Source organism: Chrysemys picta, chromosome 8 (assembly GCF_011386835.1).
Source record: "Chrysemys picta bellii isolate R12L10 chromosome 8, ASM1138683v2, whole genome shotgun sequence".
Taxonomy (NCBI): Eukaryota; Metazoa; Chordata; order Testudines; family Emydidae; genus Chrysemys; species Chrysemys picta.
In genome coordinates, this window is record NC_088798.1 from 50990719 (window position 1) to 51062807 (window position 72089).

At 42.6% G+C, this 72089-nt stretch overlaps 1 protein-coding gene and 2 long non-coding RNA genes across 3 annotated transcripts; 1 reads left to right on the top strand and 2 right to left on the bottom strand.

Annotated features, from left to right (window-relative positions):
- Positions 1 to 15937: 15937 nt before the first annotated feature.
- Positions 15938 to 18017, bottom strand: LOC135973061 (myb/SANT-like DNA-binding domain-containing protein 2). The gene is made up of 2 exons (XM_065554448.1): positions 17156 to 18017; positions 15938 to 16352 (listed from the first exon to the last, which is right to left on the bottom strand). The coding sequence occupies exons 1-2, from the start codon at positions 17691 to 17693 to the stop codon at positions 16186 to 16188; spliced, it is 705 nt and encodes a 234-aa protein (XP_065410520.1). The 5' UTR covers positions 17694 to 18017; the 3' UTR covers positions 15938 to 16185.
- A 2860-nt stretch (positions 18018 to 20877) lies between these two features.
- LOC135973295 (uncharacterized) lies at positions 20878 to 44698 on the bottom strand. Its single transcript, XR_010590104.1, has 4 exons — positions 44292 to 44698; positions 32055 to 32193; positions 31046 to 31149; positions 20878 to 21339 (listed from the first exon to the last, which is right to left on the bottom strand). It is a non-coding gene; the product is annotated as an uncharacterized LOC135973295 (long non-coding RNA).
- Positions 44699 to 51473: 6775 nt separating this feature from the next.
- Positions 51474 to 58923, top strand: LOC135973294 (uncharacterized). The gene is made up of 2 exons (XR_010590103.1): positions 51474 to 51586; positions 58292 to 58923. It is a non-coding gene; the product is annotated as an uncharacterized LOC135973294 (long non-coding RNA).
- Positions 58924 to 72089: the final 13166 nt, after the last annotated feature.

Consider the following 72089-nt stretch of genomic DNA (forward strand, 5'->3'; position numbering starts at 1 on the left):
GATTGCGCTGGAAAGGCCTCACCTGCTGTTCTACAAGGTCTACACAGCACTTTCCAACAAACAACTTGTTTGGTATAATGTTTACATTTGGTATATCACCAGTCTACGCTCCCATGTACACTCTACTGCACTTCAAGAAAGCATGTCCCAACCCTCCCTAATGTTCTGTGTGTCTAAGGTCAAGATCCAGCACATCTCTCTGCACAGAGCTCATTTGAATTCCCTGTACAATGCCTAGTACAATGGGGTTCTATTCTTGTTTGGTCTGACATTTTAATAAACATGATTACTATTAATAATGAATGCATACTAATATTTTAGAAATAGGATTTGATTCAGTAATTAATGATTGAATTAGAGTCTATAAACTCAAGGAAGCATGGATGGAAACAGTTACAATTGTATTTGTCATGCTTTCTGGGGTGGTTCACAAATGAGTGTACCAACTTGAGGGCACAGTGTCAAAAAGCAGGGCAGAAACCCGACAGATTGTATGTTCTATAATTAAATTTCAGCAATCCAGTGAAAAGTGTGAACACCTAAAGCACTATAAGAGTCTCACCATGGATCACAGACAGTCCCTTTGAGCATGACATTCTCTTGCCACCGAACAAAATCAGTCCCAAAGGATTGGGCACTTACTCCAGGTCATTTGTACTCAGATCTCAAACCAAAGACAATGCCTGTAGCCAATCCTGTAATAAACTAAAGATTTGTAAATAACTATTTTTTTTATTAATCAGATTAAAACATGAATCATACACGAAAATGAGCTCAGTCTTAGATTTGAAGTAGTAATACAAGCGTCTATAAAAGCAGCTATATATGTTGTTTAAGGCTGACCCATGTCAAGCAGCATGAGGATCTCTTGCTTATGTTTAGGAATCTTTGCCCCTCAGAATTCAGACAGCATAAAGATCTTGATTTCTCCTTATCAGGGATTTTTATCCCCCTTCACCTCAGACTCCAAGCTGATGGGATGATTTCATGCACAGGTTTCCTCTTCTAGGAGGGAGAATGCAAACAACAAACAACAACATCTCTGTCCTTTGGTGCTACATAATGCCTCATTTGCCTTAAATGAGCCATCTTGTTTGCAGGACCAGAACTCTATCTTAGTTAATGCTTCTTTCCTGTTTGTTGAGTTACACAATTAGAGGTTTACAATGCAAACACTCAATATAACTTTATACCATGGGATACAGATACTATAAAGTAGGATTAATACATGCAGCATCCTAAAACAATTCCTTAAAGTGTAGACACTAAACACATTCTTATAACTAATATCTATTTTAACTATACCTACCCACAGGTAAGCCAGACTGGTTTCCAGCTATGCTTTTGTAAGTTTCAGTGATGCCTGTGGGGTGTTGGCATGAGCTCACATCTGCTTTGCCAGTATCACAGTATTTTCCGCCTTAGTTTTGATATGTTCTGATTTCTGTAGGGAATCATGAAACTAATCTTGCATGAACATAGGTTGTTTGTTTTGTCTTTGATAATACAGATTTATTTTTAAAATAAAAAATTACAGGTAAACACCACAAATTTCAGTCAGGAGGTTTGAAACAAACTTTTGAAGTTCAGAAATATTTCAAGGTATCTTCCTTTTTCTTAATTTTTGCATCTCTCTAATTCTTGGACTGGGTGAGAGTTAGAGGCAAAAATGCTAAAATATTACTAGATATTTTCTCATGATATTTCTAACCAAATCTTCAAAAGGAAGTACTGAAAATTTTGCAAATGAGTTTGTTTTTGCAAGATTTTCATCCCAGGAGTTTTGGATAAGAATCTAAACTTCTGGGCTTCACTAATTGGAACTGTTTTCAGCCACCTCAAACAAATTATCCTTTTTAATGACATTGATGTTCATGCAATATCTCCTCTCTCTCTGTGTGTGTGTATATATATATATATATATTTTCTCTCTTTTCATCAAAAGGCGGGGAGGGAAACCATATATCAGAAGTCAAGAAACAGTTATCTAAGACTGACCATTTCTGAATCATCACAGCTTTCTAACTTCACCTGCTGAAAGAAAGTGTTTGTTGCTCTTTTTGGAGACTGACGAAGTGTAGGATGAACAGGTATCTGTGAAGAAACTCTAATAACAGCGAAGGGAGAAAACAGTGACTGAGATTTACATTTGTCTTGATGTTATTTAAGTGTAGCCCCACGACGACTCACCACCACAGCACCTCCTGCTGGTCATCCAGGGAATTAGCTCACCAACCTCCAGAGCACCCTCTGCAGGGCAGTGTCTCGCTTGCCGCTGTCCCCAGTGTCCCTCCCAGACCCCAATGCCCCTTCTCTTGGGGTTCTACCCCCTGCAGTACCCCACAGTCCACCTGGGTCTCCCCTCCCCAGGGAACCCCCAATCCTCACCTCAGTCTTTGGCTACTGCCAGTCACTGTCTAGCCCCTGCTCACTGGGGCGGACTGCAATGTAATTGCCACTCATCATAGTCAAGGAGGGTTTGGACCTGCTGCCTCTGCCTACCCTTGGGCTGCCCTCTCTGTGGCCCCAGTACCTTCTCGGCCTTTGACAAGCTCTGCAGCCTGAGGGTTTTCCAGGCCGGAGCTCCCCAGCTCCTCTGGCCTTTCCCCAGCCCTACTCCACTTTAGGTACCCTGCTCAGCTCCCAGTAGCCAGGCCCATCCCTCCCCACATCTAGAGAGAGACTGTCTGTTTGCTTCTGGCCCACAGCCCTCTTATAAGGGCCAGATGGGCCCTGATTAAGCTGGCCACAGCTGTGGTCAGCTACCCACTCAGCTTCCCCAGCTGTTCTTAATCCCTCTTACCCTGCTGCAGTCCTCTCCATGGCTGCTTTCACCCTTCCAGGGCCTGAGTGAGGTGATCACCCCACTACATAAATTACAAATAAATAATAATCCCCAGGAAGAGGTGCGGAAGAGTAGGGTTGGACTAATTACAATGGCATAGACTGTACAACTCTAGTTATCTTGACAAGCATTTACTCACTAGAGTGGGGCCATTGACTTCAGTGGGACCACTGGTGTAAGTAATCAGGTAGATTCCACAGTCTGGCCTAATCGGTGAAGGTTTTGTTCAGAACAGGGTGCAGGAAAGTCCACCTGCCTCAAAGAAACACTTTTAGAAACACTTTTGCAGTATGTCATTTTTAGGCATATATTACTGTCCTTGTTTTGTATACTTACTCACTATGTTACATAGGCCCAACAGCACAAGTTAAACATTGCTTGACAGTGTAAAATCTGAATGTTTTTGATTTGCTCAATTTAAATTAGACATTCAATGTTGTTTTAATGTTGTTGTTTTTTTTATATAAACAGATTCCAGAGGGAGCAGATTGTCTTTGCTTTTATCTGGTCAGGGATGAAAACAAGTGTTAAATACACAAGAACTAGGGGAAAGAAAATCAAGTTTCATATTGTACAACCAATGCCAAATCTAGGTCAGTGTCACTTTCAGTGCTGGATCCTGTCCAAAGTAGGGTGAAAAGCTCATGATTTGGTTTATTATGGATTTTTACTGTTTTTATGAACTGAGACTTGCTGAAATTTTCATTCGGATGATACTTTTCACCTTTTGTCTTAATCCTTGTCCCTTTCCTCTTGCATAAATGATTGGTGTGACAGACCCAGACCAGTGGAGTACAGGAGTCTGGTCCTATTGGGATCCAAGAAGTGGAAGCCCACCCACTGCTAAAGGATCCCCCCAGCCCATGGGAGGGTCCACAGGGCCTGGAGACCAAAAAATTACGGGGACAACTAATAAAAGAACAGGGACAGGAGTGAGGTCAAAGGGTCAAACGAAGGGAACCAGATGGGGACACCGAGCAGAGAACCCCGGACAGCGCCCACTGCTCCTCGAAGGCATCAAGGGAGCCAGCGGACGCCGCCCAGAGGAACTCTGCCTGGATACGTGAAAGAACGGAGGACCTGAAATAGGCCCCACAGTCACAGGAGACTCCATTGGCCAACCTCCTCACTCTGGTTTTATAGATGGCCAGTTTCGCTAGGACCAGGAGGAGGTTGACCAGGAGGTCCCGCAACTTTGTGGGGGCGACGGATAGGAAGTGCATAAATAAAAAGGTGAGGAGAAAAGTGCAACCAAAACCTTAACAAAATATCCGTGAGGAGCCGGAATAGGGGCTGCAGCCTGGCACACTCCAGGTAAACATGCACCAGGGTCTCCCTCACATCGCAAAAGGGGCAGGTGTCTGGAATAGGGGTAAACCGTGCCAAGTACATGCCCGTGCTCACGGCTCCATGAAGGAGCCGCCAACTGATGTCCCCGGTGGGCTTCGGGATCAGAGCAGAATAAAGGCTGGCTCACCATGGCTCCTCACCCTCCAGAGGTGGCAGAAGGTCCTGCCATTTCATATCGGGGCGGGTTGTGAGGGTGAGGACATGAAGAACATGGAACACGAGCGTGTATAGATGTTTCCTTGGCGTGGTCTGGAACAGAACCGGGTGCAGATCGTGCAGCCGGCTCATAGCGAATGGATGGGGAGGGGGCCGGTTGGGTCCACGGGGTAGGGGCCCGATGAAAAAGTCTGGAGAGCTCGGAGTGGAGGGTGGGCGGGGCATGCCCTCTCGCAGAACCCGGTCGAGATAGTCCCGAGCAGTGGGCAGCAAAGCGGCCCTCACCTCCTGAAGTACGCGCCGGGGAGTACGAGGTCTGGAGAGCCCCATGCACTGAGCGAGCATCAGGGGATTCAGCTAGTCTCCCCGGTTGTAGTCCAGGAGGTCTCCAACTTTGGTGACTTCTGCAAGGACCAACCTCTGGCGCACCATGGGGGACTCTGCCACCTGCACACAGAGCTGGGGGTTGTGTAGCAGGGGCTCCGCGAGGAGATCTGCCCCCACAGTGGCCGCCACGGACCTGGTCACTGAGAACAGTTTCCAGGTCCGGAGGAGGTCCTGGTAGAAGACCGGCAGCCCAGAGAGGCCTCGCGGAAGACCTCTCGGATGGAGACAAAGGAGCTGCCGGTCATATCGGAGCCCTCAGAAGCAGCGCAGGAAGGCGTGCGCCAATACGCTCACGCCGGACTACCTGCACCATAAAGGAGCCTCTGCAGGGCCTGGAGGCGGAAGACATGGACCTGAGCGTGCAGACACTTTAGGCCCTGCCCTCCCTCCTCCAGGGGCAGATGGAGAACCCGCACAGAAACCCAGTGCAGTCCTGACCAAAAGAACTCCAGCATCGACGTCCGGAGGGTGGCCAGGAAACGTGGGGCCGGGACTAGGATGTTGAGCCGGTACCAGAGCATGGACAGGACTAGTTGATTGAGCACCAGTCCTCTTCCTCCAAGGGAGGGACACCGGAGAAGTCCTGTCCATTTCTGGAGCCGCTCCAACACCCTGCCCTCTAAACCTAGCCAGTTCTCCGGCGGAGACGGATGCGTGGCAGAAAGGTAAACGCCGAGGTAGAGCAGCGGACCCGCGCTCCACCGGATAGCCTGAAATGCAGGTGGGAGGGAGCTCGCCTGCCACCCATCCCCTACCACCAGGCCAGAGCTCTTGACCCAGTTGACCCAGGCGGAGGAGGCTGCTGAATAGATGGTCTGGCAAGACTCCACCCGCACCAAGTCGCCCAGGTCCTGGACCACGAGGAGCACGTCGTTGGCATACGCCGACAGGACCAGCCGCAGCTCCGGCTCCCGCAGCACCAGCCCCGTCAACCTCCTACGGAGAAGACAGAGGAAGGGCTCGATCGCCAGAGCATACAGCTGGCCCGAGAGGGGGCACCCTTGATGTACTCCTCGCCCGAAGCTGACCGGTTCGTTCAGGGTCCAGTTGAGCCTGACCAAACACTCTGCAGAGGCGTACAGCACCTGGAGAAAACCCACAAACTGGGGCCCAAAGCCAAATGCTCGCAGAGTGGCCAGGAGATACCCGTGGTCCACCCTGTCGAACGCCTTCTCCTGATCCAGGGACAGGAGGGCGAACGACAGACCATCCCTACACCCGAGTTCCAAGAGGTCCCGGACCAGATACAAGTTGTCAAAGATGGTGCGGCCCACGTCTGGTCTGGGTGAATCACGTCCGCCAGCACGGACCCTAGCCGCAGTGAGATGGCCTTCGCTACGACTCTATAGTCCATGCTGAGGAGCGAGATGGGACACCAATTCCGTAAATCGCGGAGGTCTCCCTTCTTCAGCAATAAGGCGAGCACGGCTCACCTGCACGAAAGAGGGAGGACCCCGCCCTGCAAGGACTTGGCCCAGACGGTGACAAGGTCAGGGCCGAGGACATCCCAAAACACGCGGTAGAACTCCACGGTCAGCCCGTCCAGGTCCGGAGATTTATTGGTGGGCATGTGGCGGAGGGCTTCCAAATACTCAGCCAGAGTGAGAGGCAGCTCCAGCCGGTCTCGGTCGCCCGCACTGACCGTCGGGAGTTCATCCCAGAGAAAAGGCCTGCGTAGAAGGCCCTGGCCCTCCCGCACATCTCCGCCGGATCTGTGAGGGGGGTGCCGTCCTCTGCTAGAAGGCAGGTGACGTGCTTCTTGGTCCCCCTCTTTTTCTCCAGGGTGTAGAAGAAGCGGGAGCCCCGATCCATCTCCCGAAGGAGGCAGATGTGGGATCGAACAAAGGCATCTCGGGCCCGATGGTCCGGAGCGCCTCACGCTTCTCCCAGCATGCTCCGCAGAGGGATGGACCACCGGGGCTGGCGGCCAGACACCTCTCCAGCTCTAAGATCTCCCGTTCCAACTGCCCTATCGCCGCATCCCTCCGTCGGCTGGCGCCCCGGGTGTAGTCACGGCAGAGGAGCCGGGCGCGCACCTTCCCCAGGTCCCACCACCACCGCGCCGAGGGAAAGGCACGTTGCTGCCCTCACCAGGCCAGCCAGAACTCCCGGAAGGATGCCACGAAGCCCACATTCTCCAACAAGCTATTATTAAAATGCCAATAGGCCGGCCCCGGCCTCTCCACGCAGAGAGAGGCTATCACAGTGGCTAGATGGTGATCTGAAAAAGGGGCCGGCCGGACGCTGGAGGAGTGGGCCCGGGAAAGATGGAAGCGTGACAAATAGATGCGGTCCAACCGGGAGTGGCACGACCGATGGACCTCCACCCGGACAAAAGTGAACGTCGAAACGTCATCCGGGTGGTGGTCGCGCCAGACGTCCACCAGGGAGTGATGTTCAACGATCTCCCGGAGGGCATTAGCAGCGGCCAGGTGCTTCTCGGTCCCGTTCCTTGAGGGTGGCGTTAAAGTCCCCGCCCAGGACCAAGCACTCGCGAGGATCCAAGGTGCCGAGGAAGGCGGAGGTCTGCTGATAAAAACGCAACCTCTCCGGGCCCGATGTCGGGGCATAAACGTTGACAAGATTGACCACAAGCCCCTCCATGCGGACCCGAAGGTGCACCAGGAGGCCACGTAGCCTGCCTCAGACCCTGACTCAATGGGGGGTTGGCGGAGGGAAGATAGCAGCCCCTGGTGGGTCGGGACAGGGAAAAACAAATTCCGCTCCTTGGGGTTCATCCTCTGGGATATGGAAGGAGACAGCCCCAGGGTCGGCAAAAGCATCACAGGAAGTGGAGGGGACAGGGTCGATGTCAGGGGCAGGGCCGAAGTCAGGTATAGGGACAGGGGAAGGGGTGATAGTGGAATTGGGGGCCCCAGCAGCCAATCCACTGGATGGGGGGGTGGCACCCTGCAAATAGGCTCAGGGAATTGCGGGGAGGGAGGGGACCTTCAGCGATGCCAGGTTTGTGCTCCATGGCAGATGGTAAGGCCACGGCATCCATAGGTGGAGAATCAACGATGGGGCCCCCACCCGGGAAGGAGGTCGGCTGCCCTGCAGCCACGAGGGAGTTCCCTGGTGACTCGTCTCCCAGCCGCATGGCACTGGCTGTCGCCTCCAGAGGCTCGATGGCTGCTAGCGGGGTGCCAGCTGTGGCAGGGTTGGTGGAAGAGTCCAGGGGCTCCTCGCAGGCAGGAGCGGAAGCAGTGGATAAGGGGACGGAACACGGGGAAAGGGGGGCTGAGGCGAAGTCGCTCAGATCGAGGCCCGCTGGCAGAGGGTCGTCCTCCCCCTGGGTAACCAGGGTCAGACCCAGGGCCTCGATCTCCTCCTAAATGGAGGGGAGATCACCGTCCACCACCCCAGGGCTCTCCCCACCAGCACCCGAAGCGACGCTCGCCTTGGTGCTTGCAGGGGCTTCAGATTGTAAGGGGGCGAGAGGGGCTCCATCTGGGGCTACCATAGGAAGGGACTCCGGAGGAGGGGCAGTGCTATCTTCCGGGGCTGCCACAGCATCACCAGCCGGCACCATTGAATTGGATTCGGCAGGGGGCAAAGAGGAAGGCTCAGTATCGGTGCCCCCCTTCTTGGTCTTCCGCGGGGCTTCCGCATCAGATGGGAGGAGTGGAGCTCGAGTCTTCCGCTTGCCCCGCTTCCCCTGTATTAAGGACCAGCCCTCCATGGCATCATCCGGGGGCTGGCTAACAGGGGTCGGGTCAGGGAGCAAGGGCGAAGGCTCAGGGACTCAGGGAGGCAATGTTGGGGCAGCATATAGGAGGGAGGATTCTTCCTGGGGCATGCCCTCTTCTATGCTCAGCGGTATCCCTACCTCACCCTCCTCCACAGGCCCCGCCAGATCACAGGTGACAGAGGCAGGGACCTCCTGCTCATCTGGGCGCACTTGGGGAGATACCTCTTGGGCCCGAGTGGGAGTGTTGGTGGGCTGAAAAGGAGGAGGGGTATCTTCGGGGGCCAGCACCCTGCCGGGCCAAGGGGCAGTCCCTCCGGACGTGTCCCATCGCCCGGCACAGGTAGCACCGGGCCTCCCCCATCGAATAATGTAATAACAGGTAGCGGGCCCCCAGGTAGGGGACCAAGAAGGACCCCTCGAGCGCCTCACCGTCATGCGCCGCCGGCGGCAGTTGTAACTGTACCTGCCGGCGGAACGAGAGGACATGATGGAGGGCAGGGTCTTTGCAGCCCAATGGGAGAGGGCTAACCACAGAGATCGGCCTCCCCAGGGTAGAGAGGGTGGGTAACAGAGCAGCATTAGGAAGGAAGGGAGGGACAGAGGTCAGGACCAGTTGGGCGCCCAGGTCTTCTAGCGGCTCCAGGGGGACGAACATGCCTCCCACCCCCAGGCCCTTCTCCACCACCTCCTGGGTGGCAGCCTCTGATGCTAGGAAAAAGATGACCTTTCCATACATCTTGGAGGCTGCCACAATGGCCGTGGGCCCCACCACCTTCGCCAACACCCGCACATAGGTCTCCACGTGGGGCGAGGCGGGGTACCAGGAGCCAACGGATGCCGTCCTTCCTGGTCAAGGTGGGGAAGGGGCCCCGGCCGCTATAGATGGTAGCAGAGGCGGTGGTCGGTTGAGATGATGATGCAGCGGCAGGCGGGGGGGCCGCTGCCACCTGGGCATATGCCCTGGGGCCCGGGGGAGGGACACCTACAGAGCTGGTGGAGGGAACAGCGGGGAGGGATGCCGCAGCCGGTGGCGGGGCCGTGGCAGTGGGGGCCGCCCCCGCCGTGGAGGGCCTGGCCTTTTTGGTGGGGCCTTTACCTTTCTTTGTGTCCTGCCCCTTCCTGCCAGCTGGGGGGGCTCCCCCAGAGTCAGAGGGGGCGAGGGACATGGCAGCAGTGGAGGTCACCTCGTTACCCGCCGCTGCCGGCACTCCAGCAGGGGCGTTAGCAGGTGACACGGCAGCGGCGGTTGAGGTAAAGGCTGGGGGGGGGGGGGGACGATGGTGGGGTGGGTGGAGGAGGGGCAGCAGGGTCTGCCCGAGGGGTCTCACTCACCTTGTCTGCCATAATGAGGATGGGGGCAGAACAAACACTGGAGGGGGCAGGGAGAGGGGAAGCAGGTCGACCACTCCTCACTGCTAGGCTGCAGGCAGGGGAGGAGGGCGCCAAAAAGGGGTGGGCTGGATGGGAGCGGGACTATCAAGGGCTAGGGGTCAGTCACTGACTCGGGGAGGGTATCCGGCTCCTCTAGTTGCACCAGGAAGGGAGAATATAACAGCTTTGGGAGGTGCAGTGAGACAGGGTTAATCTAAAACAGGGAGGGGCACAAGCACAAGGGAGGGGACATGGGCGCAAGAGGGGAGGGGCTAATCAGGGCAAGGGGACTGCAGGGGAAGGGGAACAATCAGGCTGGGAGTGGGGCAGAGGAACCACGGTGCTAGCTTCAGAGGCTGGAGCGGGTCAAACAGACAAAGGCTGCAGAGGGAAAGGGCGGGGCAGGCAAGCAAACTAGAGCTAGCAAGGGGCTGGGGCAAGGGAAAAGGGAAAAAAGGCTGCAATGGGTAGGCAGCAGGGGCAAAGCTGGGGGCTTGCTACAGGGGCAAGGGGGTTAGTCCAAAAAGGGGGGGGCACGTACACCCACATGCGCTTGTAACAAAAAAAGTTTTTTGTTTTTTGTTTTTAGGTTGGCTGCCGCTTTAGGCCCAATGGTGGCAACGGGGCGTGGCAAGCCTAGGTGAGCAGCTGAGTCCCAGAGGCAGGAGCTCGAGGCAGATGGTGAGTAGCCGGTGGGGGTGGTGGAGGGGGTAATGATGATGGTGGGAGGGTCAGAGAGGGGGCACAGATGGACCAGGCTCCACATCACACCCACTGTGTCCCCACAAACACAGTCTAGTCCCCCACCGCAAGAGCACAGTTCAAAAGTTACTCAGTTCATGAGGGCCCCCTCCACTGTGGTCAGTAGAATTCCTACGCACCCCACTGGCAGATGGTCTTTTTCTTCTCCTCCTCGGGGCTCCAGCAGCTCCCCAGCAGCAAACACAGCAGCTTTAGGCAGCAGTCTGGTGGCCAGCAGGAAGGACCCCCTCTCAGGTGGAGGTGGTGTCCACAGCAGCAAGAGCAATGGCTGGGGTCCCTTTCTTCCCTCCTCTGAGGAGTGGGTCAGCAGCCCCCCCCCCCCCAAGGGGCTGTAACTGGAGCAGCAGCAATCAAGGGTGTGGGGAGGTCTAGCAGCTAGTAAGCAAGTAGCAGAGAAGGGGAGGGGGAGTCTGGCCTAGCCAGGGGAGTAGCTGGAACAGCAGCAGCTGCAGTTGTAGGAAGAGCCCAGGTCCTAGTAGCAGGAGGAGGAGCAGCCCCCTACCTATCTTCCTCCAGGCCAGAGGGCAGCAGGAGAGTGATCTATGGGAGAGATCAATTAGCCTCCGATTAAGCAGGTTTTCTGTTCCCTGAATGACCAGAGAAGGGGCTGCACTAGAGTAATCAGGAACCTGCTAGAACCAGTTAAGGCAGGCAGGCTAATTAGGACACCTGGAGCCAATTAAGAAGAAGCTTCTAGAATCAATTAAGGCAGGCTAATCAGGGCACCTGGGTTTTAAAAAGGAGCTCAGTTCGGTTTGTGGTGCGAGTGTGAGGAGCTGGGAGGGTTTTTTGGCTGGAGGACTGACAAGCACAAGTGTTATCAGACACTAGGAGGAGGATCCTGTGGTGAGAATAAGGAAGGTGTTTGGATGAGGCCATGGGGAAGTAGCCCAGGGAGTTGCAGCTGTTATAGGAGGTACTATAGACAACTGCAATCCACAGGGCCCTGGGCTGGAACCTGGAATAGAGGGAGGGCCTGGGTTCCCTCCAAAAACCCCAATTGACCTGGACTGTGGGCTCTTCTAGAGGGGAAGGTCTCTGGGCTGTTCCCCAACCCACATGGTGAATCTCTGAGGCAAGAAAATCGGCCAATAAGTGCAGGACCTACCAAGCTAGCGGAGGAACTTTGTCACATTGGTTTTAAAACTCTTGCCACTTCCATTGATTTTAGAAGCCTTTCATTGAAAAAAATTTGTTTACTAAAATCATTCTTCAGCAAGGTGAATGTAAGCCTATGACATTCAACAAAGGATTCTCAGGTCTGGATCACTAATGGGGGCTAATTTAGTAGGCTAAAGAACTAATCAACTGAGATTTTATATTCTTCAAGGACATTGATCTGATCCAAAATCCAGTATCTTCTCCACCAGTGTAGTAAGGGGGTCATTTTTCAGAAGAGTTCCTTCTGTTATGTTTACAAGCTGCTCTTTATTTTGCTTATCTCAAAACTTAGAAATAACTTCTGCATATAGTGTATTTCACTTTGTGTACTAAGCAGACTAAACACTATAAGCAATACAAAATGAAATAAAGAGATATTGGGAATGTTATTTCTTGATTAAACAAAATAGTCTTTATTGGCTGTAGCTGGATACTCATGTATTCCTTAATTCAAGGATATGTCATTCAAAAGAGCTTATTCTTAGACTTCAAGGTGTGCTGTGTCAATCTGGACTAATTATTAATTAAATTGTTCTCACAATAGTTTGCTGATCATTTTATTCTTTCAGATATATGCAATAAAATATTATTGGCCAAATTCTGACACGATTTATATCCAAAGCACCACTATTGACTTTTTTCTAAAAATGAGCAGAATTCAGCCTTGTGTGAAGTAACTATAGATCCACCATATTCTTTTGTGTGTTTAAAAAAAAAATCCTTGTTTTGGAATGCAAGCTGTGACAAACTTTTAAACCCCAGTACATGTGAGTAGTAGCAATGTATTTCAACTCTCATACTCTGTACCAAGCAGTCCCCAAGTGGAAACACAGTGAGATACCTCATTAGAGAGAGACTGGAAATATACATAAATAAGTGAAATTGGAAGAACCAGAGGTGGCACAGCTCATTTCCAATATAAATTATATATTTGTTTAGTTCAGAACTGATCTTTAGATAACCATTTCTGGCTAGAAGAAATATTACTGCTGGTATGAAAAAAGTCACTTACATTTATGAAAATAAAAAACTAGATATTTTACATTAAAGTAGAACTGTCAGATATGCAGCAAATCAGGGTCTACCAGAAGGACTTCCTGAACCTGGTTTTTCAAAGATGTTTCGGGGAGAATGAGAACAGGAAAATGGAAGGAATGAAGCAAGAATTCAACAGGGATCAGGAAAAAGTGTTTAGACATTTGCTTAAGTTTTGCATTAACATATTGCTTGATGTTTCCCCGAAGCAAAATTTTAGAGATTCATCCACCATAAATCAATGTAAATGCATATATACTTTCGACGTATATGCTATGTCCAATGATACCAACTAGAGACTAATTATGGCTTCTTCCAGAACCCCAAGATTCCCATTGATAGTTTCCTATTAAGTTTCTATGGGTATGTCTACACTACGAAATTAGTTCGAATTTATAGAAGCCGGTTTTATAGAAATCGGTTGTATACAGCCGATTGTGTGTGTCCCCACATAAAATGCTCTAAGTGCTCTAGTCGGCGGACCGCACCTACAGTACCGAGGCTAGCGTCGACTTCCGGAGCATTGCACTATGGGTAGCTATCCCACAGTTCCCGCAGTCTCCGCCGCCCATTGGAATTCTGGGTTGAGATCCCAATGCCCGGATGATGCAAAACAGTGTCGCGGGAGGTTCTGGGTACATGTCGTCAGGCCCCTCCCCCTCCATCACAGCAACGGCAGACAATAGATTCGCGCCTTTTTACCTGGGTTACCTGTGCAGACAACATACCACGGCAAGCATGGAGCCCGCTCAGCTCAGCTGAGCTCACCGTCACCATATGTCCTCTGCGTGCGGGCAGACGTGGGACTGCATTGCTACACAGCAGCAGCTGCTAACTGCCTTTTGGCGGTAGACGGTGTAGCATGAGTAATAGCCGTGGGGCTGGCAGCCGTAGGGCTGCATTGCACCAGCCCCTTGCCCTTTGGTAGAAGATGGTATATTATGACTGGTATCCGTCGTCGTCACACTGCAGTGGCTGTCAATCATGGGCACCTGGGCAGACATGCTACTGTCTTGATGATGATGGCTATCAGTTGTAGTATACTATTTTCTGCCAATTGCCCAGTATTGTCTGCTAAGCACCCAGAAGAGGCCGAGGGCGATCTGGGTGCTGGCAGACGTGGGGCTGGCAGACGTGGGGCAGCATTGCTACACAGCAGCAGCCCCTTGCCTTTTGGTAGACGATGGTATATTACGACTGGTATCCGTCGTCATCGTACTGCAGAGGCTATCACTCATGCTGCACCGTCGGCTGCCAGCTTAAGATGTAAAAAATAGATTTGTTCTATATTCATTTGCTTCCCCTTCCTCCGTGAAATCAATGGCCTGCTAAGCCCAGGGTTTTTAGTTTAATCTTTGGGGGGACCATTCTGTGTGACAGTTGTTTGTGTTTCTCCCTGATGCACAGACACCTTTCTTGATTTTAATTCCCTGTACCTGTATGCCATGTCGTCACTCGGCCCGCCCTCCCTCCTTCCCCTAGTCCGTCAGATACTAGTTTCGCGCCTTTTTTTCTGACCAGACGCCATAGCTAGCACTGGGATCATGGAGCCCGCTCAGATCACCGCGGCAATTATGAGCACTATGAACACCACGCGCATTGTCCTGGAGTATATGCAGAGCCAGGACATGCCAAGGCGAAACCCGGACCAGCCGAGGAGGCGATTGCAGCGCGGCGAAGAGAGTGATGAGGAAATTGACATGGATATAGACCTCTCACAAGGCACAGGCCCCAGCAATGTGGAAATCATGGTGTCACTGGGGCAGGTTCATGCTGTGGAATGCCGATTCTGGGCCCGGGAAACAAGCACAGACTGGTGGGACCGCATCGTGCTGCAGGTGTGGGACGATTCCCAGTGGCTGCGAAACTTTCGCATGAGTAAGGGCACTTTCATGGAACTTTGTGACTTGCTTTCCCCTGCCCTGAAACGCCAGGATACCAAGATGAGAGCAGCCCTCACAGTTGAGAAGCGAGTGGCGATAGCCCTGTGGAAGCTTGCAACGCCAGACAGCTACCGGTCAGTCGGGAATCAATTTGGTGGGGGCTGCTGTGATCCAATTTGCCAGGGCAATGAAAGACCTGGTGATATCAAGGGTAGTGACTCTGGGCAATGTGCAGGCAATAGTGGATGGTTTTGCTGAAATGGGATTCCCAAACTGTGGTGGGGCCATAGACGGAACCCATATCCCTATCTTGTCACCGGAGCACCAAGCCACCGACTACGTAAACCGCAAGGGGTACTTTTCAATGCTGCTGCAAGCCCTGGTGGATCACAAGGGACGTTTCACCAACATCAACATGGGATGGCCGGGAAAGGTACATGATGCTCGCGTCTTCAGGAACTCTGGTCTGTTTCGAAAGCTGGAGGAAGGGACTTTCTTCCCGGACCAGAAAGTAACCGTTGGGGATGTTGAAATGCCTATCGTGATCCTTGGGGACCCAGCCTACCCCTTAATGCCATGGCTCATGAAGCCATACACAGGCAGCCTGGACAGGAGTCAGGACCTGTTCAACTATAGGCTGAGCAAGTGCCGAATGGTGGTGGAATGTGCATTTGGACGTTTAAAAGCGCGCTGGTGCAGCTTACTGACTCGCTCAGACCTCAGCGAAAAGAATATCCCCATTGTTATTGCTGCTTGCTGTGCGCTCCACAATATCTGTGAGAGTAAGGGGGAGACATTTATGGCGGGGTGGGAGGTTGAGGCAACTCGCCTGGCCGCTGATTACGCGCAGCCAGACACCGGGGCGGTTAGAGGAGCACAGCAGGGCGCGGTGCACATCAGAGAAGCTTTGAAAACGAGTTTTGTGACTGGCCAGGCTACTGTGTGAAACTTCTGTTTGTTTCTCCTTGATGAACCCTCCAACCCCCCCCCCCCCGACCCGGTTCACTCTACTTCCCTGTAAACCAACCACCCCACCCCACCCTCCCCTCCCCAATTCGAGCACCGCTTGCAGAGGCAATAAAGTCATTGTTTTTTCACATTCATGCATTCTTTATTAATTCCTCACAGAAGTAGGCGGATAATTGCCAAGGTAGCCTGGGATGGGTGGGGGAGGAGGGATGGAAAAGGACACAGTGCATTTTAAAACTTTAACTCTTATTGAAGGCCTGCCTTCTGATGCTTGGGCGATCATCTGGGGTGGAGTGACTGGGTGGCCAGAGGCCCCTCCACCGTGTTCTTGGGCTTCTGGGTGAGGAGGCTATGGAACTTGGGGAGGAGGGCTGTTGGTTAAATAGGGGCTGTAGCGGCGGTCTCTGCTCCTGCTGCCTTTCCTGCAGCTCAACCATACGCTCGAGCATATCAGTTTGATGCTCCAGCAGACGGAGCATTGACTCTTGCCGTCTGTCTGCAAGCTGACGCCACCTATCATCCTCAGCCCGCCACTTGCTCTTTTCATCCCGCCATTCAGCCCGCCACCTCTCCTCTCATTCATATTGTGCTTTTCTCATGTCCAACATTGACTGCCTCCACGCATTCTGCTGTGCTCTATCAGCGTGGGAGGACATCTGCAGCTCCGTGAACATATCGTCCCGCGTCCTCCGTTTTCTCTTTCTAATGTTCACTAGCCTCTGCGAAGGAGAAACATTTGCAGCTGGTGGAGGAGAAGGGAGAGGTGGTTAAAAAAAGACACATTTTAGAGAACAATGGGTACACTCTTTCATTACAAGGTCGCATTTTTCCTCTGCCTGCTGGTTTGGTATGAGAGATCACTCACGCAGTGCCCCAGGCAACATATTTCGGCTTGCAGGCAGCCATGGTAGGCCACAGTCTTTTGGCTTTTTTAACCTTCTTAACATGCGGGAAAGGTTTCAAACAGCAGCGCATTTCCCATATCAAGGATGAATTGGGTTGGCCATTGAAAATGGGTTTTCAATGTAAAAGGAGGGGCTGCGGTTTCCCGGTTAACATGCGGCACAAACCCAAGTAAACCACCCCCCCACACACACACACACCCGATTCTCTGGGATGATCACTTCACCCCTCCCCCCACCACGTGGTTAACAGCGGGGAACATTTCTGTTCAGAAGAGCAGGAACGGGCACCTCTGAATGTCCCCTTAATAAAATCACCCCATTTCAACTAGGTGACAGTGAAACATATCACTCTCCTGAGGATAACAAAGAAAGATAAGGAATGGATATTGTCCGCATGCCAGCAAACACCGGGACCATATGCTGCCATGCTTTGTTATGCAATGATTCCAGACTACGTGCTACTGGCCTGGAGTACATGAAGGAGAGCTTTCTGGAGATGTCCCTGGAGGATTTCCGCTCCATCCCCATACACGTTAACAGACTTTTCCAGTAGATGTACTGGCCGCGATTGCCAGGGCAAATTAATCATTAAACACGCTTGCTTTTAAACCATGTGTAATATTTACAAAGGTACACTCACCAGAGGTCTCCTGTGTGCCCTCAGGGTCTTGGGTGAGTTCGGGGGTTACTGGTTCCAGGTCCAGGGTGACAAACATATCCTGGCTGTTGGGGAAACCGGTTTCTCCGCTTCCTTGCTGCTGTGAGCTACCTACAGTACCTCCATCCTCATCTTCCTCGTTCCCCGAACCGTCTTCCCTGTGTGTTTCTCCATTGACGGAGTCATAGCACACGGTTGGGGTAGTGGTGGCTGCACCCCCTAGAATGGCATGCAGCTCCGCGTAGAAGCGGCAAGTTTGCGGCTCTGCCCCGGACCTTCCGTTTGCTTCTCTGGCTTTGTGGTAGGCTTGCCGTAGCTCCTTAATTTTCACGCGGCACTGCTGTGTGTCCCTGTTATGGCCTCGGTCCTTCATGGCCTTGGAGACCTTTTCTAATACTTTGCCATTTCTTTTACTGCTACGGAGTTCAGCTAGCACTGATTCATCTCCCCATATGGCGAGCAGATCCTGTACCTCCCGTTCGGTCCATGCTGGAGCTCTTTTGCAATCCTGGGACTCCATCACGGTTACCTGTGCTGATGAGCTCTGCGTGGTCACCTGTGCTCTCCACGCTGAGCAAACAGGAAATGAAATTCAAACGTTCGCGGGTCTTTTCCTGTCTACCTGGTCAGTGCATCTGAGTTGAGAGTGCTGTCCAGAGCGGTCACAATGAAGCACTGTGGGATAGCTCCCGGAGGCCAATAACGTCGAATTCCGTCCACACTACCCCAATTCCGACCCGCAAGGGCCGATTTTATCGCTAATCCCCTCGTCGAAGGTGGTGTAAAGAAACCGGTTTAAAGGACCCTTTAAGTCGAAAGAAAGGGCTTCATCGTGTGGACGTGTCCAGGCTTAATTCGATTTAAAGCTGCTAAAGTCGACCTAAACCCGTAGTGTAGACCAGGCCTATTTCTCCTTCCTCTGCCTCCCCATTGTGATCATGCAACTACCACCTGCTCTACAGAGTTATAGACATATATCCAGGAGAGATCTGGTCCCCTGATTTTTCTGTCAGTGATGTGTGTGCTGAACAAAATCCAGTAGGAAACATTAGCACAGTTCAGTTTATGTAGTTGTATTTTTGGAACATTTCTCCTTAGAATTAATGTGAAGTTGATGGGAACTTCTCCTCAAGGGACTGCTCCACAACAAGTAGCATTTGTAAAAAAGTTCAATGTCAGAGATATGTCTCATAAGGTAATTCTGAGGTGCTAGCTGTGCTGTCAAATGGGGATGGTGATGATGAAGAGAAGTTAAAAATCTTCAAGGCCCTCTCTTTTCATCAGCTTGTTGCAGTTTCTCTAGTATTTTTTCCTCAGTTGCACCTGACAACTGTTATATATTCCATTCAGTCTTGATGACCCTCTTTTGAAGTGTGACATTCCAATGTACTTGAAAGAGGAAAAATAAATCCAATTATGTTAGTTGTCTAATATTGTTTGTATCCCTTAAATAGTTTCACTGTAACCCTCCTTCCCATTTTATATAATAGATATGTCATATTTTATGGGGAACAGACATTCAAAGCCATAAACTTCCATTGACTACAGTGGAAGCTGTACCAGGGATACATTTGGCCTGTTATATCTGCTGAGGATATACAGAATGGAAGTATTCCCCAATGCAGTAGAAGGAGTTCAAGTACAATAACTGAACAAGGTAAGATATGTATGAACATTTCAAAGAGCATTACAAATACCACTTAACTTCTACAATCATTTTGCCTTACAAAGGCTACAGGCACAATAGGTGTTCAGCAAACACAACACCTCCACTCACCATTCAACACCTCTGAAAATCAGGCCCACAGTTTTTACTAGAGACTGATGTGATGCACAGAATTTGGATCCCAACTAGAATTTCTCCATGCTTAGAAGGATACAATGAAATTTTTCATTCTACTCTTATGTGGACAGTACTTTTTTTTGCCAATGTTCATGGTGTCCAGCACATTGTTCTGCATTTTCCACACAAAACTTCATAAAACAGGTCTGGCCACCACTGCACAATAGTCCATAGAATGGGATGGGAGTGAAGAGGGAAGCAGGTTTTGTAGCCCCCGTGCTCAGCAGAGTATATTGTTATTAGATAGAATGCTATAGGGAGGTATAGCTCCACCTCTTACTCATGCCTGTGCCTAAATCCCAGAGTTTGGTCCTTTAGCATGTATATATCTTCTTTCTCCCACTCCTGGTTTTGTGCCTGGTATCATGCTGTCCTCTACTGCTGGAGTAGTCTATTTGTGTTCATCCATCTAGAAGCTGCTTTTACCTTTTTGTCATTCTTCCTTGAAGCCCAGCCTTCCTATTATCACTTTTAAACTCCACACTATCTTCTGCTGTCCAAGATCTTGTTTAGATTCTAAGCTCTTCTGGAGAGGGATTATCGCTGATCTAGGTTTGTAAAACACTGGATACATGTATGGAGATGTAAGTGTTGATTGATTTAAGGTCAGAAGGGATCATTAGATCACCCAATCTGATCTCCTGTATAACACAAGCCATAGAATTTCACTGTTACCTCTATAGTGAGCCCAAAGCACATATTCCAAAAAGGTACCCCATCCCCATCTTCATTTCAATACATCACAAGATGAAGAACCCATCACTTCTCTTGGTAGGGAATTCTAATGACAGCTTAAACCCTCACTGTTAAGAATGTGTGCCTTATTTCTAATTTGGACCTTAATATAACATACACTTGAGTCCCTCTCCTTTCAAATAAGCATATGGCTCAATTATGGACAAACCTTGGACTGAGTTTACCTTAATTAGACTCTCAATTTATTCTTAAACTACATAATTACAGTACAGGATAATTTATGTAGCAAACATTTATATCTAATTTTTATTTATAGGTTTCTATTACTGAATCTGAATCCTTCCTGTGCAGTCAGACATCACTTAAGGCAAGAACAAAGCTCTGCCATCTTAATCTGTCATGCTGTATGCTGGAATGGCTACTTTGCTGTGTTTTTATAACTTATTTTTTTTATGAGGATAGAATGTTGGCCTGTCGCTCAACTCCTAACCTGGAGGATCAATGGGCAGGTTTTCCATCTGATCTGTACCCTATCAGGAATTAAAACTCCCACTTGCATGGCTCTCGGGATCATTGGAAAACACAAGCCTTCCCACTGTGTCAAAGTGCAGTCCTCAGAGAAGGTAGGTTTATATCATGTCTGTAGCAATTAATGAATCCTGGCAATCCCTGGATGACTGAGAGCTAGATGTTAACCCAGCAAGTCCCATTCAGTTCATTAAACTATTTCCAACATTCAATCAATCCTTCCCACCCACCCACCCACGCACTACTCCCAAGTTTTTGAGAAGTGGACATCTGAGGAAAGCTATCTGGGAGAGGTGGGCCATTTAACAAGTCTCGTTTAAGTGGTGTTCTGCTCTTTTTGTTACATGAGGATGTTTGAGTGGCTAGTTTTGTCTTATTGCCTGATTTTGGGCTTTTAGGTTTACTCAAATACTTGGCTAGTAAGCTCTTTGGAACAGGGACTCTCTTTTTGTTCTGTTTCTACAGCGCCTAGCTTTACAAAGGGGTCCTGGTCCATGACTGGGGATCCTAGGTGTCACCGTAATAGAAATAAGAAGTGTATGGATAGATGCTTTTTATTTTGGATTTTTAGTTTTTATAACATCAAATAAATAGATATAAAAATCACACAATATCATTAGGGTAAAAAGTGATTTAATTTTCTTTTTGAAAATGTCACCTGGAAAAGGTAACACATGAATATACTAACTCAACCAAGAACACAGGATCAGAGAATATGGGTTAGCTTATTAAGTCTTATTTCTTATATTATTTCATTGGTTTCAAAAATACAGTCCAGTGTTGCCAGGTGCATGAAGAATTGTAAAATCTGCTCACTGACCTTTCTGATTAGATCAAGGTCACATCATGCTACATTACAGTGGCTACCACTACTGTAAACCACATCTTTGTATTTTCTTGTCTTTGAACTATCATCTCATTTCTTCAGCCTATTCATCTTTAGACACTCTTGCTTTCACTTTCACAGTGAGATACCTGCCGGAAGATAATGATTTGGTACGTTTTCTCTGTCCTTTGGATTGTAAGTCACAGATACTTGTCACCCTGTTCTTTGTGGTGATATGAACTTCCATGAACTTTCTGTTTGGTGAACAAGACCCTGTAAGACAGAAAATTTACTATCATTCACCTGTTAAGCTCCTTTATGGCGTCTTTTGCTCTCCTCTACTGGATGGGTTCATTTTAGTGGCTTAGATGACTATGACAGAGAGAGAAACTGTTGGTGCCGGTAATCACTGAATGCTCTGATTTAGTCTATCACTGAAGCAGTCATATGAAGATGATATAAACTAATGTCATTCAGCATGGAAGAGGAGGGAAAGGCTGGCTTTTTTCTATTATTTTTGTTAACAGAGGTGGACACAGGGAGTCTGTCAGATTTTTGCAGCTGGAAATGTAGTTCAAAGACAGGCCACTATTTTTATTGTATATAAATCAATGTATTCATGAGGAATAAATGATAGGCTTTTACTGCTCTGCAATGGGAAGGGAAATTGAATTCAAGAGTCCAAATTCTGCCTCTTTCTTCCCCCCATGTAGTACCAATGTCTTCAAAACTATTGCATGGGGGTGTGAAAGTAAGTACTGAACTTCTCCCAATTAATCTGTCTAATATCATTTGTAGAGAGATAAATCCACAATAATTCCACTAGTGTCCATGGAATTACCCGGTACAAACCTGTGTAAATTCAAGATCAGCCCTCATAGAGTACGTCTACATTGGAATAAAAGACCCTCAGCATAGCCATGGCTGGCCTGACTCAGCTGACTCAGGCTCCTGGGGATCAGGCTGTGAGAATCTTAAATTGTTGTGTAGATGTTCGGGTCTGGACTGGAGCACAGGCTCTGGACCCCTGACTCCTCTCAGGCTCCCAGAGCCCAGGCTGCAGCCCAAGCATGAACCTCTACAGAGCAATTTTACAGCACTGCAGGCTGAGCCTGTAAGCCTGAGTCAGCTGACCTGGGCCATTCACTGCTGTGCATTCATGAAGTTACTCCAGATTCATGCTCATGTAAAATGAGACCAGAATCTGGTCCATTAGGGTAGACTCTAACAACTGGGCTTATTTTATCAGGGACTGCTGTGGAATTAGTTTCTGCATTTGGAGGCAAGAGAAACAGAGGCATTTACCAGAATGGGGAACATTTAATTCATGCTCTCTGACCCAAATCTCAAATTACATGGATGTAAATCCATTGCATTAAATCACTGAAGTTGCACAAATGTAAACAAAGGCAGAATTTGTCTCTATACTCCACACGGTTTGAAAGCATGATTTATCTGAGTATACAGCAAAAGAGCAGTGATCAGCTTTTCTGTGTAAAGGGATGATTATTATAGCAACTACCACATCATATAATAAACTATCATATGTCTCCATTCTGAGACAGAGCACATTTTAAAGATACATCCTCACTAGTATTCATTTTAATTACAATGGATGTTAAAAGTTTACAACTAATGTATTGCCATTTGAACATCATTTTTGTTCTATTAAGCATTTACTGTTCTGTTTTCCTTTCCAAAAGTTTTTGAAGAGAATATAAATTAATTGGAATTATTTATTAAGAAAGAAAAAATGGTATGCAAGTGCCAACTGGATTGTGTGTGTTTGAGAGGGAGGTGGCACTTTACTTCAGTATCCTTTTACTACTTCTATAGAAATACAGCAAATGTTCTCAACCAGTATTTCAGCAACAGTTTCTGTGGAGGAAAATGTAGCTATTACTTTGTGATCAGAAACTGTAACAGAAACAGGTAAAAATGTGCTCCACATGCTAAATTCTACTTTCATTTACCCAGTATAATTGAAAACTAAATCTACTGAAGCCATGAAATGGAGTTCCATGTTTACAATGAATTGTTGCTCAGATCTATATATTTTCATTAATTAAGCCTCTATGACACCACCTAGCCTTGTCTAGTCATTGGGACAGATTCTCCATATGACTTATCCCGTTTGAGCTGCTCAGATGCTATAAAGGGGACAAATTCTCTCTGCAAATGGACACTGGAGAATTCCCTTGGCAGAGGAAGACTTTCCATTAGTATGAAGTAGGATCATACACCAGCTGCCATTACCTCTCAATCTATCCTAGTAGACATGCCAGAGGAGGAAGTGTGGAAGAGCTGAGCTATACTTCATGGGTCCTCCACTGGCTTAGGTCCCTCAGACTCTAGGCTGCTTTAATTTATACCAAGGTTGGCATTAGTGAAGGCCACCCCAGGAATAAGGAAGCCATAATAGGCTTCCGGATGTCCTCCCCTTCTCCAAACACTCATCTGCACTGAGTAGAGTTCAGACACTGGGGAGAAGCTTGACAGTTGTTTTTATTTCTAATCAGGGTACAAAAATATGGTGAAGAGCAGCAGATGGAAAACAAAGACCTCTTTAGAATTTCACTACAGTTCTAAAATTAAGAGAGAACATCACATTTCCTCTGTCCTCTCTCACTGCTCTAGCCAGTGATCTGGAACCTGATTTTGCACCCTTGATATCACTTACAATATTTTCATTGGCTTTAATGAGTACAGGACTGGTCCCCTATTTTATCCATCCTTTCTACAGTTCAATCTAATTTAGTGATTTGATTAAAAGCCTAGCAGAGGATATAAAGCATTCAAGCAAAGTTTAGTCAGTATGGCAGTTTATCATTATACAGATGGTGGATAAACCTGTCTATTCAATTGTATCAAAATTCTGGGGAAATTATTAATAATACCTAAAATGCTTTCCCCTCCTACTTTCTGTTTTTTTCTATTAAAGGTATATGCTATCACTAAATGTAATTAAACTTGTAATATTAATTAATAAATCTAACCCCACAACTTTGTTTTGTATAACATTTTTCTATTCTATAGAATGAATAAAAATTGATGGATGCAAATTATTACTACAAGCTTGAATTCTACTCTAACATGAGTATCATCATGACAGTGATTACTGAAGTTCCATCAAGAACTGTCTTCTCTATACTACATTAATATTTTGTGTACATTCTGTATATTTAAGTCAGGATATATTTTGTACACATGACAAAGCATAGGTATTCGTGTTTAATGACTTAGCTGTGCTATTGCATCATCATTACTGAAAAAGTTGTAATATTCTATAAATTTGTTTATTGAATGCAACAACCAAAACCGAATCCCGAAGGCCACATTAATGCAATGCAATTATATCTCAAGGAATTATCATTTTGTTTTGCATATCTACACCAGGAACATTAAAAAGGTTTATGGCTTATTATTTTGTGACCATGTTCAGATTATGGTAAAGGTGTGTAATTTTGTATTAGTGGTGTACAGTTATAAGCAAAATTTTGGCTGTTGCCTAAATAATGCAAAGTTCATTTTCTGAGTTTAGGGGGCCAGAATCCGCCCCATGATAGGGAAGACAGCTTAATCAGATTCCTGTACCCATTCACCCAGTCTCTACAGACCCTGATATGGAGATTGTGTCTAGTAAAAGGGAGGCATGGCTGGAAAGCCTCTGCACTCTCGCTATTCCTGGCTGCCTGAATTCACCCTGGGGCCATAGGCAATTGAGATGGGATAGGGAAGATCGGAGTCTGCTCTAAATTATCCCAGGGGCAAAATGCTGCCCCTCTTAACCCCAGAATCAAGGCGCCACAAAGGTAGCATGAAGACAGCTTACCTTCCTTTTCTCTTGTGTCTTGTGCTTAGGACAGTTAGGCCAGATATTAAGAAGCCAAGGCACGGAAACCTAAATATTTTGTATCATACTCATTTACTAGAAGATACTTTCTGCGACACAAGGCTATTTTCCAAGTGCAGTGTATTACCAGTTATTATAACTAATTATTATAATTTGGGGGAATTTCTATGGCCTTTGTTTTTCATGAAATTGGACTAGATAATCACAATGGTCCCTTCTGGCACTGGAATCTATGAATTTATTATTTATTTCTAAATTGCCAGCACTAGTATACTTAGTAATGCTGCACAAAACAAAAATAAAGGCACAGGCTCTTTCCTAAGGAACTTACAATTTGCAACGCAATGATCAGTTAAGAACTCTCTGAGAGAGACATGATGACTAAGAACTTAGAACTTTAAATATATACACATACAATCATCCACAGAGACGGTAGTGGTGATAGTGGCATATTGACGCGGGTGGTTAGCATTTCTTGGGCTGTGTGCGTGAAGTGAATTTCTATCACAGGTTTAGATGAAGAGAGGGTGGAACCTAATAAAATGAGATGGAGACAATTCAGGAAGAAGGAATGCTATAAAAGATAGTATGAAGGCAAGAGTGGGAGAAGGAAATGAAGGAGAAACCCATGAGGCTGATATTGCTGGTGAAGCAATGGGAGAAAGATAAGATACACTAAGAAACAAGAATAGCAGTAGAGGCCCTGATTCAGCAAGGAACTTAAGCGTGTGACTAACTTCAAAGTCACAGTATTACTCTATTATTATTTTTGATTCTTTTTAAGAAAAATGCATAACCAAGGTATTCCCCCAGAAAAAAACCAAAATAAACAAAACAAAAAACACAAATCCAGTCAATAAACAAGCACATTTAATTGAATACAATCATTTTGCTTAGCTCTTGTAGAAGGAATACAAACATACAAGTTTATTGTTTTAGGTTTTAGGTTTCTGTTTTCTGTCTCCATCCATTTTAAATTTTGACTCAGGAAAGGACTAGTGCATGACCATATGATCAGTATCATATTTCATCCTGCAGCATAAAGTTCTATTTTACTAAAATTCTACACTGAAAAATCACTTGGAAAGTGACAATAATTCCATTTGTATTATCTGCCTATAATGTTTATACCTTATTAATTATTATTATTGTCTTGTTTTGTAGGCTGCTAAAGCAAATAGCCTCCCTGTCTTACTGTTCCATTAAATCTTTTAATTTTGGAGGCCACATATTAGTACCATATGTCTACACTCTTATCTTTCAGTTATTAAGTGCTGTAGGACATTGACTGGGATCATTGATTTTTCTATGTGCAAGTTCTAATTGCTTATTTCCTGCATCAGTTGGCATAATTATTCAGTAATGATTTCCTTCCCCCCCCCGAAGAGGAGTATGTTATGATTTGGTTTCAGAGGGAAGCTGAAAGCAAGCCCCACAAAATAAAGAATGATTCCATAGAATCTTTATTAAATTATACCTATTTTTCAATTTGGGCCATCATAAAAGCAATATAATCTGCTGCTATAACACAGTGTTATAAAATGATAATATGAAAAGTCAAGAGTTCCTATCCTTTATATCCAGAATGTGCAACCACTCATCATAAAGGCATAGCTTTCATTTCAACTGAGTTTGCGACTTCTCAAAGATTTCAAAATGAAAACACACAATCATTTTAATATATCAATAAATTTAATATATGTAACCTAGTCACACCATTCACCAGTGGTCAAGGAAGCATAAATATTGCAATGTATGGTAGCACTTATTTTAATACACTGAGGACTGTTTATAAAATGTAAGATGACCTCTCAAGAAAAAGGTCTAATGCAAGGTTAGAATACCTGCCCTACCAGAATCCCCTATGGCAAAAAGGTAAAAAAAAATCTGAATACATAAGGATTAAGGACAGTTAATATTAGGCATAGGTTCCTGCATGGAATTTGAAATAGTTCAAGTATCAAGAGTATTTTGGGGCCTGGAGGGTTCAGAGAATAATTTTTAGTTTGTGAAATTTTCCCTCACCCTTTTATTTTAAAACCCCACCTCCTTAGGGTGATTCAGTTTATTAATTATTATTAGTTTATAAAGAAATGGAAGTCTGAGCTATGTTGTAGGGACAGAAATATCCCTTTCCCCCCTCTCACCAGAGGACAGGCTTGTAGACAGACAGATAGACAGGCTCAGATTTGGATTTCATTAAACTACTGAAGGTAATACAGGTGTACCTGAGAGCAGAGCTTGTTCCAGAATTCACTGGGAGCTGAGGGCACACAGCACTTTTGAAAAACAGGCCAAACATTCTTGGTAACCTAGCTGTATGAACGGTTGTGACTTCGATCTATACAGTGATTCCGGACAAGGCAGTATTTTTTTCTTGTGATATGTACTACTTCTACAATTCGTGACTAGTTTGTTTATCCTATGAGCACTTACAGTTGCCTTATGTGTTTTTTGAGTGACATTCTTTATCTAATCTTCATTCACTCTCACTTTTCACCTTGGTATGTCTGTACTGCAGTAAAAGACCCTTGGCACAACTATGGATGGCCTAGGTCAGCTGACGGGCTCATGGGGCTTGGGCAGCAGGGCTATAAAATTGCAGTGTAGATATTTGGGCTTGGTCTGGAACCTGGACTCTCAGACATCAAAAGTGGGGAGGGTCTCAGAGCCCTGACTCTAGCCAGAGTCTGAATGTCTATGCTGCTATTTTTAGCTTCACAGCCGGAGCCTGTGAGTTCGAGTCAACTGACCCAAGCTCTGAAACTTGGTGCTGCAGGTTTTTTATTGCAATGGAACCATATCCTAAGAGACCACACAGTTGCTATGCTACTTGAGACCTATTAGTCAAACAGCCCTGTCCGCTTATTAAACTGCTGACCTTGATCTCAACTACCACATATTTTAGCAGAAACATGATTACATTCAATTCCTGCTGCTTCTTTCTTAAGGAGATGCCTTAGCATTGCTCCACAGTTAAAGCTGCCTGGAGTTTGCTGCTTTAGTTCTGATTCAGCAAAGAACTTAAGCATGGGCTCAAAAAAGAATCTCATGCTTAAGCTACAATGAATTTCAGTTCAGCAAGATATTTAAGCACGGGCCTGACTTAAAGAATTTATATGCCTCTGTGACTTCTTATGTGCTTAAATACCTTGCTGAATTGAGTCTCAAGTGCTTTGCTGAATAAGGATGAATCTAAGCATGTGCTTAAGTGTTTTAGTGTATCAGGGCCTTAAAGAGAGTAGCAAGTTCCTTAATTAAACAGAGAAGTCGCAGAAATTATTCTCAAAGATGGACACTTTTTTTTAGACAACTACTATAGAATTCTAAAAGATTGAAAATCACTCCTTTTTGAAATTTTCCCACAGATTCTATTGTCAGGTCCCACTAACATAACAGTTTCAAAAGTTACAAACTTTAAATTTCACACAAAGCTTCAGAGACAGAAAAAGCATCTGTCAGGAATGGTCTAGATAATACTTATTCCTGCCATGAGACCAGGGGATTGGACTAGATGATCCCTCAAGGTCCCTTCCTGTCCTATGATTCTATTCTATGAAAAACAAAAGAAGATTATTCTTTGGGGGGAGGAGGAATGTCAACTTCCACACCATTTTTCAGCTTCTTTTTAAAAGCTGTTGTATTTTTCAACACTGTGTGTGTGTGTGTGTCTGTGGGTGGGTGTAGAGTGGTCAAACAGACTAACATGTCTTCATGGAGCACTTCTGTGCCTTAGCATCCCTACCCAGCCTCTCTCTGATTTCTTACTACAGCCTTTGGCACCCCTTACCATGCCTCTGTGCAGAACCGGCTCTAGGCACCAGCAAAGCAAGCACGTGCTTGGGGCGGCACATTTCCAGGGGCTGCATTCTGCTGTGCGGAGGGTTTGCATTCCCATCTGACCTGTTGCCAAGAGGCTTGCTTGGCTGATTGTGGCATGGCAGGCAGGCGAGCAGCAGCATGGGGGAGGGGGCAATTGGACAACCAGCCCTCAGAGCCAGGTGACTGCTCTGGAACAGGGGGAGCCCCTCCTCCGCCCTGCTCCATGTGTGCAGCTGCTGCTGTTCCTGTCCCCCCTCCTCCCCAGCCCTCTGTTCATCCCTGGAGTCGCCCCTGACCACTCCAGACTGGGAGCGTCCTCCTGTCTGCTCTACAGTGGGGGGGGGCTCCCCCCCACCTGTATACCCGATTTCCACTAAGTTGGGGTGACAGGACAGGGGGAATCTGTGTGTGCTGCTGCCTCTCTGGGTCTAGAGTTGCTGGCAGGTGCTTGTGTCTGAACCAGACATAGCTTGATCTGAGCTAATCAGTCCGAAACTTCTTCTCTAAAAGTATTCGAATTTATAACAAGAAATGATTTTTTCACTCCGAACACTGCTATAGCATTACGCATTCTTTTAACATTACTGGTATCAGTGTTTGTAATTGTGATTTTGTTAAAATTAAATGAGTATGCTAGTAGGAAATTGTTTTATTTCACTAACTACAAATTCTCTGTTTTCATTTTTTTTTAATTTTAAAAAGTCAAAACAAAACAAAAACATTGCAAAGTGAAAATATGTGAAAAACCCAATGGGGGGGGCAATGTTTTTTTTTTTGCTTGGGGTGGCAAAAAACCTAGAGCCGGCCCTGCCTCTGTGCCTACAATGTTACATGGAGGTGAGGATGGAATGAATGTTAAAGTTGTTCAATTAGCAATTTCCTTGATTATTTTTTAGTGATTTCATGGTAGAAAATGCACTCGAACAACCTTAAATTAAGCTCCCACAGCTAATTTTGTGTGTGTGTGGGAATCAGACAAACTTATCTCCCTGGCCAGATGTGTATTTATTGTTCATCCTTCCCAGTAAACAAGATTCCCATGTAGATTTCCTACAGATTAATTTGGAATCCCAGTTAACAACTATTGCCTGCAATGTTTCTTTTTCATATTAACAATGAATGTAGTATGTTTCATTTCTATTCTTCCCGTTAGTAGACTACTGTTCATTCCCACAATTTCCTGAACAATAAGAGAATTGGGGGTGGGGGGGAAGAATCAAACCAGATGTGTTATTTCATTTGAGGTTTACAAGCACCAAATCTTAATTATTTTTTGTTTTTGAGAATAATTAATTGTTTTAAGCCCCATCAGAATATATCTAATCATTTTTCTGTCTTCTGTCCTCATTAATTCTCCAACGTTCCCATATACACTAAAGTGCATGTGTGCCGATGGTAGAAAGAGACAGCTGTTGTTATTATTCAAAGGTCTATTAAAAATGTACCAGAAAAGAATATGAAATGAACAGACTAGCTTCACTAAGGTAGAAGATCTTCTTTGTAAGTTTCATAAAATGTAATACTCATTAAAAGTTTTTATAAAGCTTTCTGTAAGCTAGAAGCAAGCACCGTACTTGCAGGAATTTTAGGAACTCCTCTATACAGCTCTGCCATTGCATCTCAGGCCTAGCAGATCACAGTCACCCCATCTTTATGGTAACTTCTGCTGTATAATATCAGTGGGCCAAATCCCCACATCCCTCATACACTTTCATAGCATGAATGGCTGAGACAGGGGCAAGGAGACATTGTTCTGCCTCTCATTCCATGGATTTTACCTGAACATTGTAGTATAGACCCAGGCTTTATTACCTTTCCTGTAAAGCCTATTTCAGGATTCCAAGGTACTATGCAGCAAGGATGAGTCCTCAGTGGTTGAGTGCAATGCAGCTGAGGGTACTGAAATTCCAGAGCTGGAATGGACTCACAGGGTCTCCAGGCAGCTGCCCTTGGCTTCCCATTGAGCCTAGGATGGGCAAATGGGATATACCTCCTTTTCTATAGAGAAACAAACCCTGCTCCCTGGAAGAATAATCTTGTGGAACCTCAGTGAGGGAAAGCCCATGGAGATTTCCTCCCACAACTTTTAACACAGCAGGAGGATGATCTAGCCCAATATGAGGACATGAATAGCTGTCAAAGCTCCTCAAATCAGACCTCATTTGTCATTTACATTATGGCTATGCAGAAAAAAAAGAAGTATATTCTTAATTCACTTTAGCTAACCTGCATTAGCTAACTCTTGTTATAATAGCAATTTATTTGCATTTAACTGAAGGTAAAACATGAAATTTACTATATTACCTGAAAATAAAACACTCATTCTGTGCTTGGCATCCAGTCAAAATTCAGGCTGTACAAAGCTACTTTATCTCGTCCCTTTGTCCTGCGAGTTCTGTGCTGCACCTCTAAGCAGAGACAAGTAATCATGACCAAATGGACAGATATTTTATACATAGTTACTTTCCTGTTTTCTCTTTTATACAGTACCAGAAATATTGTGTTATAGTCTCCACTGATAGTATGAGGGCCATCGGTTTAACTATTCAGGGCAACTGAACACCTATATTCTATGGTCTACCAAGGGGACTCACTTTTAGGCTTCTGGCTCCCTGGCTGTCACCTCTATTGGGTGGAAACCCCTTTCTCTTATCCTTCTGAGTGGGTTTGTTCCAGTTCCCTGCCTACACTGTATTATTCCCAACAAGCCAGACTGCCTAAACTGGCCAGAGTCTGTGCTTTTTGCTTTCTCCTCAGAGGCTATAAACATAATAGCCCACAGATATAAGTTATCATACAGCACTTTCTAAGCCAGCACATTTATTCTTAAAGCAAAAGCATTAGAGAGAAAACATATTAAAAATAATAAAAGAATATATACACATGCTAATAAGCTTACCTGAGATTATCCTCAACTCCAACAAGGGCTTCAAACCCCACCAAAACTGTTTTCTGTTATTACAGATTCAAAACTAGCACACCCATGCTTAGGTTAGTATTTCCTCTGTACAGCGTGGGCCTTTCATCTTCAAGTTCTGGGAACAGGTAATCAGTAGAAAATGATTCCCTCCTCAAGACATAGCTTCAAAAGGCTGGGCTTTTGTATAACTAGAGGTAGGAATTTGCATTTTTCTCCCCCTAGAGATTGCTCAGGCAAACAACTTAACACGGTTTGTCCAAACTTCCACTCTTGTCTGGCCGACAGTGTAGTCCTTTGAAGTTCATAACACTTCGGGGGGGGGGGGGGGGGGTCACAATATCACAATATTATATAACTTTTGCATTTAATACAATGGACTCCAAAGATACTTACACTTAATTCAATCAGGCTTTTCAAGGCTATTGCAGGAAATTGCCATCAAATCAGTTGTAAGTGCCCAACTCTGCCGCCACATTCACTTCATTAGGATAATTTCAGACTAGGTAAAGTGACCTGCTGATAAGAATGGGCTCTGCAGAAATTGAGGGGGAAACAAAAATTTTTGTTCCTGAGATTTTTGTATTGCTGCAGATGTAAACTTCATATTATTCATTGGTTATCTAGTGGGAGAAAGCTGTGCCGGAAATTCAAACAGTTATTTCACTGGACAAAACTTTCAAATTGATTTATAAATTGCTGTGCATGAACTGCCTCAGCATGGGGACATTGGACTAGATGATCTCTCGAGGTCTCTTCCATCCGGATGGTTCTGTGATTTAGTCTATGATTAGTTTCTAATATTTGGCTTTTCTTTCCTTTTCTTACTGGATGGTGCTGGAGTAGGAGAGCACAGGAATTGATTAACAATGCATAAACAATATTGAAATGTGGGTGGGGTCATTCTGTTTTTTTCAACAATTTGGTATTTTTATTATATGTATGATTCCTTACTAGATGAGGACAGAGTTAAGAACAGCTGCGTAAAATGTTCACAATAAAGTTGGATGTAATTTACCTGAGTTTCAGTTTCCTTGCAAAGTTTAAACTCAGACCAGATTCTCTGAAAGATTCACTAAGGTTCACAAATCTTTCAGGTGAACTTGGATCCTGTTTTGAATCACTCTAGGCTGATTTTGTGGCATTTGGAATAATTATGCTTAAGAGCCTGGAGACAAGCAGCTAAAATCAGACAATTTCATGTCTGCTTTGAGGACAGATGAGTCCCAACAGACCAATTACTCAAAATTCATGACAAAGATATCAAGAAAGTTAGACCCTGGAATAAAATATCACACAATAGACCCAATGATATATGGAAATTGAGAGTGGTGAAAGAGCCCAGACAAGCTTCTAAACAGATAGTAATTTTGCTGCACCCAAGCCACCTTCTACCATGTACTGTGAGATCTGTATATTTAAGAGAATAACATAAATTTGTATAACTTCATCTATTCCAGATGCCTTATAGACCAGTGCTGAAGATGCCAAGGGTACAATCCTAGCCCCTTTGAAGTCAATGGGGCCAGGAGATCACCCCAAGCATATGCTTGATGTAAATTAAATTAAATTAATGGAGATATCCCATCTCCTAGAACTGGAAGGGACCTTGAAAGGTCATCGAGTCCAGCCCCCTGCCTTCACTAGCAGGACCAAGTACTGATTTTGCCCCAGATCCCCAAGTGGCCCCCTCAAGGATTGAACTCACAACCCTGGGTTTAGCAGGCCAATGCTCAAACCACTGAGCTATCCCTCCCCCCGTATGTATATCTAGCTCTAACAACCATTTGAAAATACAAATATATAGTTAGTTATTGGATTTAAAAAACCTGCTTCATTAAACTTCATTCAGCAGAACTGGAGTCTTCACTAAGTCAGAGAAAGTTTAGACTAATTTTCAAAGAACTCCACCCACTCAACTCTTCCAATTAGATATTGACTGCTAGGATACCTCACCAATGAAACACAAGACAGAAGCACTGTATATCAGAATATGCATTGGCTGAACATACCCAAAGGACAGGATTTTTTAAAATAAGATTAACCCTTTCATGTATGTTGCATACACCACAGGTCTATGCTGTTGCATTTAAACCATGCGGAGTTTGTGATTTTGCATCGCTTAGACATGAAACCAGGGGGATCCAGGAGGCTCTGACTAAAGCTGGTTGAAAATTGTGAAGAAAATATAATAATAATGGAAACTGGCAAATAACTTTTGGCATTTTTTGTTGCAATTTTGAAATGTCAAAATATTGTATCCAGTCTAGTTTTGATTGTTTGGCTTTGAAATTCTATCTCATACTCACAATGAATAGAAAATCCAATGAGAAAAACATGCATTCATATGGATTTAAATCAAATTGAATGTTTGCAGGAACCCATCTGAAACAAAACTGCTACATTTCTCACACCTTATTTAAAGCTTCTTCAAACCCTGGGATGTTCCAAGTTGACAGTGCCTCTTTAAGAACAATAATACTAACTCACATTTTACCACCCATTTAATATTTGCATATATTTATGAAAATTTTGTGTCAGTGCAGCAATATATATTATAAAATGGTCAACTGTAAGTAAATATATATATTGCAACATCTTTCATGTACATTCTGTTTATTTATACATATATTTACTTATACTTGCACGTTTTATAATGTGCTGTGTACTTTTTATAATGTTGAAAGCTTGCAAACTGTTAAACTATTTTTATAATGCTTACATTTATAACAATTCACAATGAATGTCAAATGAACATATTGAGAATTGTCACACAAATTAAAATTTAAAATGAAAGTTGGCAAAAGAGAGCAGTTTTGGAGAGAAAAAAATCTAAGATCTGAAAACTTATTTGCATAATCTGGCATCACTAAGGTCTTCTGAGTGTATTTCTTTCCATTTCTGTCTCTGTTAATTCATCTTTAAAAAAAAAAAAAAGAATATGTTCCCATTATTCAAGAAAAAGCCAATGTAGCTATCTGACTGTCATTACAGAAATGCAGTCACACTGTTCACAATCATTTATTAATAACATTCTCATTTTCATAAAGTACAGGACAAATGGAGCCTGAAGGTATGGAGCTAGGTCCAAAAAATACTTTGATTTCACAATAAATTTATACCTGGAGGACCAAACAGTACAGTTCTGTATTGGCTGCAATTTCTTGCTAGCCTTTATTTTCAGTTCCAAACTCCCGTTTTTAATCTAACAGTCCTAGTTTTAACAGAATACAAAACACCTCTGAACCTCAAAGTTCTAGATGTGTGAGTACTGTGTAATATCCATAATATTCTTTTTCTTCAAGTTTGATGATAAATATAATATTAAAATCTTTGATTTCCTAAGAGTAATACAAATAATAATTATACAAAACCTACAGAGTCATTTGATGAATCACAGTGCTGAGTAAATGATATCTTTTTATTTTACTTTAGTGAGGTCAATACAATATGTCTTACTATCCCATGTTGCATTCTATTATGTAACACTACTCCAGAACTGGATCTGTTTTTCAGTGAGATGGGGGAATATTCCTGGGCCCCTGTGCATACAGGACCTATCTGGAAGATAGAGAAGGCTGGGATCACAGTAGGGAAGACTAGGAGTAGCTTGGCAAAGGGACTTGGACTGGGAACAGTGGGGTGGATGGAAGGGAATGAGGCAGTGGTACGTGAGAGAGAGCTAGTGTGGAGAAGAAGAACTGGGATTGGGTGGGCAAATAAAACTGGGACTGGGAGCCAAATGTTGTAGGAGGACACTGAGACTGGACAAGGAGCCTGGAGAGAGAAACTGGGAATGGGAGTCTGTAAGGACAGGGAACATAGGTTATGGGGTGACTGGAGGCCAAGGTATGTAGAGAGAGACATATCAGATAAAGAGCTGTGAGAGGGGGATTGGGGTAGTCTGGGCAAAGAGACTGGGGACCAGGAATTGTAGGGTAGGGAACTGAGAATGAATTTCCTAGCAGACTGGGACTAGGAGGAGGAAAACTAAGATTGGGATGGGGAGTCCAGAGAGAGAGAACACTGAAACAGGCTAGGCAAGGATACTGAGGCCTGGTCTACACTACGAGTTTAGGTCGAATTTAGCAGCGTTAAATCGAATTAAGCCTGGACACGTCCACATGACGAAGCCCTTTTTTCGACTTAAAGGGCCCTTTAAACCGGTTTCTTTACTCCACCTCCGACGAGGGGATTAGCGCTGAAATTGGCCTTCGCGGGTCGGATTTGGGGTAGTGTGGATGGAATTCGACGTTATTGGCTTTCGGGAGCTATCCCACAGTGCTTCATTGTGACTGCTCTGGACAGCATTCTCAACTCAGATGCACTGACCAGGTGGACAGGAAAAGCCCCGCGAACTTTTGAATTTCATTTCCTGTTTGCCCAGCATGGAGAGCACAGGTGACCACGCAGAGCTCATCAGCACAGGTAACAGAACGAGTCCCAGGATCGCAAAAGAGCTCCAGCATGGACTGAACTGGAGGTACGGGATCTGCTTGACATATGGGGAAATAAATCAGTGCTAGCTGAACTCTGTAGCAGTAAACGAAATGGCAAAATATTAGAAAAAGTCTCAAAGGCCATGAAGGACAGAGGCCATAACAGGGACGCACAGCAGTGCCTCGTGAAAATTAAGGAGCTAAGGCAAGCCTACCACAAAGCCAGAGAGGCAAACAGAAGGTCCGGGGCAGAGCCACAAACATGCCGCTTCGCGGAGCTACATGCCATGCTAGAGGTGCAGCTACCACGACCCCAACCATGTGCTTTGACTCCATCAATGGAGAATCACGCAACAGGGAAGCGGGTTCGGGGTACGAGGAAGATGATGATGAAGACAATGAAGACAGCTCATAACAAGGAAGCGGAGAAACCAGTTTCCCCAACAGCCAGAATATGTTTATCACCCTGGACCTGGAACCAGTAACCCCCGAACTCACCCAAGGCATGCTCCCAGACCCTGAGGGCACACAAGGGACCTCTGGTGAGTGTACCTTTGTAAATATTACACATGGTTTAAAAGCAAGCGTGTTTGATGATTAATTTGCCCTGGCAATCGCGGCCAGTACAGCTACAGGAAAAGTCTGTTAACGTGAATGGGGATGTAGTGGAAATCCTCCAGGGACATCTCCAGAAAGCTCTCCTTCATGTACTCCCAAAGCCTTTGCAAAAGGTTTCTGGGGAGGGCTGCCATATCCCGTCCGCCATGGTAGGACACTTTACCATGCCAGGCCAATAGCACACAGTCTGGAATCATTGCGTACAAAGAATGGCAGCATATGGTCCCGGTGTTTGCTGGCATGCAGACAACATCCATTCCTTATCTCTCTTTGTTATCCTCAGGAGAGTGATATCATTCACGGTCACCTGGTTGAAATGGGGTGATTTTATTAAGGGGACTTTCAGAGGTGCCTGTTCCTGCTCGGCTGAACATAAATGTTCCCCGCTGTTAGCCACGCGGTGGGGGGAGGGGTGAAGTGATCATCCCCAGAGAATTGAGTGTGTGGAGGGGTAGTTGGGTTTGTGCTGCATGTTAACCCGGAAACCCCAGTCCCTCCTTTTACATTGCAAACCCATTTTAAATGGCCAACCCAATGGGTGCTTGGTATGGGAAATGAGGGCGCTGCTGTTTGAAACCATTCCCACATGTTATGAAGGTTAACAAAGCCAAAAGACTGTGGCTTACCATGGCTGCCTGCAAGTTGAATTCTGTTGCCTGGCACTGCGTGAGTGATCTCTCACACCAAACCGGCAGGCCCTCAATATAAGAGGAAAAATGCGAACTTGTAACGAAAGCACATGTGCTGTGTAATGTGAACAGCAAAATTTAATGTGAAAGAGTGTACCCATTGTTCTCTAAAATGTGTCTTTTTAATCACCTCTCCCTTCTCCTCCACCAGCTGCAAATGTTTCTCCTTCTCAGAGGCTAGTGAAGATTAGAAGAAGAAAACAGCGGACTCGGGATGATATGTTCTCGGAGCTCCAGATGTCCTCCCATGCTGACAGAGCACAGCAGACTGCGTGGAGGCAGTCAATGTCAGAGTGCAAAAAAGCACAATATGAACGAGAGGAGAGGTGGTGGGCTGAATCGTGGGCTGAAGAGAGCAAGTGGTGGGCTGAAGAGGATAGGTGGCGTCAGCTTGCTATCAGAAGGCAAGAGTCGATGCTCTGGCTGCTGGAGCATGAAAGTGATATGCTCCAGCGTATGGTTGAGCTGCAGGAAAGGCAGCAGGCGTAGAGACCGCCGCCACGGCCCCTGTGTAACCAACAGCCCTCCTCACCCAGACACCCAAGAACGCAGTGGGAGGCCTCCGGCCACCCAGCCACTCCACCCCAGATGATTGCCCAAGCATCAGAAGGCTGGCCTTCAATAAGTGTTGAAGTTTTAAACTACAGTGTGTCCTTTTCCTTCCCTCCTCCCCCACCCCTCCTGGGCTACCTTGGCAGTTATCCGCCTAGTTGTGTGATGAATTAATAAAGAATGCACGAATGTGAAGTAACAATGACTTTTTTGCCTCTGCAAGCGGTACTCAAAGGGGGGAGGGGAGGGTGGTTAGTTTACAGGGAAGTAGAGTGAACCGGGGGGAGGGGAGGGTTCATCAAGGAGAAGCAAACAGAAGTTTCACACTGTAGCCTGGCCAGTCACAAAACTGATTTTCAAAGCTTCTCTGATGCGCACCGTGCCCTGCTGTACTCTTCTAACCGCCCTGGTGTCTGGCTGCGCGTAATCAGCGGCCAGGCGATTTGCCTCAACCTCCCACCCCACCATAAATGTCTCCTCCTTACTCTCACAGATATTGTGGAGCGCACAGCAAGCAGCAATAACAATTTGAATATTGGTTTCGCTGAGGTCTATCCGAGTCAGTAAACTGCGCCAGCGTGCTTTTAAACGTCCAAATGCACATTCTACCACCATTCGGCACAGCCTATAGTTGAACAGGTCCTGACTACTGTCCAGGCTGCCTGTGTTTGGCTTCATAAGCCATGGCATTAAGGGGTAGGCTGGGTCCCCAAGGATAACTATAGGCATTTCAACATCCCCAATGGTTATTTTCTGGTCCAGGAAGAAAGTCCCTTCCTCCAGCTTTTGAAACAGACCAGAGTTCCTGAAGATGCGAGCATCATGTACCTTTCCCAGCCATCCCATGTTGATGTCAGTGAAACATCCCTTGTGATCCACCAGAGCTTGCAGCAGCATTGAAAAGTACCCCTTGCGGTTTATGTACTCGGTCGCTTGGTGCTCCGGTGACAAGATAGGGATATGGGTTCCGTCTATCGCCCCACCACAGTTTGGGAATCCCATTGCAGCAAAGCCATCCACTATGACCTGCACGTTTCCCAGAGTCACTACCCTTGATATCAGCAGGTCTTTGATTGTGCTGGCAACTTGGATCACAGCAGCCCCCACAGTAGATTTGCCCACTCCAAATTGATTCCCGACTGACGGTAGCTGTCTGGCGTTGCAAGCTTCCACAGGGCTATCGCCCCTCACTTCTCAACTGTGAGAGCTGCTGTCATCCTGGTATTCTGGCACTTCAGGGCAGGGGAAAGCAAGTCACAAAGTTCCGTGAAAGTGCCCTTACGCATGTGAAAGTTTTGCAGCTACTGGGGATCATCCCACACCTGGAACACGATGCGGTCCCACCAGTCTGTGCTTGTTTCCTGGGCCCAGAATCAGCGTTCCACGGCATGAACCTGCCCCAGTAACACCATGATTTGCACATTGCTGGGGCCTGTACTTTGTGAGAGGTCTATGTCCATGTCAATTTCCTCATCACTCTCGTCGCCGCGCTGCAATCGCCTCCTCGCCTGGTTTTGCTTTGTCATGTTCTGGCTCTGCATATACTCCAGGACAATGCGAGTGGTGTTCATAGTGCTCATAATTGCCTCAGTGATCTGAGCGGGCTCCATGATCCCAGTGTTATGGCGTCTGGGCTGAAAAAAGGTGCGAATCTATTGTCTGATGGAGGGAGGGAGGGGCGAGTGATGACATGGCTTACAGGGAATTAAAATCAACAAAGGTGGTTGTGCATCAAGGAGAAACACAAACAACTGTCACACAGAATGCCCCCCCCCCCAAAGATTGAACTCAAAACCCTGGGTTTAGCAGGCCGTTGATTTCACGGTGGGAGGGGGAAGCAAATGAATACAGAACAAATCTGGTCCATCTATCTTTTACATCTTAGGCTGGCAGCAGACGGTGCAGGTGCTTGGCAGAAGATGCTGTATTATGATTGTTAGCCATCATCGTCAAGACGGTTCAATAGGACTGCTGGCAGGACTGAGTCTCCAGGAGACAAAATATGTCTGCCCAGGTGCCTCTGACCGAACTCACTGAGAAATACGAAAATGATGGATACCAATCGTAATACACCATCTACTGCCAAAAGGCAAGAAGCAGCTGCTGTATAGCAATGCAGCCCCACATCTGCCAGCACCCAGATAGCCGATGACGGCTACCAGTCATACTGCACCGTCTACTGCCAAAAGGCAATTAGCTGCTGCTTTGTAGCAATGCAGTACTACGTCTGCCGGCACCCAGATGACATATGGTGACAATGAGCTGAGCAGAGCGGGCTCCATGCTTGCCGTGATATGTTGTCTGAATAGGTAACCCAGGTAAAAAGGCGTGAATCGATTGTCTGCCATTGCTCTGATGGAGGGGGAGGGGTCTGACGACATGTACCCAGAACCCCCCACGACACAGTTTTTGCATCATCAGGCATTGGGATCTCAACCCAGAATTCCAATGGGCGGCGGAGACTGCGGGAACTGTGGGATAGCTACCCACAGTGCAACGCTCCGGAAGTCGACGCTAGCCTCGGTACTGTGGACACGGTCCGCCGACTTAATGCACTTAGAGCATTTTATGTGGGGACACACACAATTGACTGTATAAAACCAATTTCTATAAAACCGGCTTCTATAAATTCGACCTAATTTCGTAGTGTAGACATACCCTGAGACTAGGATCAGAAGCTGAGGAATGAAGTCTGACATGATCTAGGTGAGGAGAATGAGATTGGGATGAGGAGTCAGAGGTGTTAAGAGACAGAACTGGGACAGGAACAGGTTGGATGGGACAGGGCAGAAGGGATCATGCTTGGGAGAACTGGCAGAAGAGGCTGCGCCCAGAACACCTAGAGCACACAGACCTCCAGAGCCTGAAATCAAACCTAAGATTCCTGAGTCTTTCCATTCCTCTGCTGTCAAGAAATATCTGTGAAACCCATTGGTAAACTGTGTCTCATCCCTCTCTAGTGCTGGCCAACACAGAAGGTGACCACATATTATTGCTATCAGTTCCAGTCCTGCTGATGAACTATGTGGATGTAGGTGTATTACAACTTGATGGATTTTATATTTTTTCAGTTTGCATTTTTTAAACCAAGGACATTATACACACATATTATTAAGGTTGAAAGGTTGAGTTTTTAAAGTTATGGAATACCAGAAATAAGGCTGCCTGTGCACACAGCCTCTCTGTGTCCCATACCCTTCTTGGTTTCTTCATAACTCTGAAGTATTGCCAACCTCACAGCCTTCAAAAATAATGAAATTCTGCAGTCAGGTTGTGAAGCTTTTCTCCATAACCATTAAACTTATTAGCTGCTCATGTACTCACAGGAGTACTCATGTACTGGAGGAGCTGGAGCTTTAAGAAAAGCATCAAATATCACAAGACTTGCAATGAAATCAGGAAAGTTGGCAACACTGGACTTCTGCTGCTTTTGGAGCTGTGAACACCTTCAGAATAGGGCACAATTCACTGTAAGTGAATTGAATGTACACGAAAGATGTTGCAATGGCAAGTAAAAGTCCCCTATTAATCCAGGGGTACACCACATGTTTTCACCATATGTCCCACTAATGCACCTCAAAACCAAGCTGGAATGAGCATCTCTTGGAATGTGAAGGTAGCTCAGTCTCTAGGTCCATTTGGTATTTGGCCTCTCTTCTGAGACTGTCTATTAGGGTCAAATCTGATGTGTGATTTCAAAAAATTCTTTTTTCCTTCATCTGTCCACTGAGATCTGGATTGAGAACTTCAGCTCTATTTCACATGGGTCTCAATAGCCATTAGATTAAAATAATTTTTAGTCACTATTCATCTATGTCAAATTCTAACCAGTAACCAAGAGGCTTTCCAATCACCCTGAGCCATCAACCTGTCTGCTTATCCTGTCAATATAACACAAGGTTAAAACTGGAAATACGTATGTCTTACAATTCACCTCCACACCTCTTTTATTCTCAAGAAACTCTAACCCAGTAAATTATTTTTAACAAATTCTGTTAAAATTAGATCACCCCAGCTTTTTGCTACCTCTAGTTGGCCAGATACAAGGGGAAAGTTCTCAATCTGCTATTCAAAGTAGCTGCTTAGATTGTTTTAGCTCCTTAGGTGAATATTTAGTTATTTCACGGTAACATCATTGGCCTGAGCAAACATGTCAGAAACTCCTTGAAAATTGCAATTATGGTCTATTCCGGCAAAATAAAAGTTCTATGAAGAAGACAACACTGATCCTGATCTGCACGTGACAAGCACTAAACACTAAGCTCAGGAGGCTGTGAAATGTTCAATGTTAGCTTAACTCTGCTATCACTGACAAAGACTGAAGCCAATGGGAACACTTTTGAAACTCCCCCCTACCAAAGCATGGGTGTTGTTAACCAAGGGAAATAAAATAGCTTCAATAAATAGAATGGATTTTTGTGATAAAATCATGACACACTGTCTCTGTCAATGATGTAGTGCTTTGAGAAATAATCTAAGGAAATGAACGCTGCAGTGAAAAACCTGAGATTTCCTTTTCAACATATTTGCTGCTTGTGAAAAGTGTCAGACTGACAACACTGGAAATTGAAGCCCTCTCTCTATCCACAGAACCAGTAAAGCAAAGGCAACAGGCAAGTAAATGTCCATACCAATCCATATTAACCTTGATGTACAGGAACTACCTTAAATGGGGATAAAAGTCTCTTTTTTCCATGTCTAAGAAAGCATAAAAGATAAGCACCCTTTGCTTCAACTGAGATGGTCACCAACTTCACCAATTATACAGTAGTTGTCTGTATGTAGAAACTGAAGCCATCTATTCAGTTAATAAAGTCTATCAAGCATCTAGTAGATGGTAAGAAATGTTAGGCCACTACCAACCTGGCTCAGGTCCAAACCAGTGACCCAGCTATGAAATATGCCCCCCTTCCTTTCATAAACTCTTTTTGCTAAGTTTAGGAGTCAGCTTCTGGATACAGCATATCCTGTAATGTATTAATTAAAAACAAATGTTCACACAAGGAGTACAATTTCAACTTGAGCAGTAATCACTGTAAAATAGTGGGAGGCAGCCATTTGCAGTTACTGAATTTCAGATTAAGTTATTTGAAATCCTTCCCTTTGGAATTTATTAGTCTTGTGTAAGCATAATAAACTGTCCTGTTTAGAGGAAAGTAATAGTAAGCATTTCCCCTGACACTCATAAAGTCTCCACTACTCCAGTCTCAGCATTTTAGAAAAAACTTAGCTCTTAATTCTCAGAAGCCAAATCAGAACACAGCACAATTGCTGTTGTTCTCATTCCCAGATTTTATGAATTCCCTTTTCAGCTCTAACAGCATAAGTCTATCTGTGTCTGAAGTCCTTCAAATTCCAGAACCCTCCCAGGCTGTGTTCAATTTAAAATCTCAGAATACAAACAAATATGTATTCAACTGGTGATTCAGATTGTGTAGAAAAGTAGCCTTCTGAAGTTCTTTTAGTAGAGCTGGTGAGGAATTTTTAACAAACATTTTTTCTATCCAAAAATGCCTCTTTGTTGAAACTGAATTAAGATGTTTTGACATTTTCAGGATGAAAAGGTTTTTTTTCCTTTTTCTTTTTTCAATAGGACTTTTCATTTCAGAATTTAAGCTAATTACGGTAGAAAATGTTTCAAGATCGAAAAATGAAAATTAAAATGAAATATTTCAAAATTATCTAAATAAAACATTTAAATTGACCTGAACTGTTTTTAAAATATATTTCCAGTTCACAAAAAAATTCAAGATTTTGACTTTGTATCCATTTGGGTTAGGGGGGAAATTGTGAAATCTCAAAAATTTTCACGATAGGAAATATTTCCCACCAACTTATATTTTGTAGAACCCTTGCTGATTTTCACTGTTACTTACACCTTTGTATTGTACAGAAAATATTTTTTAATTAACATACACTTAACATGTACAAATTCTTGAATAGGGGAAACCTGACAAACATCAAGATTTTACAACCCTTTCAAATTCTATTTTAGATTTACAATACAAACTGCTTGAGTTTTCAAAACTGTTTTCCATTCATTTAAACTTATCCCTTCCAGGAATGGTTTCATTAAAAAATAAGCAAACCTGTATTTCAAGTTCAGGTAAGACCTGTACTATGTATAGTCAACTCCCTAAAATCTAGCATGCTGCAAGATATTCCCTCTCTATAGCACATAGGTTGCACTTTCCCCCCTTTGGAATTTACCATTTCTTCCAGAAAACAGCCTCTCTCCCCACAGTGTTTTTATTATGGGTCCAATGGCTTAACCAAAGTAATTTTTAAAAGATAAAATAAAAGGAAGGAAAGAACTGAGACAGCCTCTGACTTACCCTCTTGAATTAGTTTTTGTAGTAAACATACACAAATTTCCATTAGTCTAGAAAACAATTTAGCATGTAGAGTGTTGTGTTCCAACAAACTGGAGTTTCTTGCCTTTAGGTAACAGTAAAACTAGAAGAAATTATCTGAATTTCAATTTATTAGCAAGTTTTTGTAATGATATTTTGATTTTTGGGGAGAAAAAAAGGATAGATCATTCAGGACTTTTTTGTGAAAAATAGTTCCTCATTTTTAACCAGTCTTGGTTAAGACTATACTTCACCACTAGTTATAAAGTGCCCTGTTTAATATGGTTAATATGCCTAAAAGACTTTCCTCTCTTTTTATCAGTTCACACTCCCTAATGGAGCAATCATTCCCAGCTAAACCCAGCCCCACTATCCTCTACCTGGGTTCCTCTCCAATCTCTGCACTGAGTGAGGGAGCAGTTCCCAGCTCTTTTCCACCTGTGACAAAGTGCAAGGTGTTAACAGTTGTACTCTGATATCTCTGGCACTAATTGGCACCCCCAGAGAGGTCTGGCTGGGGAATGAAATGCAATTAGCTAATCAGGACAACAGTCTGAGTGAGCTAAAGGATTAATTAGCCCATCAGCTGATGACTGATAAACAAGGCATAGGAAGGAAAGGCAATGAAGTGGGGCAGGGCTAGGTCTAGGAAGGGCAATCTCTTTTCTTTTCAGGCTCAGGGAAAAGGGCTGAGAATATAAGGGACATTGAAAATAATATTTCACAAAACTATAAGTCTAGGTGGTGGGATCTGAAATAAACAGCATGGCATGATGCCCAGCCAGTGGAATCTGAGTAGGTTTCTGTGGTGCAAGAAGGCAGGAATGAACTGTGCCTTGATGCACTATGAAGCTATGGATAGACTTTATACACACTTCCTTATGTTTTGTATGTGTAGCAGATTTTATATAAAGAGTTTTTCAATGCCATTTTTGTATTTGCATTTCTTATTGAATCCATCTGGGTAGGTATAGATCAGGGTGCATATTCACACTTATGGGCAAGGATCTAATGCTTGAAAGATAAGTAAATCAATCCAGAAATTAATCTTGTACCTTTTCTTTAACTACTGATTAAATGAGCTGGTTCATCTCATTGACTTTTCCCTTAAACTATACATTGTTTAAAAAGGTGTCTTCATATTAATCCAACTAGAATTTTAGAAGTTTCATGCTGATTTCATGAGGCTGAAGGGAGAGAACTCTTGTATATGTCCATTGTCTTAAATATGAATACTATTTCAGGTAAAAAATTAAAGTAATCCTGTAACAAACTGGACATACTTGATTAGTGGATAAACAACATATTTGCCTAATGAAAGTGGGTATACCAGACACCTGGACATCATAGTGTTGAAGTATAACAGCCCACATAGAAGAGACTAGAGTAGAAAAAGGTGCTACTAAGGGTAAGCTTGACAGGAATAGTTGAAGACTGGTTGGATTTTTTTTTTTTTATGGGTATAGCTCTCGGGAGTATTGGTAAGGATGCAGTTTCAGGCTAAATTATTTGAGTCTGAACTAATTTAAACAAACTCTTCTCTTAGTTACTCTTTATTGTTGCCTTAGAAAGATGCATCTCTTTTGTTCTTTTACATTCTTTTTATTTTTTAACAAACTTCAATTAATATAGTATAAAAGAAAACTTCCTAAAGCACCTTTATAACAAGGGTCAGGTTGTCCTATAGCTCAAACACCACCTATTTCAAAATACATTCTAATTTTAAGGAGTTAAAATACTAATAACTCCCATCAATCTTCAGATAAGTTCATGCACCATTTATTTTTTTAGCTAGCAATGGAAATAGCAAGGAATTATTTTCTTGCACTTGATGGATGAGTGAAATTAAGTGTAGCATGCAACTGAAGCCTGTCTGAGGTCCCAACCCCCACTGACATCACTGGGAGTCCTGTACCTGGACTGACTGCATTATCTGGCAATAGGTTATTGCACTTGAGCTATTCAGGAGATGAAAATAGCAACAGATAAATATACTGAATGTGTAAGTGGTGTGGAGGGATGGAGGCCTTGGATGTTATGGAGAGTGGTTTTGGATGATGGAGAAGTTAATAGCTCTAAAGAGCCACAGAAAGCATGACTGAGATGAGGAGATGGATATTGTGATGACGGTTTGGAAACAGAGTGAAAACACCTTGGGGGGCTGAGGGAAATGCTTCAGAGCAGATAGCATTGTCTTTTAATTTTTGATCTAATAATCTATCTGGTTACGAAAACTTCTCACTCTGTGTAATTTACCTTTGAAAACCACAGCTTTAATTTTTTTTTTGCAAAAATTAAATACTAAAATGCTTCATATATCACATAATATACAGTAAGTATGAGTCTACAGGTCTGAAAAAATCTATTCTCGTGGTGTTGGTAACTCTGAGGTTCTAGTGTATTTATCAACACTCTAGGCATCGAGTGCAAAATGTGCAAAAAGTGTCAAGACCAAGAACCAACTAGTTAAAGACCATATGAAAAAAATTAAGGGCCAGATCCTCAGCTGCTTTATTACAGTCTAGCTCTATCGGTTAAATCTCCTCATTAGGAAAAGTGAAAATTCTTCTTCTCTGGCAAACTCTAAGCAAAGTTAAAATAACACTGCAGTCTGAGTGTGACTGCAAATAGGAGTACGAAACTATGCTTGAAAAACCATCACATAGGCTACTAAATTACATACATGGGTCGCGGGAGGGAGAGAAGTGCTTCTGACACATGAAAGGTAGCTAAGTTTTGCTCACACATCACAGAGCACTACAAGCAAAACTGGATAGGGTGCATTGTCTGTGAGACTTACTGGGTATCCTCCGTATTAGAGACCAAAAAACCCAACAACACATATGTAGCAGCTGGCAGCAAATTACAGCTATATGTAGTATGTACCTATTACACTGCCAGTTATGTGGGTTCATCTTCCTCCCACATACCTTTTAGAAAATCTGCTCTCAGCTCACCAGTGACTAGGATGTTTACAAGTGTAAAGGTAACCAGTGATTCTAAGCACACAGCCACATAGAGCTTTAGGAAAAGAACAGCCTAAAGCAACAACACAATAATAATTATAACTCCATCCTGAAGCCAACACTTATTTACTGTACTTTGTCTCAGAATAAAGGTGAGTGGTCCAATGTAATAACTTAAACTGTAGTAACCCACAAGCAATGGCAGTGACCACAGGACTTTCATATTTCACAAACTGATTCAATAACTAGTCCATTCACATTATCTAATGAAAAGGGTCCTGAAACGTCTTTCCTGGAGCAGACCACATATCTGGAACATAGGAATTGCCATATTGCATCAGACCAGTGGTCCATCTAATATTCCATCACCAACATTGTCTTCTACCAAATGCTTTAGAGAATGGTGTGAGGTGAGATAATATGGCCTCAAGGAAAGTTTTAGCCCAGTATCTAGAAGTTAGTTTATGCCCTGAAACATCAATACTGCTAGTCAAAAATTAATAACCAAGCAAAGTAGGGAGAATCTCAAAAATATGACGCAAGGGCATCCTATATTATATATAGTGAATTTGATCCTGTAGTCCTTACTCAGACAAAGCTCCTGTTGAGTCCCAAAAGAACTCCAGTATCGTGAGTATTACTGCAGTATTAATGTTTCTAAACAAAGATATCTCAGCCACTGAAAAATGATCACCTGTATACAATACAGAATTTCCAAAACTAAAAAACTAAATTCAACGTGCTTCTGTAGTGTTGTATGATAATGATCCTGTTTATTTTACATCTTCTCTTCTCGTTCAATATGGGCTATATTATGATTGGCAATTGAAGATTCTTCTCTTCTAATGTGGTGTGGTAGTTCTTCAAGCAAAATGAATTAGTTTACCTAAGGACTTACATTAAACAAATTGAATGCGACAACACTAAAATAAAATTTGATCTCATCAAGAGGCAAAAGGGAAATAAGACACTTTTTATATAATAAGATTATTTATAGTCTATTAACTGCGACTGAAAATCTCATCATATCCACACCCCAAATTCTCTTTGCTTAGGAGCCTGATGAAAAGCTTTTGGGTCACGGAAAGGGGTAATTTGATCTCAAAATTTGTATGCTCTATGCCAGCCTTTTCTACCTTGCCAATTATTTAAGTTTATCATGAAACTCTCCTCCATCTTATTGCTATATCTACATGAAGGAAAGTTAAGGATCATTTTGATTATCAATTAATAGAAAAAGCTGAGCAAGAGACAAATTGGGAAACTGCTAAGTCCTAGCAAATAGTCATGATTCTACTACATAAATATAGGATGGGTCTATCCAAACTAAAATCATTTGTATGTCTATGAAAGCAGCTTTGGGCCAGATCCTCAGAGGATGCAAGTCAGCATAGCTCAGTTGACTTCAGTGTTTTGTTTTGTATGGGTTTTTATTTACAGCATATTCTGGATATAGGAACAAGGGTCTTTTTTGATCACTGAGCCATTTCAATAACTAATCCTTCCTTTAAAAAACAGTTGTGTCTTTTTCTCAACAAAATCAATCAACCAGTGTTGTTACTGGAGTTTTGACTTTTTTTTTAATGGGAGTTTTTTATGGCATTTATTAGTTCATTTGGCCATATTGCTGCTTGGGCCAATACAATGTAAAAAAAGTATTTACTTTTTAAAAGGCCAAGAAAAGAGAAGGCATGAACTGAAAGTGCCAGATATTTTGCCTGTTGACTTTTCTGTTAAATCAAAGACCCACAGTAGCAAATCCCAGCCATCCGGTTTGTAGGATACAGTGATATTTCTCTTGTTAAAGCAGCAATAGCGGCTTGTTAATAACAGAGAGAATGGTGTCTTGTAACCTGGCCAGTCAAGCACTGAAGAAAAATGACTCAATATGTTTTAAAAATCTGTGTGGTTTCTCTCCAATTATTTTTTAATGTGCCTTTTGACAAATTGTCAAGAAGGAAAGTTAGCAGACTTTACTTTTATGGCCATTATCTTTTGCATCCTGCCAAGTGATGAGCAGCAGAGTTCTGAACAGGATGAATGCAGTGTGGAAGGAGGGTCACCATGTAGAATTTATGATGACAGGCCTTTTATTTTACTGACAGAAAGAAAATGTGGGAGGTGACGAGAGTCTGATTCTAAATGTTTTAACAGTGTCCACAGGAATCTGGAATAATTGCTGGCAACGGGTTCAGAACTGAGCAGAAAAGCTGTAATTAGTATAGAATTTACAAGCAAGGTATATAAAATGCTACTTGATTGCCAATAGGGAATATTTCTAGTCTACACAATTTATAAGTAATACATGCAAAGCAAAGGCAGAATTTTTTCTATATATTTAAGTATTATTTCAAGGTGAATCACCAAAAGAATATGATCATTTGCATTAGGAAATATATCCATCCCTCATAGAATCAATATTCATTTATATAGGATTTTCAATGACTACTACAGCATTATTCTTACTCGTGAATAGTCAGCAGTTTGCTTGCTCGCTCAAATGTTGCAAGGCAAATTCTTAAAATGTGCAAAGAAATTGTAACAAGAGCAGGTCAGGGAATGGTAGTGTCCTCTGCCGCCCTTCAACATGAAAAATGAATTTTCTACAATTTCTTTTTTGGGGGTTTCATAGGAAAAAAAAAATTCTCATTTTCAGCAACCAAACAAAAAAACAGCTGATTAAAAAACAATTTGGTTTTGTTGAGTTTATATTTTATTTTATTTTTAAACTGGGCTGGCATAAATTTGATGAAAACAATATTTGATGAAAAACTTGAAATATTTTTTCAGAGGGAGGCATAACATTTCCATTTGGAAGAAGCAGCCATTTTGTTGGGGGCGGGAGGGAAATGTTTTGAATGAAAAATGTTGACCATATTTTGAAAATATATTGCCCACGTTTTCTAAAAAGCTGAAGCATATTTTGTAAATATTCAAATGTTTTTAAAAAGTTGTATTTAATCTTTCATTAGCCTGGAAAATTTTAGCTCCAAAGTAAGAGTTTCAGAAAGTTAGTAGTGACTATAACAGAGGTTTAGAATGGAAATCATTATCTAACCTTAGGTGAAGTGGTTGGTATCATTAATATTGCACTGTTACCCACAGGAAATGTGGATGTCAAAGCTGCATATGCAATTAAACACAGCCTTTGTGTGATCACAGACTATTTCTGAAATAACACACTATCATACCAATTTTCTGTCCTTTTGATTGTGGATTTTTATTAGAGGGTCGTTACTGACCCACCCCTTCTTTTCCCCATATAGCTAAATGGGGGCAGGTCCCAGTTAGATGGGAGGACGGTTCTTGGTCTGTCCTGACATGGAAAAGGTTTAGAATGCCCTAGATGTGCATGTGTAACATCTTCTACTGCACTGATCTGCAAGTGTCATACACAGACAGAGACAAGGTGGGTGAGGAAATCTCTATTATTATACAGACAAAGTCCATCACAGCTAGTTATATATAGCACAAAGTGTGCACTGAATGACGCCAGGCTCCAAAGGAAGCACCATTCTGCCTTGTGTACTGGGAGGAGAGGGAAGCTTTTGTTCTTGTTGTAGCTCCACAACAAGTCAGTGCATCCCTTCAAAGAATAATCCTACTTTAGTTACAGGCCTCTTCTGGCTGACTGCAGGCAGAATGGAGGTGATGGGCTGCTTACCCTGCTCCTGTCCCATTTCAGGTGGAATTTCCATAACTGGAGATTTAAGTCCAGGTTTCTACTGGCAGAAACTAATTAATCTAGCCACTGTGTATTAACACGCACACACCCTGGGGTAGAACTCAGTGGGGTATATACAGGGTCTTCCACCACTTAAGCCTCATGGTGGAGTTTCATTTAGCAGAGTGTGAGGAACGTGGCCACACACGATGTCTGTATAGTGCTGTATATCCCTATACCTCAGCAGGGGCGTCAGCCCCAGTTTTCAGTAGGGTCAGGAATTAATGGACTTGAAGAAACACAATAGTGGGGCTGCTAGAACCTTCTGCAGGGCCCACTTTCCACCTAGCCAGATGGCTTCAGCAGATGCTGCACTGCCATTGATCACATTACTCTGTGGCTTCTAAGTATCAGCCGTAGAGGGACCCAGAGGGAGGTACACACAAGCCCCAAATGAATTGCCTCTTGGACTTCCATGTAGAAATCCCCAGACTCTTGCAATGGACAGTCACAGAGGGTGGCACCTCACCTTTTCTCTTTCAGGGAACCCCAGGAAGAGGTCTCCATAAAATATTAAGCAAAGGGGATGGTACAGTTGAGGCAGCACATCCCCGTTCCATGCAGAGGAGGAAAATCCACAGACAAAGGTACCTATTACATTTGTAGCTCCATGAGCAACAACCTGTCCTCATTCATTTACAGTTTGGCTGCTCCAACACCCACTGCAGTTTCAAATATGTAAGCTACTCCTATTTTCCTTCCTTTGGGACCAATCCAATGAAGGCCTTTGCACTGACTTTAGTGGGAATGTGAAACAATCTTCATTTCACCTCAGTTGTGTTTGCATTTCAGCGATGGCTGAAGTAATAAACTTATTTATAAATTATACTCAGGTAAATTTGGGAAGAGCTTTGAGAACCTTCAGGCATTATATAAATATAAACTAGCCATTATTATTACAAATACAAGCTCCAAGTATCTATTATAGTTCTCCAAATTGTTATTTATGATTCTATGATGCTACAATCTAGACAATTATTAATACACATTAGATTATTAGATGAAAACACTTGTCAATGAGGTTAGATAATTAAAAGGCATATGATTGAGTGTGCTTGTGGCAATAAATGACTATCAAAAAGAAATAAAAGGGAAAGTATATATCTGGTCCTCCTACAGTGTCTGTGCCTTGCAACATTTCTTATTTAAAAGCAAGCCATGCCATGAGCGATTTTCATTATTCCTCTTGAAGTAGGGGAGAGTAATATAATATCAGTGAATTTAAGTTGACCATTTGCAATATCAATGAAGCCCAATTCACTTGGAAGTCAGCTTGACTTGTGTGAAAATGTTAAAGTGCTGTCCCTAATGCATGAGCACATTTCTCTACCCCCTGAGATAACAGCAGTCAAAGAGAAACTGCACACATAAAAGCCTCAGGGGTTACTCATAAAAGGGCAAAGAAATTTATCAAAATTGAGAGAAAGTGTTCTGTACTTTTGAGAAAAGTGAAATCTTGCATGACAAATTGAGTCAGTTTTATGCAGTGTAATTGAACAGCGCTGCTCAAGTGAAACTCAGTCTACTCAAAGGGCACATCGTACAGTGGGAAGGATTGACGTATGTATAGTGTGTTCAAGGTAAATATACAAACGTACTTGAGCGCTGAGTGACTTTGAAATTTTATTGGAGTTACGATGACTGTCAGCAAATACAGCTTTCAGGAAAAAACAAGTTGGGAAGATATAGGCAGTTGAACAACTGTTCTGTGGCCCAGGTACATAAAGGGCCCGGGTTGTACAGTTCTAAAAATTCAGGAAGTCACGTACAGCTTTCTCTTTGAAAAGAACGAGTTGTTTCATGCATTTTGTTGAGTTTTCAGGGTTCTATTTTTTGTTTTTAATTTATTTCTAGAGTAAAATACTAACATAAACAAATCCATAAACAAAAATCAGATCATTCCATTTAATACAGTATACAAGATGTTACTCACAAAATTCCTACTGACACAATCTGTCATTTCTCTATATGTAGCTATATAAAGCATAGAAAATGCTGTCAATATTTTGCATTGCATTGGTTAACTAAGTGTTCCTGTTTGATCCACATCTTTTCCAAGGTTCAGTGACGTTTGATGAGCTTCATGTTTGCATCACATGGCCTTCATTTGGGTTAGGATATTAGTGTGAAGGGCTCTTTCACAGCCACTTGTGTTCTCCTTCTTTTATGTTTGCAGGGTGTAGAGGGAGCTGTATTTAAAAGTGGAGGAAAGAAATGGAAAATAGTAATACCATGTTGATGGAAAATGCTCTTTAGAACTATATTACAAGTTAGTGATCTGCAATGTTAAACAGATGTAAAGATGATACATGGGCCTATGTGATTCATCTTTTGGAAAAAAAGGCACATGGATATATATTCTCAAGTTAATACATATCACACACAACCCTCCACTCTGCTGTAAAGAACATTATTAAGGTTGTGAAGTCAAGCACTCCAAAATTAGAAAATGCCAGAATTAATTGGACATGCATCTTTAATTGGGGCATCTTGTGCATATACATTATGTTACTGTCTTTAATTTATCACATACTATTTTTTTTTCAAAGAATACCCTGCCTCGTTCAGGCACACAGTAGCTGGTGCTCACCTATTCAATATTTTCTTGTATCCTCTTTGTTCAAAGTGCACCCATGACCTATTTACTGCACTCTATCCAAACCCTACTCTGAAGACAGAATTACTGTTTTCCTTGGGGCCTTTTCTATTGCACTGATCACTATAACTTCTGAGTAGACCTGGTTGGAAACCAGAGTTTCCATTTTCCTTCAGAGAAATTCATAAATAATAGCCCTCTTTCAAAATGGTACCAACTCTCATTGTTCTCAGTGGGGAGGAGATCAAACACTTCCCTTAATAAATATGGCTACTGCCTCCAGTCATCTTCTCTACACAGTGCTCCTCTCTGCTTCTGAAAGCATAGGGACTACCATCTTTGAGAGCAGCTTGGCTTCACTCCCATTTGGAACAATGGGAAGCAGTGGCAGGAAGCATAAACACTAAACAAAAACACTAATCATAATTTCATTGTTACTGCATGACATCACTATAGGCCAGAGTTAAGGTTCCTTTTGGAATGTGCAGTGTGAGATTTTGAATGTACATTTCTTTTACTGTTCTTTAAATTATTTATTTTTCTTTTAAATGTTAACAACCCTTGGTATATACATGTGTGTGCCACCTTAAATGAGAGGTTTTAATTTGTTAGTATACGGGAATGGCTTCACCTATCAAAAGGAACATTACATAACAATTTTATAGAAATACTTTATCCAGTTTATACTGGATATATAAAGGTAGATAATTAAAACTGTGCTATATTGTGTGTGCTAGCTTACATGTTGAAATATTTCTGTTTATTTCTCTCTGATCATTTTAAGAAAACATGTATATTTGAAGATGTCAGACTATGCAATGCAGCACATTTAATTTAAATGCAGAGTAATTTAGACAGAGTGCTAGTGGCTAGTGAGTGAGTCAGCCCTCTACCTAGATGCCAATTAGTTCCCCAGAGAAAGCTGAGGGAGATAATTAGATACTCAGGCTGGCTAGCTGGTTGGTATAAGGGGCCAATTAGCCCATCAGCCCAAGTCTGATAAAGGGGTACAGAAAGGAAGTGCCAGACAGAGGGAGGGGGAATAGGGTTAGTTGAGGAGTCACACACAGGCCTCAGGGAAGAGCAACCTCTGTTTCCCTCAGGTCCTGAAGAGAGGGTCAAAGCACTGTAGATATTGTAAATAGACTGTTGCATGGGGATTGTTATGATAATGGTGGAGGGAATTTAAAATGAAAGGATGCTGGGATTGCACATCCAATGGAGTCTGCAGTTTCTGGGGGAAGAAGACAGGAGCGAAATCACACCCTATTACAGTAATATACAAGGGAACAATATCTGTATGAAGAGTTAAACATTTGCATAGGCAGTTGCTATTATCCCAAGGAAACACATGAGTGAGCCTACCTATCAAGCAATATCATGTACTGAAACACTAGTGCAAAATTATACCAGCACAATGATCTAGCGGGCCAGAGAATTCTGTACAACTTGTAACTCATAGAGCTATTGTAGCTCAAGAGGGAAAAGATCAATAAGTGCTACTGGTCTCCCAGAATTCATTAAGCTAATAATATATTGTTCTTAGCCATAATTAAGCTCATAATTAGGGGGTCAAGGTGTATGCATTTGGATGAAGACTTGGGAAGTTTATTCTTTTATTGCTAATGTGTAATGAATACCTGGAGTATCCACTATGTTAATACCTTGGAATAAGAAAGACTTTGACTACAAAAGGGGTGAAATCTACTATATGGACAAGTCCATTCAGTGATGATGACCTCATTATCTTATATACTACTTGTTAAACTACAAAAGATAACACATTTATGACTTGAAGAAGAGATTTATAGGACCTCATGATCCTATGTTGCAAAGGCAAAACCAAGCTGCATCTCCCACTGTGCCCCACAAAGAACTCCAGCTTTAAGACACGAGAGCTTCCTTTCTAGGAATAAAAGAAAATCCATAATATGAAGATATAGCAACTCCTCTCCCAGTCATGCTCTATGTTCTGAGATGTGGAATTGTTAAAGTTCGTTAGCAGAACTCCGCACTGAATTTGATTTCAAGTGAAAAGATAGCTTCTTAACCTTTAATCAATTAAACTGTTGTCCGTACATGTAGCTGCTGAACATGACTGACATGAACATCATGCACCTAGAAATTAAAGAAACTGTGGTATAGAATCATGAAAAACTACATTTTTTTTTCTAACCACTATCGATATTTCAAAGCTGCCTTGGATTCCTTTATTCGCAATGGCACCTGTACTAACTAGCAAAGGTATAGAAATATATACAGGCTAAAATGTTCAATCTACCAACTCTAAAATTAGGTACCTTAATCAAGTGCCCTGATTTTCAAAGGTGCTGAGAACACACTGATGCCACAGAAGTTACTAAGTATGGATTTAGGTGCCCAACTTTAAAAATCCTACTTTGCTAAACAATCCACTAGTCCTTTCCCTCATGGTCCACCCTGCTCTTCATCTTGGTGCAGAAGAGTGTGAGGAGGAGAAAGAAAGCTGCCTCCTATCCTTTTGGGAAACCCCAACTGGGAACCCTAAAGAATAGGTGAACACACAGGGCCTCAAGCCCACACCGTTTCTCTCATCCCAGGATATTTATTTCTTCTGCTTTCGCTTCTCATCTATACTTCCACCCCTTAATGCAGGGCTCTTGGCCAAGCTTACTCTGCCCTTGACACGCCTGGAGTTCCTTTTTCTCCTTCTCATTCCCTTTCAGGACTTAAGAATTTACTGTTCCCTAGATTCCTGATTTTACACCGGACCTGTCTTGGTTGAGAGCCTCACTTCAGGTCTTGTCCAACCCTAGATCCATACAGATATGAACAAGTAGCTTTGTGACACTCTGTATCTCGGGGGAACACCTACATCCCCATGTTCATCCTTATAATATGATTGTGTGGTATCCAATGCAAAGTTTGTCATGTCGGGTATCTTTGGAAGGCTCATGATGTAGGGATGCATAGCTCCCGAATCGCTAGCCCACAGGCGCGGCAAACTGCTCCCATGGCTACGAGGCAGGAGTGACCTTCAATCCAGCGTTTGTGTTTGGGAAACTTATTTGGCTGATTTGATTGTACCCTCGCAGCTGGTGTTCACGCGCTCAAGAGATGGGTTCGTTATCTTATGTGCATGTATACTGCCTGGCTTTTCTATGCGCAAGAATGTAACCACTAAGAAGAGTTGTAAACAAAGTAAGGAGAGAAATAAAAACCCCAGGAAAGTTTTCCTGGGAGGCTTTTTGCAAGAGGCTTGTAAAGCTCTCTGGCTACCAACAAACCTGGCGTTCTGTTTCCTTTCCTGTGTCGTCACCACATCATGATGCACTGAGCATTGTTGTTATAGTAATGTTATAGGTTGTAATTTCATGTATGTAGTTATGAGGCTGAAAATGTGTCCTCATGACTTAAAAAAAGCCCAGGCAAAACTCTCCAGGAGCAGAGGGGCTGTTCACACCTCATCAGGGCATGTATGGGACAAACGCAGCCCAGCCTCACAGGAACAAATGACACTGTCCTAGGATCTGTTGGACTCTCGAGTGAGTCACCCCCCTTCCCTTGGTCAGTTTGGGACTAAAATGAGGTAATGCTTGTCTGACTCTGAAGGGGGGTGGGGGGCAAAGCCAAGAGAGAAGAAAGAACATGATAAAAGGGAGAGATGTTTGCCATGCTCTCTTCCACCTCCATCTGCAGCACCACCACTAAGTGACTGAAGTGCTGATCAAAGGGGAGAGCCTGGCTGAAGGGCAACCAGCCAGCCTGTGGTGAGAAGCATCTAAGTTTGTAAGGGCACTGAAAGTGTTAAGATCAGCTTAAAATGTGTTTTGCTTTTATTTCATTTGACCGAATTTGACTTGTGCTTTGACTTATAATCACTTAAAATCTATCTTTTTAGTTAATACATTTGTTTATTTATTCTATCTGAAGCAGTGTGTTTGGTTTGAAGCATGTCAGAGACTCCCTTTCGGATAATAAGCCTGGTACATATCAATGTCTTTGAGAAATTGACAAACTCATAAGCTTGCAGTGTCCAGCGGGTATAACTGGACACTGCAAGACGGAGGTTCCTAAGGTTGTGACTGGGACTGGAGATATTGGCTAGTGTCATTTGGTTGCACAATTCAAGCAGTGGCTGGCCAAAAGTGCCCACTCATGTAGCTGGGAGCAGCCTCCATGCTAGAGGCTGTGTGTGAACAGCCTGAGAGTGGGGGGTTTTACAGAAGAGCAGGGTAAGGCTGACTTCCAGAGTCAAGGATTGGAGTGACATAGCAGATCACCAGTCCAGATAACACCAGGGGAACGTCACAAGCTTGTCTTATATAATCTTGCCTTTCTCAGAATTGTCTGCTATCCCTAGCCTCATTCTGTGCTGAAATCAGGAATAGGCTGTGCTGGTTTTGTAGCCCTCTATAAAGGACCAGCACCCCTCTAGGGTATGTAAGGTCCAGAAAAAGTTGTAGTAGACAAAACCAAAGCCTTCTGTTCTTGAAAAAAGGGAAGCTGCATATGGTTATATCAGGTGGTTTTTATAGACCTCTCTTACAAGGTGAGGTAGGGTGTGTGTGTGTGTGTGTGTGTGTGTGTGTGTGTGTGTGTGTATGAAAGGGTGTAAAATAGAAGTAATTTGATGAATCAGGAGTTGGGGTCATATGTGGGTGTTTTTTGTGATCAACTTTTAAGTATTTCTTATATTATTTTTTGTCTTTCCTAGAGGCATTGATAAAAGATGAGGCAAAGAGTAGAGAGAGCTGCATAAAGTCAATGGGACTACTCAGATACTTAAAGTTAATCTCATGCAGTAATGAGGTTTACGAATCCTATACAGAATGCAGGCAGAAGAGAGAGAAGAGCGTTGCCAGCTTCCTGGCTGACCACAGCTCAGCACAGCTGCCAGAACTGCCAGTCATGGAGACCCATACCCACAACTGGGACTAGTAAGGAAAACAAGCTCAGCTATAAAGGAAGGAGAATAGAGAGAGAAGGGGAGGCAACATTCCAAGCAGTATGTTTAACAGTTGACCTAATGCAAGGTTCTGAGAGGAAGAACAAAGAGCTCTATTTAGAATTCTAACAGATCATTGTGGATTAAATAGTAATGTATTTCTAAATAAAATGCACAAAGATGGGTTAAGTGTAATATGTAAGATCCAGGAAAAGCTAGATCATATCCTTAGGGATTGTAAAGAATGTACTAGTGAAAGGAGGTATTTGTATAGAAAACTCAGCAGCCATAGAGTAAAACAATTTTCTTTGCAACCTCTATCAAGAATACAAGGAAACTGGTGCGAAATTAAAAAAAAAAAAAACTCTTCTGCAATTCTTTAAGAATACCAGGAAAGGTGGGAGACTCTAGGTCATGAAAAGAGACAAAGTAGAGTGTATGGAGGGCAAACCGAGCAAGTGACAAGAATCACAAAGCAGAAGAAGAGGAGGAGGCAGAAGAAGAAAGGCTTGGGATACCTGAGAGGAAGCAACCCCATGCCAGGCTGCCTTGAGGGAACCAAGAATAAAGAAAAGGAAGATGACAAGCACTCTAATCTTAGGGCTGATTGATTTGTTTTATATTACGTTGATGAAGTGGGCTAATTTGAGTTATATAGAGGAGAACAAGCTGAGAGAAATTTGGGACACCAAAAAAAAGGGACAACACATAGAGCAGCTGACACATGTTTAAATGCTGTGTTGGATCAGGGTCTTCTGGGGGAAGTGATTGGGTGGAAAAAAATTTAATGTATTATATTAGCTGTTCAGTTTTGCTAAGCTGACGATGTGATACCCCCTCTCTTGTTGGGGCTGACTCTTTACTTATGTCTCACCCTATCATTTTAATATTTGCTATGATTATTTGGTTTGTCCTACTGTGAACCACTAAATCTGGGATTTTTTAAAGTACTTTCTGCTGGATTCTTAATGTGTTTGAATAAAATGATTTCTCTGCAGATTAGGGGCATTGTGTTTCCTACACTATCTGAAAAGGTTAAGCCCCCTTTTCTATTTATATTTTCTTAGTTCATAACTATTCACACTCTGCCTAGGAACAGTAATTCTAAATTAAGCTTTATGTTATAGGTATGGTGCTTGTCTTAGATTCCAGTCAAATGAAATTGTACAAATAGAAAAGTAGCATTACAAAACTCCCATTGGCTTGAGCCCTAAAATGTCACCTTATTCAATTGGTCTATCAGCCCTGAGATCGCCAATCATAACATGTTGTTCGAGCCATTTTTTCAGCCACTTGCTGGCCAGGCTGTCAGTGGCACTGGACACCAATCAGCATAGCGCAATGGAGCCAAGAACCCCTGAGCCCAAGTAATCACCAGCCTCAGCCTCCCACGTGGCTGATTACAGGTGTGCACCACCATGCACAGTCCTTAAAATGTAAAGGCAGAGAAATTAGGAAGGCTTTACCACAGTGTTGCTGATACAGGCTTTATAGTTAACTTGCTACTTTTCTTCTTGAAGAACACCACAGCCACTTAATATGGAGCCCAAACCCAGTGGCTAGACCCAGGCAACATCACCATATCTGCCATTTCTTAGTAGACCCTGTAGCTATTGAACCTCTAGTGAACAACCTTCGAGATAGACTATATTTTCTTCCCAGTAAGTGCAAAGTTTTTCCCATTCTAACAATAACATCTGAATCAGCAGGTACTACCCCCTGTCATCTGATAGGGTTATTTTGCAACCCTGATCCAAGTTAGGTGGCTGGTGTGAAGAAATAAAGTGCAGTTTCTTACCAGCACCCTGATGTATTAGATTTTTATAGCATTTACTAGAGGAAATTGTTTTTTAATTTGTGCGGAAATGTATCTCTAGTTCTATGAGTGTGATGAATATTTCAGATGCGTTAAACAAACAAGATAAGCCAAAAAAAATTAAAGTTACTAGTGGTTTTGAGTGTATTAATTTCTGGGTGCCCAAACTGTAACACTTTAAAGGAACTTCATTTTCAGGAAAGTGGTGAAAACCCATCCTTTCAAAATCAGGCCGGTTTAGTATGGCTCAAATGGAACACCTAAAAATTGGGATGCCTAAAATCACCAGTTTTGGTTTCCTATTCTTGTATTTAAGAACAATAATAAGGCTAAGAGAATATCCTTAAAACTTCAAGAAGAAACAAATATCAAGGACGGATGGCAGATAAACCCTGCTGAGTGGTTTATCATCCCTTCAAGTCTGTGCTCTGCAGCCAATAATATACATAAAACGAATGAATCAATACTTTTCATTGCTCTAATTGATGTTGATATTCAATGTCAGTATTTTTTCCCACATTGTAATTAAGAGTTTATAGGGATAGATTTAAATATGTTAATCTGATACATTTACAATAAGGCTAGTATGCATTCCTACCTACCTATTCTCCAATTTCCATAAAACAATATCGGGTTTTTTTATTTTGACCCTTCCTAATGAGTAGCTAATTTTCTTTAATAACTTCTTTAATAACAAATGTTATTAAATCTATGATTGTTCTACTAGGGGGAAAATATAATGAATGGTATTGTCCTTTCTGTTATTAGTAAGTCAAGAATTTTTGGCAGGTGACTCATATTTATTTCTGATTAACTCCAATTTAGCTATGAACACTTAGCATTCTATGCAAAATTTAAGAAGTCATGAAAGTTAATAATGCATCACTATCAACTAACTAACAAATCACTATAATTAAAATGCCTATATGATTAAAACATAAACCTATTTTGTCCTGAGAGGTGCAAACCGGCATCTGTGAGATTTTGTCCCAGTTTTGATTAGAAGGATCAGCATTACTTCAGTCTCACACCACTGTTACATTTAAAAGTCCCTTTGTTTAGACTTACTTAAAACAACTGTACTAATAATACTGATTACTTAATAAACACAGATTGCATCAGTGAGGTGGCACAACTATTATTAGCAGGAGCAAGAAAATTCCATGGTGGATATCTAGGCTGTTGCCTATCTTTCCATTTATATTCATAAGTAAGTTAGGCCCTGATTCAGCAAAGCACCTCAACTTGTATTTAGAGTCCCATAGGACTTAAGCATTTATTTAAAATGAAGCTCATGCTTATGTACTTTGCTGATTTTGGACTTTAATCACCACAAGAGTGAGGAAATAACTGTTATACAAGAAAGTCACCAACACAAGTCAAAGCTGAATAAGCAAATTTTCACACACACACCCCCAAGACAGCAACAACAAAATTTTCAAAGCTGGGATCAAATCTGTGTGACTCCTATTGATCTTAATGTAAGTCATGCTGCTAAATCTCCATGATAGAAAAAGTTCAGGTTGCATGTTATTAGCCTTTTACTAGGGAAAGAACTATCCTAAAAGATTATTAGATGCACCAACCACTTGATCTTGCTACTCGTGGCACATCGATATTTAGCCCAGTTATTTTTTTTTATAAATTATATACAATACATAATAAAAAAGCAAGATAGTCATTAGCTGAAAATCTTCTTGCAGTATAAGGGCCTGATCTAAAACACATTAAAGTCAACGGAAAAATTGCCATTGACTTCAGTAGTCTTTTATTAAGGTCCTTCGAAAAAGGAATGTTCAGGGGGGAAAGTACTTAACACCAAAGCATACAAGCATACAACCACAGGAATCAACAAAGCATAGTTACTCTTATTTTGCCATTCTCTAATTTTTTGAAGGAGAAATATAGTGTTTCTGAAAGTACTGCTAACTTGGGGAACTGAAGGCACAGTAAGTAGAGTAGCAATGCAAACGTCTCCACAGTGTTCCCATCAGTATACTTCAACCTTTAACTTAAGTGGTCAGTCTCTAGTGTTGTGTAGGTTGTTCTTCATTCAAGCCATTCCTTCCTTGGCTTTTATGGTAAGACTATTGAAAAGAGTCACAAATAGGGGAATTGCGATGGTGATATGGAAACCTCTCCACTAATAACAGGACTGAGACAATCAATATACTTCACCTGGATCACTAAATACTCATCAGAAATAATTCTTCTCCCCCACCATCAATGGAAACAGCTACTTATAGCAAGAGAAATAGCATTCAATGCACAACAGCAGTTAAAATGCAAACACAATATTAGGTTGAAATAAAAAAAAAGACACAGACTAGTAAAAATAGATGCTATGCTTGCATCCTGGATACTGTGTTTAGATTTGGTCACCAAATTTGAGGAAGGATTTAGTGTAAAAGGAAAAGTCTCGGAGAAGGAAAATTATTAGAGGTTTGGAAAGACTAGTGTGAGGGTGTATAAAGAGAGTAGGGGTCTGATCCTTTAACCTTGCACAGTAAGGGACTACTGCACCTATATGCAGTCCCATTAACTTGAAGTTTTCTGCATGGAGTACGTCCACAGTATGTCCACTTACAAGGAACTGGAGTCTCTGGCTATATCATTTAGAAAGGAAAAGAAAAGATGATATGGCATAAAGAAGGTAAATTGAACTTCCTGTTTACCCATTTGCACAATGCAAAAAGTCAAAGAAATCAAAAGGCAACAAATTTAAAACTGATGATAGATTATACTTGTAAGTAACAAGTGAACTCACTGTTATTGAGTTAGAGAGCTTAGAACGATTCTCAATAGGATTAGACTTGTATACGAATAATAAGGATATCCATAATTACATTTAGAAATGAGTAAGAGATATACATCCTCATGTTTTCAGATATCACTTTTCTCTGAAGAATCTAGCATTCACAACTGAGAAACAAGGGATACCAGACAAGATAGATCTTTGACCTGATCAATTTTGGCAATTCCTGTGTTCTTATGTCAGGAAAAATAAAATATGAAAGACTTTGAGCCGAGTTCTGCAATTCAGACATATGCAACCCCCCCCCCCCCCAGACTCCCAGTGAGACTTAAATATAAGTATATGCATTACTGAAAGATCAAGCTTATTCATATTACGTGCACATCTGACACTCAGTCAAGTTTCCCTGTGTAGTGCTGATGGTTTGTCCAATCCTCTCAAGGGAAAAAATATCCAGTTTAATAAAAGTTGGACTGTGATCTACTGTAGTCCATGTTAAGAAACTTCTCTATCTTAAAGGCAGACTGTCTTTGAAATTTATAAGTGAAAAGTTATGAAGAATCCACGTACAATATATAATTGTTACACATTGCTTTCCCTGTGCTTTGGTTTGCTCAAAGCAAGGTTGATTCTTGTTCTCCACTCAGAGAAGAATAAACTTTGAAATGGATCTTCATTAGTACATTTGTCTTGAGCCTTACTATTTTCTCAGACGATTGAGCCATGCAGATGGCAACTCATTTATTACTGTAGATGAAAGAAAACATGAAATGTAAACTCCAGTAATGTTTACATTATTTAATTGTAAATTAGTTTTTTTTAAACAAGAAGTGAGCTAATAGAGGGCCTGTTGTTGTTTTATTGTATTTTATCCATTCCTTTATTAATGAATATTTGATATCACATTTATTTAATTTGAGAAAAGAGAAGATGTTTACAAAGAAAAAAATCTGGCAAGAATTTTCAAGGAAGAAGGGTCAGAGTCATAGTAGGGGATAGAGTGGGAAAGATGCACCGAGCAATGGCTGTGGTTGCCAAGAGCAGGCATAATGCCTCTAGGAGTGTTGGAGAGCACATCTGGCAGAGGAACATACTGTACCTCTAGAAGAGGTCTTGCTTGTCCCCCTGCAATTGCAGTGATGCACCTGTTTACTGAAATGAAAGGAGTTGGATCTATGACTAGCAGCTTCTCCTTGGCATTGAGGGAATACCAGCTGCCACAGTCTTCACATGGAATCTCATAACTACTACAATATTTTGCTCTTAGAGAGTCTACTCCAACTCCCATTGAAATCAGTGGACTCTAATGGAATTTGGGTCAGGCCCATATAGCACCTTTCAACCCAGAATAAAAAAAGGCGTGATCCAAAGCTTATTGAAATAATTGGGAATCCCACCATTGGTTTCAGTGGGCTTTGAATCAGATTCAATGCACTTCAATAATTAATGTCTATTACATTCTTGTGAAAAACAGCAGGAAAAAAAGTATTACCTTGGGCATTGCACAGATTGATAAAGTAAGGCACAGAAGTGATAAATATCATGTTCAAAATCATACAGTATCATGAGGAACAGAATCAGCGATTCCCAACACCCTGTCCATTGCTGTAATCAGTCAATGTGCTACCTATGTTTTGCAAAAAGAACAGGAGTACTTGTGGTACCTTAGAGACTAACAAATGTATTAGAGCATAAGCTTTTGTGGGCTACAGCCCACTTCTTCAGATGCATATAGAGTGGAACATATATTGAGGAGATATATATACACACATACAGAGAGCATGAACAGGTGGGAGTTGTCTTACCAACTCTGAGAGGCCAATTAAGTAAGAGAAAAAAACTTTTGAAGTGATAATCAATCTAGCCCAGTACAGACAGTTTGATAAGAAGTGTGAGAATACTTACAAGGGGAGATAGATTCAATGTTTGTAATGGCTCAGCCATTCCAAGTCCTTATTCAATCCTGAGTTGATTGTATCTAGTTTGCATATCAATTCCAGCTCAGAAGTCTCTCGTTGGAGTCTGTTTTTGAAGTTTTTCTGTTGTAAGATAGCCACCCGCAGGTCTGTCATTGAATGGCCAGACAGGTTAAAGTGTTCTCCCACTGGTTTTTGAGTATTATGATTCCTGATGTCAGATTTGTGTCCATTAATTCTTTTGCGTAGAGACTGTCCGGTTTGGCCAATGTACATGGCAGAGGGGCATTGCTGGCACATGATGGCATATATCACATTGGTAGATGTGCAGGTGAACGAGCCCCTGATGGTATGGCTGATGTGATTAGGTACTATGATGATGTCACTTGAATAGATATGTGGACAGAGTTAGCATCAGGCTTTGTTACAAGGATAGGTTCCTGGGTCAGTGTTTTTGTTCAGTGATGTGTGGTTGCTGGTGAGTATTTGCTTTAGGTTGGGGGGTTGTCTGTAAATGAGGACAGGTCTGTCTCCCAAGATCTGTGAGAGTAAAGGTAAGTGTAGCGGTCAGTAGGTTTCCGGTATAGGGTGGTATTTATGTGACCATCGCTTATTAGCACAGTAGTGTCCAGGAAATGGACCGCTTGTGTGGATTGATCTAGGCACTTACCTACATGCCTCCAGCTTCCATCCAGGACACACCACACGATCCATTGTCTACAGCCAAGCTCTAAGATATAACCGCATTTGCTCCAATCCCTCAGATAGAGACAAGCACCTACAAGAGCTCTATCAAGCATTCTTAAAACTACAATACCCACCTGAGACACACAGAGACACTTAGTGAGGTATTGACATAACAACGAGTACTGAAGAGATGAAAGATATGGTGGCTAAATTAAGCTATTTGGATAATATGCACCATTTAAAACTTTCAAGAGATGATCAATAAAAACTAAAATGTTTCTTAATGTTTAAAATATTGATTACATTAGCCAACATGATTCCTCCGTGAAATGAAGGTGCCTAGTTGGTTTAAACAAAGATTTATAAAGTGCTGATTGATCTTCTGCATTTTTATGTGTAAATTGCCAATGAGACTAAAGTAAGTACCATTTCACCTCTTGACATGAAAGTAATGCAGAAGTTCATTTCCTAGTCCCTTCTAATGTATTAGTTAAGGAAGCATTTCTGTGGCAGATAGAATGTGAAAGTCATGATCTTCAATGAAAAGAGGTGACAAACAATTTCTGAAAAATGACTACAGGGGTCAAGATTTTCTGATATAGCTAGTGATTCTCAGACTCTGGATTTTTGTATAGCCAACTATAAACAGGCCTGATTTTTGGAGGGTGCAGATTGACCATTTTCTGAAACTTGGGCTTCTTTAAGGTGTCTCAGGTTGGGCACCCAAAAACTGAGGCACTCAAAGTTGCTACTCACTTATGAACATTTTACTTTCTACCATTAGCATGTTACAAATTAAGAATCAAACATGAGAGGCAATATTAATCTGTCTGACTGTTTCATTATTCCTTCTAAAATTGACAATGATTGATTATTCATTGCACTTCTGAATATCAATTATGAGTAGAATTTGGGACCAAAGGAGTGTTGTTTTTAGTCCTGTCTCCTGCTCCTGGGGCTCCTGGAGGGGGAAATAAGACAGACTTGTGAACAGTGGAAAGTTAGCAGAGTGGAGTAGCTGAATATACATGAGGAGTACTGTTGGAACATACACTCTGCAGACACATCTGCAGTTGCACAGTATGACATCTTTGAAACACTGCCATTAATATGGCTTTAGTGAATTAATTTCAAACTGAAAAGATTGCTCATTGTTTTTTATTTCTAACAATGCACTGCAAAGCAGTATTGTCATATGGATTTTTTTGTGTCAATTAGCACAGCTATTGACACAGCTACTAGATTCTGTACACACCTCTGGAGAAGAGGTTTTTCTGTCACTACTCCTTTCACATACTTCATTTTACTGTAATTGGGATTGAATTAACGTATAATCCTTTTCTTCCAATCCAGCCAAAAGCAATAGGAAAATCCTCAGAGGAAATCTCTCTGGAAAACAATTTACAGTTAAACAGGGAATAAAAAAGGACGAGTAAAAATAAATAAATAAAGCAACCAGAATGAATATAAAAAGAAATTATCAAAGAATGTCTGTGCAAGAAATGTAATGGACCTACGACTGAAAACAAGATTAGTATTTTTTTAAATAATAAGGGCCAGATGCTCAGTTCATATAAATTGGCATTGGCAGCAACCCCAATTTACACTATCTGAGGATTTGGCCCTGTATGCACAGAAGTTAGCATTAATATAGGCTATCAGGTTCCTTAAATAGTAAGAGGGCATAAAGAGTAGAACAGAAATATTATGAGAAAGCTCATTTCCGCTTGAATTATAACGAAGTTCAGATTTGTTAGGAACAGTTAGGATTAACTCCCCAAATTTCATCGACTGCATTTTCATTTCCTAGTCCTGTAGGCTTTCCATTCAGTGGGAAATGTTCTCTTTCAACAAGCAAGTATGAATTCTGAGAGATAGCGTACGTCTCGTTATTATTTCTATACAGTTTGTCCATATTCAAACACAGCAGGCCAAATTCATTCCTGGTGTCACTCCATTGAAGCTAATGGAGGAAAGCCAGGGATGAATCAGGTCCTTTAAGTTAAAGCCGTGCAAGCCTAGTGATAAGGAAATGGAAAGGGAACCCTAAAAAGCCTGCACAGTCTTTGAAGACATCATGTTGGATGTCTGACTGTGAAGTTTTCTCTGAGAGGCTGGAATTAATGTGAAAAGAAACGATACTTTTAATTCATGGAGCAGGAAATGTCCACTTATATTACGATCCAGAAATCATGTTCTCTCAGCTTTCAATGGCATTCCCTTAAGAGTTCTTTAAACTTGATTCTTTACTTGTTAATAGTAATATTACTAATAAATAATAACAAAAAAGGCTTCACAAACCTATTTAAACATCTGGAGCTAAGAGTTGAGTCATACGAATTGTCACTCTGGATTGAAAGGTGGCAGTGAGATCAGCTTGTTAGCTATCTTTGCTAACTTAAACAGTAAAAAGCCGGAGCTTCTTAAGGGCCAGCCAGCTGCTGAAGCCCACAAGGCAGTCTGAATGGCCAGGCTGTGAGTCCCTGCAGACTCCCCGCTGAGTCCCTCCCATTCCCCTCACCAATGTATGCTGTCTTCCTAAGTGGAAATTGGCAGGTGGATCTGCATAGTGGTGGATCTTGCACATTGGACACAGAAAGCTCTTTTAGAACAGAAGTCCTGAGCATGCAGAGGGTATGGATCCTTGTGCAGGCCTTCCAAATGTTCTTCCCCTTTTTCCACAGTGGAATTGCTCGGTTTCCACTCAGTCAGGGCTCTCCAAGACTACCAAGGGTGAAGGGTCATGATTTGGCTCCCAAGGTGAAATACATCCCCCTGGACATAAAACCCAAGCAATCAGGTTTTGTGTGTGGAACCAAGCAGGGTAGCCTCCTTGTGGCTCAGCATCTTTAGAGTTATCAACAGGGATGCTCTGTGAAGATTACTGGCTCAGCAGCTCTTGCATAATATTCTAATATCAAAAGATGCTTCAGTGGCAGATAGTGACATCAGTCCAGGGGCAGGTCGCAGGAGCATGATTGTCTCAAGACTCCTAGCTTGCTGGTCTGATGTCAACATCAGTCCTCTGTGAGGTCACTATCTCAGCAACCGTGCTAAAGAAGATCAAAACAGGAGGGAGAGACCACTTATGCTCATGGTTATACGTTGTCATAAATTTGTCTTCCTGTGATGATGTGACATTGCATCATCTTTTTTGAGAGAACTTGGTGGGGGAAGGGAATAAATGTATCTATCAGAAGTCCATCTCCCCAAGCAGGCCCATAATCAGCAAAGCAAATGTGTGCATTTGTATGTGAACTAAACAGTCCATGTGCTTCCCCATGAGCTCCCCCATCTCTCTCTCTCCATCCGCTCCTCACATGGAGAGTCAGGGTCAGAGAAAAAACATCCAGGACCATTCTGTTTCTCATGGATTGTGGCGAGGGGTTGGGAAGATGTTGGAAGTGCTTTCCCATTTCCCCTGGAGCAAGGGAAATGGTCTTCTTACAGCAAAAAGGAGACTGACATAAGGGCTCCCAGCTTGGATAATTCCTCTCTTATAAGATACCAATGCTTCTCCATCTACTGGAGCACTGCGCAGAGACAATTAATACAGTTTTAAATTTGAGCACAGAGGGCCAAAATCTGTCTTCACCTGGGCTCCTACAGCCCTACTGATTTTAGTGAGGAGTGAGAGAGGACAGAATTTGACCCAGGCCTTTTAATTAGCTGACTAAATTAATCCACAGTGTAATAATCTTGATTTAACTAGAGTTGCATCAGGGATTTGGTCAAGTTCTTCTTTCTCCTCCTCCTCTTTTTTTTTTTTTTTTTTGATCAGTAAGTGAAACTGTGTTAAACATTGATTTTATCTTTTCCTACTCTATTGTATTTGCACTGAGATTCATCACAACCAACTCATAATCTGGAGATACACCATTGAATATTAAAACAATTGAAGTAGAACTCCCTAAATGATCTATTCAAGACCATTCGATTTTTCAGGATTTATTATTTTTAATTTCTTGATAATTTTTTAAAACAATATTCTCTTTTCCATCTTATTGTATTCGCTGTGTACATAGCACCCATGGGAGCCACACACTCCTTTGCAAAGGAGAAAAAAATCTTCTTTATGTAAGAAGGTTCATTACACCTTTTGATAGGATTTTAAGGATTGACAGATGCAAAATTCCTCTGACTTTTTAACTCTAAATAAAAGCTGCAGCATAACAAGAGCAACAAAAAAATCAACTGTAATTACTGCAAAACCAAAGCAAAGTGTTTTGTATGCTCAACCACTGGGCAACTAGTTAATTAATTTTGACACACATAAAAGCTTTGCTATACTTTCATATTATGGTAGTGATACAAAGAAATGCTAGAAGTCTTATCGACAGGCAAATGTATGAAAATGCTCTGAACTGTTTCTGACTTACCGTAGCTCTGTTCTTTTTGAGATACAACAGTCTATTTGCAATGACAAAATGAGCACAATAAGAAATATTTGTGCATTTATTTGAATGACATCAAAAGCATTAATTCTAATAGTTTTTTTTTAGAAAGAAGCACAGCTAAAAATAATGAAGCCTTTCCAATAAACTGAACACAGAAGATGTCATACCATAATGTGTGCTCTCACCTTTACGCTCTGGACTCCAGACTCACAGTGCAGTCGTCTCCTGCCAGATGTATGGTGAAGGATCACACTGAAGCGCGATCCATACTGAAATTATTTGGAGTGCAAATTGCTAACCAAGATTTTATTCTAAGCGCTCTCACATTTACTTGTCATTAAAGAGCGAATGCAGTTAAATGAAAACTGTATGTTAATGAGTTACTAAGGGCAGACCTTCAGGAAACTGGGGGGAAAATAAATGAGCTATGTGCAGAAATTCCATGGTTTCCATTTATTAAATGCAATAAAGCCTGGCAAAGAAACTACCATGACCAGTTCCCATAAGATCAATAGAGAAGATTCCATTAAGAAACCTCAGATCTTAAAATGTTGTTTTTTTCCCCTGGGTTGTGGGGAAGTCCCACACCCTTTCACTGTTACTATGTGGGTAAAATTCATCACCCTGCAAAGGACCAGCTCAGTCTATGCTCCACCGAAGCTCTGTGAATTTCAGCCTTTTTGAATATGCATTTTAAAAGGGCATACTTTTACCCCAAGTAGCAATACAAAATTCTTACTAGTAGGGCAGTTGGGTGATAGAATAAACTCGCAAGAGAAAGTCACAATGTCATGCATTGTACAGAGATATATGCATTGTATACTGGAAAAGATATAGTGAACAGTATTTCAAAACACAAGGAATCACACATGATAAACCAATAAAAATTAAACTGTATGCTCTCAAGGACCAGGTCTTCCTTTTTGTGAATATGCTGTCTCTAAGATCTATCATACAGATTAATTCATAATAATAAATAAATGAATAACTTTTCTAGCCATCTGATCAATAATTCTATGTGTCTACACTTAACTAGAGCTGTTTTTTATATATTTGCACTGTTTTAAAAATTCTTTTTTGTAAATTTCCAGACTGGGGAAGGACATTTTTCCCAAAGAAAAACTGAAACTGAAAAGCATTTTTTTCAGGTTTTGAAAAAAATTGTAAAATTCTTGGTTATTAGAAATCTGTTTGCATGAAATAAAATTGTTTTTCAGGAAATATCTTTGGTGTTTGAAAAGTGAAAACATTTACTGACAAAATAATCAGTTCCAAAATGAAAATTTTCTGATACAATTTGTGTTTTGGTCAAAAAGACTCATTTCAAAGAACTGTTTTGATGAAAAAAAAACCAACCATCTTTATATAGTACACATTTTGGTGGTTGTTTTACTTATCACTTGAACATCTCTTGCTATACTACAACTTTCCTGTAATGGTAACTGTTATAGACACACATGAAAGAGAGAAAAGCTATTGCCTTTCTGGAAACTAAGGTGGCTGTTAATTTTATGCCTTGGGCCAACTGACAGCTTGCTGCAGCATTGGTAGGTGTTGTATCTTCATTGGCAGTACTGCAGGCATGCTGGTTTTAAAAACAGAATACAGGAAGTGTCTATATTTTAAAAAGGAATGTGTTATTTGCCTTCAAATGTCAGAAGAGTTTCAAAGCAACTGTATTAGGGATGTTCATAAATATGAATACTGAATGGCAGGAATATTGTGGTAGCTTTAGTTCTATTTCAGTGTTTCAGTTCCTGAATTCCAAATAAACAAAATGGCCATGAACACAGATATGCAAGATAGAATCTGAGCTATATTAGCCTTTCCCTACATGTGCCTAGCTCTCGTTAATTATTCCAGGGTGAATATAGTAGCACGCCACATCCAGCATATTAACTGTAATGCATATTTAGTTATTAATTCAATGTATAAAAAGAACCCAGGCTCTGAATGCCTTGACATAATTTAATGTCATAATGTGACCTCAAATGCA

Excerpts from the sequence above, each read along its gene's own strand:
- LOC135973061 (XM_065554448.1), bottom strand. The coding sequence starts at position 17,693 with ATGGAGTCCCAGGATTGCAAAAGAGCTCCAGCATGGACCGAACGGGAG. Across the intron at positions 16,353-17,155 it reads GGGCACACAGGAGACCTCTG|CTGCAAATGTTTCTCCTTCG; the intron begins GTGAGTGTACCT and ends CTCCTCCACCAG.